The sequence below is a fragment of the Alosa sapidissima genome, chromosome 15, assembly GCF_018492685.1.
Source record: "Alosa sapidissima isolate fAloSap1 chromosome 15, fAloSap1.pri, whole genome shotgun sequence".
NCBI classification, from domain to species: Eukaryota; Metazoa; Chordata; class Actinopteri; order Clupeiformes; family Clupeidae; genus Alosa; species Alosa sapidissima.
The window spans coordinates 6513990-6586078 of record NC_055971.1 but is presented as its reverse complement, the minus strand read 5'-3'; the positions used below and the strand labels follow the sequence as shown (position 1 = coordinate 6586078).

General features: G+C 45.2%; 4 protein-coding genes and 1 long non-coding RNA gene across 11 annotated transcripts in view; 1 reads left to right on the top strand and 4 right to left on the bottom strand.

The window, feature by feature from the left end:
- The window catches only part of lekr1 (leucine, glutamate and lysine rich 1), an 80583-nt gene extending 72584 nt beyond the window's left edge, over positions 1–7999 (bottom strand). The window contains exons 1-3 of one of the 3 annotated variants that reach the window (XM_042064306.1): positions 7934–7999; positions 7028–7107; positions 819–1012 (exon numbers count right to left, since the gene is read on the bottom strand). In XM_042064306.1, the coding sequence (XP_041920240.1) occupies positions 819–1012; positions 7028–7107; positions 7934–7937 (278 nt within the window). In that variant the 5' untranslated portion in view covers positions 7938–7999. Of the gene's footprint in view, positions 1–818; positions 1054–7027; positions 7108–7933 lie in introns of those variants that run through there. The other 2 variants (XM_042064307.1, XM_042064308.1) reach the window with 2 other exon arrangements.
- Positions 8000–18844: 10845 nt separating this feature from the next.
- LOC121683852 (TCDD-inducible poly(ADP-ribose) polymerase) lies at positions 18845–38285 on the bottom strand. Its single transcript, XM_042063695.1, has 6 exons — positions 38084–38285; positions 36357–37298; positions 26941–27139; positions 26108–26295; positions 22752–23012; positions 18845–20926 (listed from the first exon to the last, which is right to left on the bottom strand). The coding sequence occupies exons 2-6, from the start codon at positions 37268–37270 to the stop codon at positions 20479–20481; spliced, it is 2010 nt and encodes a 669-aa protein (XP_041919629.1). The 5' UTR covers positions 37271–37298; positions 38084–38285; the 3' UTR covers positions 18845–20478.
- Positions 38286–43121: 4836 nt separating this feature from the next.
- Positions 43122–48753, bottom strand: LOC121684663. The gene is made up of 3 exons (XR_006023165.1): positions 47457–48753; positions 44875–46498; positions 43122–44715 (listed from the first exon to the last, which is right to left on the bottom strand). It is a non-coding gene; the product is annotated as an uncharacterized LOC121684663 (long non-coding RNA).
- A 6096-nt stretch (positions 48754–54849) lies between these two features.
- ssr3 (signal sequence receptor, gamma) lies at positions 54850–57079 on the top strand. Its single transcript, XM_042063942.1, has 5 exons — positions 54850–55081; positions 55629–55755; positions 55895–55993; positions 56273–56404; positions 56766–57079. Exons 1-5 carry the CDS (start codon positions 54949–54951, stop codon positions 56830–56832), a joined length of 558 nt encoding a protein of 185 aa, XP_041919876.1. The 5' UTR covers positions 54850–54948; the 3' UTR covers positions 56833–57079.
- Positions 57080–57139: 60 nt separating this feature from the next.
- Positions 57140–72089, bottom strand: part of kcnab1a (potassium voltage-gated channel subfamily A regulatory beta subunit 1a) — an 80662-nt gene continuing 65712 nt past the window's right edge. For all 5 annotated transcript variants that reach the window (XM_042063940.1, XM_042063941.1, XM_042063937.1 and 2 more), the window contains 11 exons: positions 70754–70833; positions 70623–70667; positions 68377–68421; positions 67206–67249; positions 66908–66994; positions 62601–62686; positions 60835–60955; positions 60499–60593; positions 59426–59546; positions 58897–58985; positions 57140–58795 (listed from right to left, as the gene is read on the bottom strand). In XM_042063940.1, coding sequence (XP_041919874.1) covers positions 58706–58795; positions 58897–58985; positions 59426–59546; positions 60499–60593; positions 60835–60955; positions 62601–62686; positions 66908–66994; positions 67206–67249; positions 68377–68421; positions 70623–70667; positions 70754–70833 — 903 coding nt within the window. In that variant the 3' untranslated portion in view covers positions 57140–58705. The remainder of the gene's footprint in view (positions 58796–58896; positions 58986–59425; positions 59547–60498; positions 60594–60834; positions 60956–62600; positions 62687–66907; positions 66995–67205; positions 67250–68376; positions 68422–70622; positions 70668–70753; positions 70834–72089) is intronic.

Here is a 72089-nt window from a genome sequence, read left to right as displayed (position 1 = left end):
TTCATTTTCTTTTTCTGTCAGTTAGCAGTTAATGTAGAAGCACCTAGCATAATTTGACTTCAGCAGTGACAAGTCCTGTTGCGAGAAAGAGAGAGCGCACCTGCAAAGTGGTGCTGTGCGCGTGTATGTGTCTGCATGGGGTTACGTTCGGTTCAAGTCAGAAGTTGGTCCGTCCGGTCCCGCATTCACGCCACTCCATTATTAGATTAACGTTATCAGACAGCGCTGTAAAATATGTGCAGGAATTTCTCGCATTATGATGGCTAGAGTTGCGGGTCTTGAATAAATCATGCGCTATACCCGCAATCCCGCGCTGATTTTTAGAGCCTGTAAACGTTGGCAACCATGCAAGAATTTGGTGACTGTTTTTATTTTTCCTGTTATTCTCGGGATCTACTGGGCAAGTCCTAAAGATCTACAGGTCGATCGCGATCGACGGGTTGGCGACCACTGGTCTATATGATGACCTGGAAGCTGGCCAACTCCAGGCTCCCTGTGTGTGGCCCCTACCTGTCCTGCAGCAGGCTGTGTGTGTGTGGCCCCTACCTGTCCTGCAGCAGGCTGTGTGTGTGTGTGAGGCCCCTACCTGTCCTGCAGCAGGCTGTGTGTGTGTGTGAGGCCCCTACCTGTCCTTCAGCAGGCTGTGTGTGTGTGTGTGTGAGGCCCCTACCTGTCCTGCAGCAGGCTGTGTGTGGCGGTGGCCCCTACCTGTCCTGCAGCAGGCTGTGTGTGTGTGAGGCCCCTACCTGTCCTGCAGCAGGCTGTGTGTGTGTGGCCCCTACCTGTCCTTCAGCAGGCTGTGTGTGTGTGGCCCCTACCTGTCCTGCAGCAGGCTGTGTGTGGCGGTGGCCTCCTCCAGCTCGGTCCTCAGCCTACTCTCGCGCTCCGCGGCGCCCCTCAGCTCGTCCAGGCTTCGCTCGGCCTCGGCCAGCCTCTGCTGCAGCCGCTGGAACTCGTGCAGGATCAGGTAGCTCACGCCGCAGTACTGGCACTCCGTCTCACTGCGCTCCATCTGCAGAGAACACCACACTCAAACACAGCTCACACACACACCTGACATATGGATTATATAGGTACTATACGTTTACTACATTATACTACAATACTACAACACAATCTGAATTTATGTTTTATTTGTTTGTGTCTTTTAATATAAGAAGCTGCGTATTCCCCTTTTCAGTTACTAGGGCTAAATTAAAATACATTAAGCTGCCTGAGTTAAATTCCTTTCTACTTTAACAGACTTTAGTTGCACATAAACTCCACTTTTAGGTATTGACTTCTTCAACCACACTCACAGTGGCAATCGATAACAGAGGCTTGTACTGTCCCCCCTGTTGTATGACAGGACACAAAGACTGTGCCTGTTGCTAAGGAAACAGTTGGGTTTATCAACCAAAGATCATTTTTTCAGCCTGCCTAACAACACATATCTAGGAGTATGCCATTTGGGACCAAATGGGCAGATTCTTTGTCTCTCTATAATCAAAAACTCAAAAACCTAGAACAACTAAATATGTACCTAGCTCTAGGTTTTAGAACCTCTGAAATATTCATGAAGACCATTAGTGATATTTCCCAGTATATAATAGCCTACTTTTACTCAGCATGAAATTATTTTTTGTTTTACCATTATTACTGGTATTACTATTGTTACTAGGAGTAATACTGATATAATTTGTCCTTTCCAGGTGCAGGTAATAACACAAAAGAATGTAAATGTATTAAATGGCATTGTTTTTGTCACCTGTTCCTTCTCATGGACAGCAATGATTTAACTATTCGATTCTGAAAGCAGTTTCCCTAACACTGTCTGTCAGAATGTCACTTTCCCACAGAGAGATGACAACAAAGATTTCCAGATGTGTGTCTGCACACCAGGCGACACACACAACACATTAATTAATGTCACTGTTTGCCTGTTTGTATGTTGTTGTTATTTCCACATTCACATTTTTTTTTTGTTCAATCATTCTATAATGTGTTCCACACTAGCAAAATAAGAAACACGGACAAATCTGAAGAGCCAAAACAAAACAAAATTCTCCAAAACACAATCCTGCTGTCTGTCTGTATGTACTGTAACTGTCCCACACCACCATAAGGTTCACGTTCAGTAGGTTCCAATATCCAATGAGGCCATGTTTTACTGGCAAGACTCTCTCTCTTCCCCACCAGGGCCTCAGGACAGGAACAAGATCATCCAGACCCAGCACAGGAAGAACTGGTTGACAAAAGACAAGTACAGCCACAGTCCAGGAAAAGCATGAGGCAAAGCACATATTTACATCTCTCTCTTCCACACTCTCTATCTCTCTGTCTCTCTATCTCTCTTTTCCTTTTTATGTCTTTGGATCTGTCGCTTGTGATGTATCTGCCAGTATCACTTTAAGTGCATCCACCTGAGCAGCTTAACATCTGCTATGTGCAGTTACTGAGAGCATGTGCATGCAGAAAAACATGATGTGTATGTCAGTGTCTCCCTGGGCGCCTCTCTCTCTCTCTCTCTCTCTCTCTCTCTTTCTCTCTCTCTCTCTCTCCCTCCCTCTCCCTCTCTCCCTCTCTCTCTCTCTCTCTCTCCGAATGCTCCTGTGTCTCCATACATGAGCATGTGTGTGAGAGAGTCGGAATATGTGTGTGAGAAGAGACACTGAAAGAGTAGTGCGAGCAAACGAGAGAGAGAAAGAGAGAGAGAAAGAGAGAGAGCAAGAGAGAGAGAGAGAGAGAGAGAGAGAGAGAGATACCTACGGGCCTGACCCTGTGTCTTGCGTGGCCTGTCTGCCTGCTCAGTCCTCCACCCCTGTCTGTGCCCCACCTGCTCCCCCATTTAAAATCCCTCAGCCTCCAGAAACTATGTGGACATTAGCACGAAATCTGAAATCCTAACCCCCCACCTCCCTCCCTCCCCTCCTATCCTTTCTCACACACCACCACTCCCTCACGCACACACACACACACACACAAACAGTCACAGACAAACACGCAGCCTCCCACACGCACATGCTGGGCCTGGGGGGAGTGTGTCTGCCACCAGTAAGGACGGTGTTCCCGTGACAGATACAGTCCCTGGGGGAGAGCCTTGCCCCCGGCACTGACACATCCTCTCAGCTCTCAAACACGACCCCCTCTCCCGTGGTAGACACACACACACACACACACACACACACACACACACACACACACACACAGTCTGTCTCTCGCAAACACACATAAACTTTAGCTTTCCCCATAGACAAAAGAGCCCAGCACATTGGGAGGGCTGCATAGTAAGCCCAAAACCCTAACAGAGACAGGATGCTTTACTTCAGTGTTTCAACTCTCAATTGCGCCTGAGTGCCACATGTTTCAGCTTTGCTCCATGTCAGCAGCGACCCAGTCCAGTCTCACGATGCCTCACACCCCGGGATCGCACCGGACCGCACCGTCCCGCACGGTCCCTCTGGCCAGGCGTTCAGGGGGTCTGCACCTATGGCACGTCTCTATAGAATAGGACTAATCATCTCATTGAGCAAAGCCCATTTAGCAGGGAACTGAAGCCCAATTTGCCTCCTCTCTGTTCCCTCAAAAATGTCTAAATTAAACATGTGACTACTACTAGGCTTATGTTACATCTGGAGAAGGGGGTATGTGGGGGGGGGGGGCATTTGGGGTTGACTGGTAGTGTGTTGTCGGGATAAGGCCCCATAATTAATTTAAAAGGAGCCGTTTTTTTGCTATGGCGGCTCTGCTGGGGCCATCGTCTCATGCACGTTGGGCATGGATGGAGCACTTTACAGACAAAGCTCCGAAAAAAGAGGCTCCTCACAGATGCTGTCTTCGTGCTGCCCCCCTACCACACACACACACACACACACACACACACACACACACACACCGCACACCCCACAACCCTACCCAATCAAATCCCCTGGCAGAAGTAGGTCACTGTCACGCAAACCCTCGACCCTACCCATTCCACCATACCTCCCCCTCCACACACACACCCTATCCAAATTTAGAGGGAGCCAGCCCACGCTCACCCCCTTTTACTCAATCCCATCCTCTTACCATCTCCCCAGAAGCATGCACGCTTAAATCTGGTTAACAATTCTATGAGCAGGGCTGGGCACTTACTGAGGGATTCTACAAGCTGCCGGAAGGATTACTCATCTGCACCTGAAACTGTCTCTGTGCCTTAATCAACTTATATTATGAGCTGCTGTTACACTTAAAAGCTCACCCTCTCTCCTGTACCGCTCGCCTTCCCTGCCCTGCCTTCCCTTATCCTCACATAACCAGGAAACAGCAGCACAGACCAAACAGATCACGCAATTTCATTTAAGAAGGGATTAAGCCGTTAAGGGTCTTACTCTTTTTTTTTTCTCCCTAATTTCCCTAAATGATGTTTTTGAGTGTGTGCGTGCGTGTATGTTTGTGTCCCAGTCTGTGTGTGTGTGTGTGTGTGTGGAAGCTGTGTGTGTGAGCAAGGATGGTTCGTGACTGCGGCTTTGTAGATTTTCACGGAGATAAAGACCCCCCGTGGTGCTCAGTGTAGCATGAGCCAACGCCGAGATTCCTCTCATCTGGAGCCCACGGCACGGCTCATGACACGAGAGCAGACTGGCCGGGGTGAGGAGAGGGGAGGGGTTGGGTTGGGGTTGGAAGGGTATTTGGGAGGGCACGATGGTGGGGGGCGGGGGGGGGGGGGGGGGGGTTGGGGGTGGGCTGCTGAAGCTGCAGCCGTTTGACGCCTGGATGCGTCCCCCCCCCTCCCCCCCCCCCCCATTTCCCTGACTTCCTCCCTCCGCGCGCCTCCTTGCTCCCCCTCGCGTGGGAGGCGGAAAAGGGCACTGGCTGGGAAGAATCACCTTTGGCTGTGTGTGTGTGTGTAAGTACGCGAGACCCAGAGTGCCCAGCCCTGCGAGGAGGCGTGAGAGCTGACACGAGATGAACCCTTGTCTGTCTGCATGCGCCCCCCCGACAGTCGTAAACCCGCTCTCAAGCAAAACACGCTCGAGCTACATTCACAGATGACAGCAGCCATCACACGCTAGAACACCTGTAGATCAAAACAGAGGCACCAACAACTCATTGCTAAAGTGCATTTCCAATAACCATTAGCCATCCAATCTGCATTCAAAGCCTCAGGAAGTTGGTCTGTCATAGGGACTGGAGAAAAGATTGAAGAGTTTTCAAGAGTTTAATTTTTCAAATTAAAGGCGTTGAGGATACAGTAATAAGAGCAAACACACAACACATGTGCTGCCATTATCCCTCAGGCCTCCAGAGGTGGAGGCGGAAAATGCGGCTGGTTTTAAACTATCCATTATTTACAGAGCGAGAGGCAGGAGAGAGGGGCACCATGGTGGGGCACAGTGGGATCTCCATGGCGCATCTCCTCTCTGGTGGAGGCGCGTGCCACGCTCTCATCAAAAATGGATTGGGGGAAAGGCTGGAAGTCCTACTCTGACTGGTCAACTGTAGCGTGGAGCAGGGCGGTGGGGAAGGCTGTCTGAGTTTTACGGGAGAAAGAGGGAGAGTGGCCAACGGTAGCTTGTGATGCTGCTGCACAGGGAGATAGTACAATACTGCTCAATTTTCTGAAAAAAACGCATCCACAACAAAGTGTACAAACTGCAGAGGGAAAAACAAATACCTGTACAGTTCAAAATGTTCACCACTCTGCACTGAAGCTTTGCCTCACAGTCAAATACAGATCTGTGTGGACCAGCGAAACGGACCTGGCATGTACTGAGGGCTTTATCTTGTGACCTCGGATGATTCACCCTTTGCCCTGAATATGATCCTACACAGCCGCCGTCTCAGCGCCAGACAACATAGCGTTACTATATGCTTCTCTGTGTCCTAAAGCCTCAGCGCCAGACAACATAGAGTTACTATATGCTTCTCTGTCTCCTAAAGCCTCAGTGGACCTACTTGTGGCAGGTGTGCAGAGAGGGAGGCTGAAGGCGGAACACGCAAAGTAAATGCATAAATGCAGCTTCAATTCCCCTAAGCTCAATTATTAATGAGGCAGGTAGACAGGGACATTGAACATGCAATGTTATCCATTTGTACAGCAAGTAGCAAATTTAGAACAATTTTTGCACTGGTCTGAAGTTTCATTCAGGGCTAAATTAAGTTTAATGTACTTCCACACCATGATTGATCACATTATGTTTCACATTATGTTTTCATTATGTGATCAAATCAACATCAAGGGGTTTTTGTGTATGAAAGTATACAGTGTTTCAAAAACACACATTTGTTGTAAAATTCTGCGTTCTGGCTTTTGTTATTAATAGATTAGCTTTATAATTATAATTCGCCTATAATTAGAGTTACAGTTAATATTTTATGTTGACAATTTACTGAAATCTAATTTTTTCCATTACACAAAAAAACATGCTACTCCACCCCTCTTCAAACTGGCATTCTTGTCCACGCATCTTGACACATCCCTGTCTGTCATGTCTGAATGTCAAGGACAGCAATTCTATCTCAGGGATGACCCACGGTATATTTCTGGCAGTCAAATTCCCCAAAACTCTTAAGCATAAGTGCTACAGGGTCCTCGAAAGTTTGGCTGCCCTTCACTTAAACTGAGCATGTGGCACTTCTCATCCTGGACTGGCACATGCTGTAGCTAACTTGTCTTCTCTCTCTCTAGATAAATAGTGCTGAAATGTTTGCTCCAGGGGTCTGCACTCAGAACATTCAGTATTTTTCAAGCTGATTGGTGCAGAGAGTGGGAGAAAGAGAGCCAGTGAAAAGGAGAGAGGGGGCTTGGCGCAGTTTAAGAGGAAGACTGAGATAATCATTATGATAGCTTTTTCCACAATGTCATGATGTGCGCACATGACAACATGACAAAACAAGTACAGTCAATGATGGCATAGCACTATGGATGCTTACAGTCTGCTCAATGACACATCATCATGAAGGAGATAGTTACCATGGAAATAACCATGTTGTAGGAGGATGTTAACCCAGGACAGCAATTATTTGTTTTACAATCAGGGGTATGAGGTACATGGGATCTGTTCACCTGCTGTATTTCCAAGGGAAGGGCATATGTGGGAACATGAATCTTCATTTCCTCTTTGTCTTCTGATTGGCTGGCAGGCTCTGAATGATGAAAGATATTTGACACAAGAAAGACAAACTTTTGTGGTTGTCTGGAGAACACATGTAAAATCATTCGTGAGTTGCAGCTAAAATTCAAGTCGTTTGTTTTGTGCAGAATGATTAATGAGCTTAGACTAATGTGTTGAGGCAGAGGCCAGTCTCCCGTTTTGTCTGAGTAAAAAGAGAAAATAATTAGCACGTGGGACCATCATCACGGCCCCTGCGTGTCTCACAACGCATACCCTTACAGATGCACTAGGTTAAATGGAGTGAGAGGGTATGCAAGGGAAATCTCACGAACAGAAAAGCCAATAGACTTATTCGTCTCTGGCCTGAGACGTGCGGACTTCAGGAGTTTAGAAATATTAATAACGGCCTCCAGCATATTCCATTATCTAAAAGACCGTTTCAATTGTGGTAAATCTTTTGTAGCGTCTGGGTGATTCTGCTTAACTTATCACAAAACTTAGTTTTGTGATAAGAAAAAATATCTAGTCTAATGTTACTGTAGCCTACAAAAAAGACAAACACGTCACCCGTTCACGCAAGATGCATCCAAAGACAATCTTGTCACTATGAAATGATATAGGTTACAGTATTATTTGATGTGAGTTGCAACGTTGAATTAATAAATTCAGCTACTTTATGGCTTACAACATAGCTAGCAAGTAGATGCTAACCTTCACTCTAGTTCTCTCTTTAGTTTTTACAGAGTAAATATAAGTCCATTAGTAAAGTTAAAATACAGTTAGATTTGTGCGACGGTGGAGGACTTTTTCTATAGAAAAACACATTTCACAGACATGATACTCTAGCCTAAGCTTACCCATTATAGTACTCCTGAAGATGCTGACACACAATGTATTACTGCAGTGGTTAGTCTTGAAGGCAGAGTACAAACACTGAAACGTGATTTATCTCTATGGATACTACGACGTTTTTTACGCAGACGCCGTAGCTAACGCTCAGGACGCAGTGAGTGCAGCACAATATCAAGCTCTTTGCGTTTACAATGCCCGGTCTGGTCAAATCATTCTGCGGCTAATTGTAACATCGGTTGGTCATAAATTAAATGTCTAAAATTGATGCAGCATTTCTCATTCGGTAGGCAACAGAGTCATGCCGTGATGACCCAATTTGAGCAACTACAAAATTCTTTAAATTAAGTTGAAATAATCTACACAAAAAACATACCTGTCAACACTCCCGTTTTTCCCGGGTTAATCCCGTATTTCAAGGTCATCTCTCAGCACCCTTCCGTTTTGTTATTTCTCCCGGAAAACTCCCGTAATTTGCATGATCATTGATCCATTCAGGTTGCCAGATTGTGTATGAAATACACCCTACACATACACGATCACTTAGTTTCAATTTCAACCGTTTTGTCATAGGCTAAAACCTGGCAACCCAAAACCCAAATAAGGAAGCGGGTGCCAGCTGCGCAGCCTGAGTCTCGTCGTAAGCAAGCGGGCTAGTTGAATGGCCTACTCCAGAACTAGCTGTTGTGAAATTGTTGGGAATTTAATTGATTAACATATCACATAAACTGTTATTGAGTGTTGTTGATACACTGAACTTGTTCCCTCGGAACCAAATCTGACAGCAAGCAGCTTTGGAAAAAAAATCTCCCGTTTTTGGAAAGCTAAATGTTTACAGGTATGACATAAAAGGTCATAGTAGGCTATTGCATTGTCAAATGTGGATAGAAGATAATTTGCAAAGTCTTCAAAGATGAAATTCTGAATAAGTTGTCACAGTTTTCAAAAGCATTCATCATGGTGGAAAATGCACATTTGGGAATTGATAGCCTGTCATGGCCTACTCAATCCAATGCACATGGTGGGAATAAAGCGGCTCATCTCAAAGAATGATTCAACCCAGCTTCAAATGTCTACTGGTCTCTAAGCATAACTTACAAACACGTGAAAGCTTTTGGCAACACTGATTTTTTTTTATCTCACTGTTCTTGCAAATACGCATAGGCTAAGCGAACACAATGAATGGCTGCATACAGTATGCCTATTCATGGGTTTCATCCGGTCCCTTTCAGGTGTATAAAATCAAGCACCAGATTACATGGTGCTTGATTAATACACCTGTGGAAAGGGACCTGATGAAACCCATCAATATGCTATCTTGGCTGCACCGATCACATTGCTTCCTGGTTCAGAAGTGTTTCAAACGTATAGGCCTAATTTTGTTGGATAAACTCATTGTTGTGGTTAAATATGTCAGTTCAACATAATAGCCATTGTGTTTTAAAGAGAGACATGAGTTTCTGTAATTCCATGTTTTGTGGTTTAGTAACTGCCCCTTATTTATTGTCTTCTTTTGTACAGGCTTACCTTAGGCTACCTTCAAACAGATAAACAGATTTTCAACTGACTAGGCTAGGCTATAATAATGGTTATGTTTCATACAAAACTAGACTGGTTTATGTATAATCATAATGTGATTTGATAAATTGGACAGACTTTCTCTTTTTTACAGTGTAGCATCTAAAATGCCTCTGGACATTGTTTACTCTGCTGTTTGTACAGCTCTGATGCATTGGCTGCATTGCATTGGCTAAAATTAAATTAATCTATATTCCTCTCTACATTTTTCTAAAGAGTAGGTCCTTTGTGATCATTTAAGTGAGTATTTCCTCACAAGAAACCCTGATAAAAAATTAAATGATCATTTTAGAAATATGCAAAATCTAGGTAGGCCTGTAGGCATTGCCCCCTCACACTAGTGAGACACAGAGAGAGAGAGACAGAGCGATTTCTAGGTTATGCCTTATCAGACCATTCTCTGTATGTTGCAGATTAGTGAAGCCTAATATAATTTAAACACGTGTGATATACTATAACCTACGCCAGCCTATTTAACCTAATTCAGAGTTCAGACACTGTTTAAGGCAATGTGCCCAGAGGGACAGCGAGGTTTCAGACACGCTATGCCGTGCGGGGAAGTGTGTAATGTAAATAGACAAACAGAATCCTGCTTGTGGTCTCCCTCTCTCTCTCAGTTTCTCTCACTCTCCAACTTTATGCGTGCCTTTGTTAGCTTGCGTGTGCACGCGATGCGTGTCTGTGTGTGGGGGGTCGTCTTTATGGAGTTTTCCCTCTTACGTGTTGGCTAATATAGACCCTGGACAGATGTTTATATGTCCTATAGCCTACTGTACAACGGTTCAATGACATTTGTCATTTGCAAATTTGTTATACAGCTTATAGGGTATTTTCGTTATCACCTAGCAGATCTCGCCTTATGCCCTAAGCATATTGTTTATTTCCTACTACTGTAGCTTCACACATGAATGCCCCCGGAGCATGTTTGTCGCCCTGAGAATTCCAGCAAATGGTCTGCCTGTCTACACGCTATCACTGCAGTGCGTTGCGTGAGTAAGCCTCTTCACACAAATCAATCAAGCTTTATGGGCGGGATATCGGCTCACACGTACCCTTTCCCTTGTGGTAAATAACAATTGCGTGACTGTCCTGCTTTCACCTTATCTGAGTCGTGAGAGAAGGCTGTAATATCGGACTGCGCATTGTAATCATGTTAAGGTTAGGGTAAACGCGGCAGCTATGACGCACAGGCTGTGAAACAATTGGTCAAGGAAAGAAATTAGTAATCTTGCTCTGGCGAAAGTAGGCTAATATATGACCATCATCTAGGCTATTAGCCCAAATAATGGATTAATTGGCAATAATGTGATAAACTGGAAATTATTGTATTAATCATCTGTTCAGTATTTAGCCTACTCGTTGCTAAGGTGTGCTTCCTCGTGTGTGTCAGGAATCTGATGAATCAGTCTGTAGTTTGAGGAACAAAGCCCAAAGCCCTGTGAGTTGAATTTAGTTGTGAATGTCGTGCCAATCCTCTGTCAGATGAGCACGCAGAGTGTGCGACTGACGCACAGCAGTCACGCAGCAAGCAAACGTAGCCTACACTGAGAGGGAAATACCACAGTGATATTAAACAGATTATAGCATAATCAGTTAATTCCCCCCAAGCTTGGCTGTCTGTAATTTTGCAAGAAACTTCACATTGGTCGACCCAATTATGTCAAACCAATTAGCCTACGCGTAATTGAAAAAAGGGTTAGGCTATGTGTAAGGGTAAGCAAGAGACAATATCAATTTGTGAAACAATCCCTTGGATTAATGCAGGGGTTAATATCCATCATGAAACACAGCCTGCCATTTAGCCATTCCTGGTAGGATTTGTACTTGTTTTATTAGAATTTCTTTAACACAGTTACCCTAAATTGATTGATTGGGTAAAGAGGCCATTATTCGGAGCGTGTCTGTGCGTGAAAGTCACAGATGAGCGTCACACATGAAAGACATGGAATTCGTCCGTGCACCCATGAGAAGCCCCTCTGTATGTCCTCCGCATCACGAAGGCATTTTCTCAGAAAGCTATTAACTGAATCCCTTGCGGTTGCCGCCCCCCCCGAAACGCAGTAGAAATTACAGCCTTCTGCGTGTCACACGCATGGCCGTTACCAGGGTCAAAAAATTATAGAGAAGTCCATGCACGCATCCTTGAGGCGCACGATATGTTTCCAAAGGAAACTCGTGCTGATGGACATAATTGAAGAACATAAGTCCTCCCCGACTGAACTGATTGGGTTGGACTCCTGTTATGACCTCTGATAAGAATGTTGTTGTTTTTTCTTGGCTTCAAGCTGACATATCCATACCCTGAAGAGATAACCTCCTGCCATCCACTTTTACCTCAATACATGATAGATATATAGGCCTACTTATATAACTATATTGGTGTCTGTCCAAGTACATCACAATATTGAATGACTTTGTAAGATGGTAATTCTATAAAACAGCTGTGTTTGAATTGAAAACAGGACTGTCTAGGAAATATAAAACCAATTACTTTTAGGATGGCTATTTGGCAAGTTAACATATTGTAGTGGGGAAGCAAAATCATTGTTAACAATTTGACCCTTTCTTTTTGTCAACTGAAATGATTCCTGTGCTCTTATTTCTCTCAGTGGAACCTAAGAGTGGAGAGTACTACCACGGCTGTCCCTGTCTCTTTTTCTTCTCATTACGCAGTCTGTTTAAGTGGGCCATACTCCAGCAAGTCTCCCCAATCTGATCACTATCAAGAGTACTCCGTAGGGTTATCAGAGACCACCCCTGATGTGTGCGTGTTTGTGTGTGTGTGTGTATGTGCTTGCCTGTGTGTATATGTATACGTGCACGTGTATATGTGTGTGTGTGTGTGTGTGTGTGTGTTTGCCTACTTGTCCCGTGTGTGACATGCTTCACTGCTGAAAAAGATTGTAGTGCAGACTCCGGCATGCCCAGTGTCTGGCAGCCTGTGCCGCTTGCGCGCCGGACGTGCGCTTATGCACCCATTTCCTGCTCCGCTCTCAGAGCAACAATTGATTTGGGGTGCTGACGGGGTGGGCAGGGCCTGGCCACCTAATCAAGCGCTTGATTGGAGGGAACAGCGACATTGAAAAGAAACGGACAGATGGAAGTTGGCAGGCGCAGGGGAGCACGGTGATAAGGATCAGTGCAGGCCAGTAAGGGCTGAATGTGATAGGACTGCTGTATACAAACACGTGAACACACACACACATGCTCACACACGTACGCACTCACAGCTGATGCTTTTTTTCTGCCGAGCCAGACAAAGTGTGCTGAGGCCGATGGGCCAGTGCTACTGCGTGTCATGAAGATAGGGTATTTAGCCAGATTTGCATGCTCTACTCTGGTTGAAACGCTCTACCCATAATTTGCATGCTATTGGTCTCAAACCAACCCTGTACTCCATGTTTATTTTAAACACTCGCGCACGCACGCACATACACGCGTGCGCCCACACGCCCACACACACACACACACACACACACACACACACATACTTTCTCCACCACCACTCCAAGTTTTTGTCATTCTCAAACAAAAATAAGAGATGTTTGTTCTACATTGATTCGACACTTTAATTATTTCATTGTGTGAGGTTCATTTACAGATAAATTTCCACCACACCCAAACACAACTAAATTAGGTCCATTTGACAGATGGACAGGAAGACAATAGACAAAAAAGTTGCATGTTTCTGCCATTTGACTGAGTAATAATTGTATTACATCCATCATATGATGAATTTACAGGAAAATAAATGATCTGAGATTAGAATAAATAAATATTGCTCAATGTATAATTGTTGCGCCAATAAACAGAATGAAATCATATACAGATTGCCAGACAATGGCAGACAACGCAGAATGGACCGGAACCCATTCGTGTGTGTGTGTGTGTGTATTTATGGAATGTGTGCATAGTCTCAGGTCTTGCTGTGCACACTCCACTTTTGCTACTGGATCGTGACAGCACCCCCCCCCCCCCCCCACACACACACACACACACAAATACACACTCAAACACGCACACACTTAAACACACAACACACCCTCATCTCAGGGAACCTCACGCCACACATGCATCCGTGGAATTCCTGTGACGCAGCCGGTGTGTGTGGACTGGATATGTCCCTCACGCTCGTTGCCGTGACAACGGGCCAGGGCTTGTCAAACGCAAGTGGAGTGAGTGCGAGGCGCACTGACGCAGGAGCCAACGAGCTCTGAGGGGGAGGAGATGGAGAGAACAGAGGAAAGGAGAGGAAAGGAGAGGAGGGAAGAGGAGCCGGCCGTCCCTGTGCTCCTCACCTCTACGCTGGCCACCCACCGCACACCCACCTGCCTTCTGCCGCAAAAAATAGCCGGCGTGATCTTCCAGCCCATTCACACACTGAGTCGTGTGGGGCTATTAATAAAGCGCAGCATGATTGTGTGTGTTAAATGTGGACAATGTAGTGGGAGGAAAATGTGAGATGGGGTTGCATTCAGCTGATAGAGTGACGTCAGACTGTGACTACTCATGTTTGGAACAACAGTAGAAAACCTTCTAGGAGCACCTGACAAAGGGGTGAACACAGACTGCAATTAGTCAACTGGGTCCCCTGACTGTACTTTGTGGAATCCAGTTGGTAGTGGAATGAATGTGTGATGCAGTGCCCCAGTAATGACTCAGGCCTGCTCAAGGGCAAAGGAACCAGAAGCAGCTGTGTCAGACAACAGAGTTAATGTATAGGCTTGCCTCAGACTGACTGTGTGCTAATGTGGGAAGTACAAAATAAGTTTCATACACTCAGGAAATGCCTGTTCACTCTGCTGTGAGCTTGTTTTGGTTTCCAGTTGGTTGTCATGGCTGTAGTCATGTACCTGTGTGTGTGTGTGTGTGTGTGTGTGTGTGTCCACAGTGGCTCAGTGTTAAAGTGTGCTTCCATGAGTGTGTACGAGGCTGCTTACTGAACAGGGCGCAGTGGAATGGTGATGTAATCTGACACCCTGTTTCTCTAATTCAGCCCAGACAAGGATCTCTTTTCCGAGGCTCCGCACCAAATGAGAAGTAGCTCAAGTCGTTCATGTTCCCCTTCCCCTTCCCTCTTTCTTGCCGTCCGCCCTCCCTCCCTTTTTCTCTTTCTCTTTTCTTTCTCTGTGGTTCTCTCTCTCTCTCTCTCTCTCCCTAATTCTTCCTCCCTGCTTGTGTAATCACTGGGTTGGGACTGGGCGGGATGAGTACACACACGTACACACACACACTCGCTCACTCATTCACATATCACTGGAGTGTACGCATTCCTCAAGGGCTGAGCATCCTGTTCCCTATTCTCCACCTTTTTCTCCGCTGAAATGCTTCACTCTGTGCGGCACGTACGCTTGCCCCCCCCCCCCCCTCTCGTCCCCAACCTCGCCCCCCTCTCCCCCCCCTCCCTCCTTACACACTCCTCCTCCTCCCCACCTTCCTCCGGGCACCCAGCGTATCCCAGCTCCCCCTACTTTCTCTTCTTTGCAGAGGAAATGCTGTAGGTGGGAGGGAGAAAGGAGGGAGAAAGGGGGACAAACTCCCCTCTCCTTTTCAACCACCGATTGCTAAACCCTGAGCAGAGAGACTTGTTGATTATTCACTTCAGTTGCTGTTTCTTTTTTCTGTTTTCTTTCTTTAACCTCTCTCTCTCTCGCGCGCTCTCTCAGCGGTGAAGTCACTAAGCAAATTGGAGTCCGGGGGGAGTTTGGTAGCAGCGTGGGGCCTCCTATGGGGAGAGACCGAGGTCTTTTTTCCCCCTTATTGTAGAAGCCAGATCTGATAGGTCTTTCACTTTTTCCGTTCATAAACCAGGGCCCAGATGGGACCTGACGTTTACCTCTGTAACTGATAACACATTGAAGTCGTACAGGTATCCGCAGTCGACGGACTTTTAGTTCATTTGAAGCGGAAATGCCTAGCAAGTCTGAAACGTTGACCAGGGTATATCAGAAACACACTATGTGAACTCGATCAACGACGCATATTGCATTCTGTTCTATCTGTTTGAAGTCAGGGATGATGTTTGATCTGAGATTGTGTATTTAGTTCACATGTGCACATGAGAGTGCCAGAGTGTGTGTGCGTGTGGTTTGTGTGTGGGTGTGTGTTTGTGAGAGTGTGTGTGTAGGCATACCACATATGTGTGAGAGGACTCTAATCCTTTAGGCTCTGAGGAGGTGGACGAACTGAACCCCTTCCTGCCTCTTTGCTTTAATTCCACCTGTATACACTGAGACTGAACTCTTCCAGCAAAGCTCCTTCCTGTGTGGGACATATGGAACACCCAGAAAAAGGCCTCCAGAGTCTCAGAGCTAGTGGCTCCGCTGGGAAAAGCAGATCACTTCCGTAGAAAGTGCTAGAATCCCTCTTTTATTCTGGAATATCTCTCTGAAACTCATAAATAGACAGATGATAGGTAGGTAGATGGGAAAGATGGGAAGCGATAGAAGTTCCCCATTCTGGCAGAACAATGAGACCTGGAGCTGGCTGCAGGTTGCGGGCAGGGCATGCCGGATCAGCAAAGGTCAGTACTTCCCCTGGTCAGTCCGATCCTTTTCTAAATGTTCACGCCCGCTTTGATCTTTATCAGGTTTTCAGCCCCTCTAATGAGGCCATTCCTGGAAAACTGACCCCCAGTACCACCAGCACATGTACCACCCCACCGCTAACCCCACTGCACCAGCCCTGAAATCCTCTGAAACCCAATTAGAAGAACAGAAGATGACAGGCGGCCGGAGAGGCAGTGAGCGGACGGGGGAGGCCAGGGCCAGTTCGGCTCCTCGCGTCCTGCATCCTTCAGAGGGTCAGAGCGAACAAGAGAAGAGAAGAGAAGGGACGACAATTAAAGAAACAAAACAGACAAGTGAAAAAAAAAGACATGAAAGCGACCAGCTTAAGCGTGCTCCAAGAAAAGAAAGGAAGGCCATTCTTCAAGCCCCTTCCTCAGGGCAGTGTGGCTGGAGAAGGTCATGCGGCATGGGCCACTTGAAAGGTCACGGCGAGTTCATCTCCACAATCCTGCCCATATTTGGACCCGCCCCCGTAGCTCTTAAGGGCTTATGGCAGAAATTTGAAATGATGGAAAAAGTGGCCTGGAATGTTCATTGGTTGCAGCTGGGGTGTCGTTGCGAGGCAATATGGAGCTGAGGCTGAGGCAGGAAGTACGGGGATTGAAGCCTTTGAGCTAAGCTACAGAGCGGGCACTCCCTAGTCCTGGCCTTCCCCTCAAGTCTGCCTTCTGAAAAACGGCTAAAGAGCTCTTAAGCAAACACCATTTAAATGAGAGCAAGAGCAAGAAAAGGCATACTTAAACAGACACAGCCACGCAAAGCAGCGCTCACCTCGAAATAATAACTACCATTTAAATATTCAAAATGGTAAACAGTAAATAATTCAAAACAAGGAGAACAACCACTGGCATATCAGACGGTAACCAACAGCACTTTCTGGGACAAAGTTCCTTAGACAGAACCTCCATTTTCAGGTCTGTCCTCGCCAACTACTAGGTAAAGACAGGTGCTGCCTTTGGGGATTTTGTGGAAAGGAACAGAGAGAGGACTGGGGGAATATGAGGAGGGATTTAAAGGCCCTGTCAACATTTCTGAACTCATGAGTTCCCGCAGAAAAAGAGGGAGATCAATTATTCATTAGGTTTCCCATATTAGGTTTACACCCCAGCGGCTCCGAGTCAATCGTCTTTCCTCAAAAGATTCCCTCCTCTCCTCCCCTCCACCTCTCTCTCTCTCTCTGTGTCGCAGTGCTTCCATTCTCCTACCCCTCCTTCAGCCCCAGTCACAGCCCCTCTCTGCTCTCTCCGGCTCACAAACGGCTGCGGCTGTATGCCAATGATAATTCCACGAGGGCAGTCAGGCAGACAAACAGCACTCCTGCCTGCCTGCTGCATGGCTGTGGGAGAGGCCTTCCAGGAGAGAGGGAGAGAGAGAGAGAGAGATAGAGGGAATGGAGTGAGGGAGGGGGAGGGAGAGAGTGGTGGAGTGTGTTCCAGAGAGAGATAGAGAGTGTGAGGAAAGATGAGAGTTAAGAGAGGGGGCAACCTGCATTATCTTGCCAGCACACAAGGCGCACAGACACGCACGCAGCTTCAAAAAGTCACGAAGGGAGCTCAGTCTCCACACATCAAAAAGCTCCCCGACCACGAATCCTCAACAAACGGCCACATTACGCTCTCTCATCTACCCTCTCTCCACACACACGTGCGCCGACACACGCACACACACACACACACATACAGTATATAGCAACACAAAGTATTCTTTGACTCAAGTGAAATGTCAGAGCAATGAAAGCTGTACATACAATCATCACGGTCCACAAAAAAACACAACAGCTCTGGAAAAGAGGAGAGAGAGAGAGCGAGGGAGGGAGAGAGAGAGAGAGAGGGAGGAGAAAGAGAAGGAGCCCAATGAAGAGAGGATCAGGAGGGGAGGCAGATGGGGGGTGGAGGGAGAAGGAGGAGGGCTGCTGTGTTTGCCCTGCCTGCTGGCTGCGGCCTGGAAAGGGTGTTTCTCTGCTGCCAGCTCCACACAGCTCTGGGATTCATTAAGCACGGAGCTCAGGAGTCCTGCACCCAGAGGGTGTGTGTGTGTGTGTGTGTGTGTGTTTGTGTGTGCGTGTAAGTATGCATATGGGGGGTGGCTGGGGTGTGACAGAGTGGAAAGGGGGATTTATTTTCTTTCGAAAGGAAAGACACACAGAGAAAGAAAGAGCAGCGTGAGCGAGAAGGAGAAAGACCTAAAGAAATGCAAATGAAAACTAGTCTTGAGCTCAGCAGATAACAGTGACCCTACCTATTTGGAAAGCCTATGACTCACCTTGCCAGGGCAGCGAGAAAGAGAATGTGGGTTAAAGTTCAGCCACCACATCTCAACCTGAAGCCTGACTAACTGCTGTCTCTCAGGCTAGGAGGAGCCAGGGCCCATGGGGAGTCAGATCTGACACCAACCACTGGAAACTAGTTCAGCTCAACAGCACCCTCAGACTCTGGCCATGGCTGATAACCCAGCACACTCACTCACCGAACACTCTGTTACCATGGCGATGAGACCAAGGTAGTAATCATCAAGGGAGGCATATTTCTGAAGGATCAAGTGGCCTGGGGGAGGAGCCCTGTCATCAAAGCACTCGGTTGTCACGACGATAAGCTGGGTGTGAGAGGGCATTAATCTTGGCGAGTGATGTAACCCAGGAACCACACGCACATGTAAACGCAGCCCCCACCACCAGAACGCACACAAACACACACACACACACACACACACAGAAACACAGACACACACACACACATACACATACACTTCCCTACTCAAAGATCAGCAACAGTATATGTTCGAAAATTCTCTTTACATCTTTATTTATTCAATGTAACATTAACTAACATAAATAAACATTTTATTTATGAACAAAAGGCACACAGTTGAAATATAAACAAGGAGAACATATGTACAATTTCTCTCACAAAATGTGGAAAGTGTATGTGGACAATGGGATGAAAAAGAGGTAAATCTTTTTTTCTTTTTCTTTTTAGGAAAAACAAAAACTTCACGGTCACAAACAGGATCCAGTCCAAACTAGGACAAGCCACCGAAGGGTCCAAATATCTGCTGCACTGACGTGAGCCCACACACATTCTCACACACACATACACACACACACAGTCCTGGCCACTTACAAGACACATATTTGCACACAGCCTAAAGCCACTGGATGAACAGCAGCCTATCCAACACACTGAGGCCTTCAAATTGGTGGGGTGGGCTTTACATTCACACTCATACATACTCATTCACTCTGAATGTGTTCAACCAATATGTCAAGCCAAGACAGCCAGCCTCTACCAGAAAGCTACTAGCTTCACAGACAACTGCTGAGGAGAAATGAACTGGGATACTACGCTGGATGTGCAGCGCATTCGTCTTCATTCTCTACCCAGCAGAGAAGAGCAAAATAACTTACAGTGACAACGTCTACAACTGTAGCAAGCTCAGAGTCTGAGCATGAGACAGCTGCTAGCACCGTTAGCTAAACTATCCTTGAGGCTAGCATGAATTAGCTTGATTGCTGAGAGAGCTTAATATTTACAAGCTGTTCCGGACTGTACATCCACTAGCCTTCCTACTATGGTGCTTCCTGATATGGTCACCTTAGTGGTTAGAAAAGTGGCGAAAGCCAGACATGCCATTTTGAACTTAATGTACCTTGGTGTGGTACCAATCAATTGATCATCAATTGCTGTTAATTTGTATAATTTAGGTTGTGCAGTCAAATATTAGAAGAAGCTGATAAATCGCAAAAAAGGCAATTCCTGTTTTTGGTTGGCATATGTACTTTTGTTCATTCATTTTCATGTAGCTTCAATGTAATCCAATATCTATAATAAAAGCACAATTGGAACATGTTCTCACAGATGTATAGAAAGCCTGTGCAGTGTCAAATCAATAGTTTACTTTGAGAAGTACTGAACTTCCTGTCACTACTACTTGTTAGTACTGTGTTTTGTTGACTATTATTCTATTGTTGTACCTCACAAAGAGTGGCATGTTAGGCATGGCGTGGCGTGGACAGGCACTAGGTTTAGCTGAAATGAGCACAGCAAGCTTTAGGAAACCGAATGGCTGATATCGCGGCTATGACCAATCATAGTTGTGCTTCTATCTGAGCAGTCACTGGCTTATTGGTCAAACACACTCCTCTATCCAGCTAGAGCAGGAAAGCTGTGATAAGACGGTCTCACACACACACACACACACACACACACACACACACACACACCCCTCTGTAAGGTGAAATTAAAAGGGCGCGTATGGCATGGAGCTGGGATTTCCAAGTCTTTTGTCCCTCTTACAGTCCCCACCGTCCACTGCCTCTTTCCAGACAGTCCTCTCGGCCCCTATACTGTAGTCCACAGTCCTGTGCACCTCAGGCAGGCAGGCAGGCAGGCAGGCTCAGGGAGGGCTGCTCAGATGGCCACAGTGTTGGACACCTCCTCATACTGAATGATGAAGTAGGGGTAGCTCTGGTCGTCATTGAAAATGACAAAGATCTGCGGGTCCATCCAGTTGTCCACGCACGAGTCAAACAGGTCGCTGGAGGGGTCGCGCGGGTTGAGCGGCGGCGGGCGGCGCATGGACGGGTTGCCCACCGTGAACTTGCCCGTCAGCACCTTGGCCAGGAACATGTAGTGCTTGCCCTTGGGCGAGCGCTTGGCAAAGTTGTGCGAGTAGACGGCCTTGCGGGCGAAGTAGCTGCCCTGGCCGAACATGGTGGCGTGCTTGCCGCAGACGCGCGGGTCAAAGTTGTGCTTGCAGATGCCCTCCACCACGTCCGCCGAGGTGCCGTGGAAGAGGTGGCGCTCGTTGAGCATGCGGTCCATCTCCGACATGCGCCGGGACATATACTCCTTCTTCCTGTAGGGGGGAGAGAGAAACAAAACAGGAAGTGTTACTGCTATTGTATGGTGCCTATGAGATAAGAACTAAGAGATAAGAACAGTGGCCAGTTCCCTAAAAGCACCTGGCAGCAGATTTCTCCCTGGATTCAAACTTCATCAACACCACAAAGAACTGAGAGACTCTCCACTGAGAGGTTTTCAAAACAGAGAAGAGAAACAGAGTCCGGAACAAGGTCCAGAACATTCTGTCATCCTCCTGGCTGTGCTGCTCCAGAACGTGCCATGACAGTCAGTGATGTGCTTTTCCCCCTGTTCTCTAAATTCTGTCCAAGTTGGAAAGAGAAACTACAAAAGGAGGAAGAAGACTACATACTGGCACACTAGAGAGAGAGGGCCTGTGTGTGTGTGAGAGTGTGTGTGAGAGAGAGGGCCTGTGTGTGTGTGTGAGTGTGTGTGAGAGAGAGGGCCTGTGTGTGTGTGTGAGTGTGTGTGTTTGTACTGAAGAGATGGATCACGGGGAGATGTGATTCAGCATTAGTTATGGTCTAATGGCTCGAGGGCTTCACACTGGACTCTGTGGTCAACCCTAGCAGACTGACCTCCTCTGACCCACTGGCCACACAGACACACACACACACACACACACACAAAGGCAGGGACTTTCTCACTCTATCACACACACACACACACACACACACACACCACAAAGCCTGTCAGGACACAGTGACCCACTGCTACTGGGCCACAGTCAGCTCCTGTTGCCTCTCTGTCTCCATCTCTTTGTAACTCTATGCTTGTCTCTATTATCTCCTATACACACACACACACACACACACACACACACACACACACACACACTCTCTCTCTCACACACACACACACACACACACACACACACACACACACACACACACACACACACACACACACACTCTCTCTCACACACGCACACGCACACACACACACGGCTCTCCTTAGCCCCTGAGCTCTCTTGTGGCCCTGCAGCTATCTGGGAGTCAGGAGTGCTCGTATATCACTCTTGTCTCTCTGTCTCTCTCTTCTCTCTCTCTCTCTCTCTCTCTCTTTCTCTCTCTCTCTCTGTGCTCAGCTCAGCTGTGACTGGCAGGTCTAGCAGCACTGCAAGCAAGCAGGCTCTGGCAGGTACACGGATATTAGACACTGCAATCTCCAAAGCCCAATCTCAAATCCCAGCCTGGCAGCCTCGCACAGTAGACATAGAAGCAGCCGCATTTGCACCTACGCGCTCACACACACACACACACACACACACGCACACACACACACACACAGTGTGACTGAATCCCCGGGTGACTCATCTTTAAAGCCCACTGCTCAACCTGACTCATCACCCCTCGCCGTCTCTCCCTCCTCCTCAGCTGTGAGGAAGACAGGTGTTGCCATGGCAATGGCTTATTTAAAACAAAAACAACAACAACTATGCTGTCACAAAACCTTGACCTCTGCTGTTTCCTTTGTGTGTGGTCCCTTATTTGCCATGCTCACTTGCTATCGCTGCTAACGGCACCTCTTACCACCACAAGATAACACACACACACGCACACGCACACACACACACACACACACACACACACAGAACACCTGTTATTGTCACACTGAAACAGCAGTGAGGACCGTTGTTGCGGTGGCGTACTAGCACAAAGTGTACCGAGTAGCAAAACAAACCTCAACCCAATTACAGCAACTAAAGACTACTCATACAGAGACTACTTTCAGCAGCAGCACAAACACCAGTATCAAAGCCACTATTGTCTCTGCTGCTGCAATGGCGGCCATGTTTGCCCTGTCTCTGGGCTGCTCACCTCTTGTATTTCTCCCAGAGGAAAGGGTTCTGCACGCGCATGATCTTGAGGATGCGGAACCTGGTCTCGGACACGGTCTTGTGGAAGAGGCTGTAGACGGTGCGGTAGCTGCGGTCCTCACGGGAGACGGGCACCTGCAGGTAGTCCAGGCTGGGGCTCATGGGTAACCACGTCTCAGGGAAAACTTTGGGCGGGGCGACAGAGGTGGGCGACAGCGGGAGGGATGTGGACGTCTCCAATGACGACAGGCCACCAAGTGTCCTAAAGAGGGAGCAAAAGGGATTTAGGAACCGTCTACACAAACAGCTGTGTGTGAAGTGAGTTTTGTGTGGGTGTAAAGTCACTAAGGGAGACAGCAGTTAAACATAAGGGGAGGACAGACTGTGTGTCAAAAGTGTCAAAAAGCTACCAATTTCCAGGATAGTTTCCATCCTGGTGTGCTGCGTTTCACTAATTCACGGATTGGGTTAAATGCAGAGACCAAATTTCCCTCACGGGATCAAAAGAGTATATATACTTATATATAAAAAAGCTTTTTGGACAGTCAACTGTGCACTGTAGACCACTCATCATCACAATATAATAACTCTAAAGGTAAACAAAATAAATCACTTGTAACACCAAGGTCATGGGGCTGGCTCCCAGGTAAAAAACAAAAATCGGATGAATAAAAATATCACCACTGCATGTTAACCCTAAGCTAAGCCTCCTGGTCTCTCTCTCTCTCTCTCTCTCTCTCTCTCTCTCTCTCTGTCTCTTTCTCTCTCCTGTGTGTGTGTCCTTTAAATGTGATCGGCCAGTTGGCAGGTGCACTGGACTCCAGGAGTCGGCGCGTCTCACCCTGACGCCATCTGGCTCAGGGCTCGGCCCACGGCCTGGCCTCATTTCACTTGGCCTCCTCTGCTCAAGGTGACGAGGTGACAACAAGCCTCCTGCGCTGCTGCGAGGGCTTTTATTCCCCTGCACGACTCCACGAAAGACGGGCGTAAAAAAAGGAAAGAGAGCGCACGTGTCAAAACGAGACAAATGCTCCGTCAAATTGAAAGTGGCCAGAGACCGAGAACAATAAAATTGAAAGTGATGTGGGCTGGGCTTTCAGGTATGCACTGGAGGTGAAGCTTGGGTATTGATATTCTCGGAGCTCACATGGTTGCTGACTGCAACGCAGCTGGGGTGGCTGCTGCTGTCTCTGTTTTGCGAGAGACACGAATGATTTATTTGACCGAACGAGCGCTACGCTGTCAATGCCAGTCTAACGACTTCCACCGGCGTCTGCTTAGGACAGCGTGTCCCTGTCAAGCCAGACATCCAGCAGGAGTGTGGGTGAGGTGAGGTGAGGTGAGGTGGGGGCCCCGTGGCTCAGCACAGGAGCAACGTGATGGGGGAGAACACAGGACTCAGCTCCCCTAACGCTAGCTCAATTTACCCTACACTCACCACAAAACAGATTAGCGTGGCAAGCGCAGTCCAAGAGCCCAGTGTAAACTCAACAGTACGGCCAGCTGCAGTGGACTTTCAAGGAAATATCTCATTTCCAAATATAATCCCTACTTCAGAAATACGGGTGAGACTCCAGGAGAGACGCTGGCGAGAGACTGAAAGTCGCCAGACCCCGGCGACTGGCGGAGTCAAACTAGGTGGAAAAAAAGCTTGACTCGCGTGGTGAAAGCGCACAGCTTTCCACCACAAATAGTCACGTTTCTCTTGCAGTCGCCTAGCACAATGCGTCTGGAACTCATTTTCAACTTTCCCTCCAATGTTTTTTTTCTCTCTCTCTCTCTCTCTCTTCCTCACCACATCTGCTGCCTCCTTTGTCTTGGGCCCTTTCTTCCCTGTCTCAGTGTGAGGGTCATAAGTGTTTGCTCTGGGACGCAGATGGGTGGTTTGCTCACAGGACAAAGGTGTTGGTTGGACTTCATGATGAGAGCTTCTGAGTAACTAAAGCATATGCTGTACCCAGTTATTTGTGGATTCACACACCCTGACTAATGGCTCTGTGGAGGAAAGTATTTTTGTGTCGTGAAAATGGGGGACTTGTATACAAGTGTTTATGTCCAATCTATATATCTACACATGTATAAGTCCAGTTTATTCATGTGTGTTTGTGTTATAGATGAATGCGGTGTGTGTGTGCGTGTGTGTGTGTGTGTGTGTGTGTGTGTGTGTGTGTGTGTGTGTGTGTCAGGGTTTCCGTTGTCTGGTAATTACCGGACATTGGCCGAAAAAAAAATTAAATGTCCGACAAAATAAAATCTCTCCGGTCAAATTGTCCAAATTGTTGAAATTGGCTAATAATCCCATCCTCCTAACGCAATCTGAATTTCAGAATAAGCCTAAAATGTAGGCCTATTTTAAAGCAAGAATACGTCCTCTGCTATGATTTTAAATGAACAGGCTCTACTGTTTGAAAGTTATTAAACATCACGCATAGCCTATGCTGCATTTCAAATTGGAAGCGCACGCTTAAAACGTCCATGTTAAACAACAAACAAATGAGTGAGACAGTTCAAACATGGCCAGGCCCAGGCAGACTTGCCTTAAAAGTTTTTTCAGAGGCCAGACGCGATGGATGATGATAAATTGATAACGTCTGAAGCCTCAGATATTCGGTCAGCTCCACCACCGCCAGATAAAAAGCAAAAGTGTTGGGCATAGCCTATCTGTTGGAATCAGTGACGTTGGAAGTGGAGTTGCGGGGAATGCGGCCGCACCAAGACACTGTCATTCTCCGTGTAGACAAACCCATGGTACACTGGACATGCAACTGTGTTCTGTACCCAAAGCATACAGTATGCTTTCTCTGTCTGTGACCTGCAGGGTTAGGGCATCCTCGACGAGGAGATTGCTGGTCCGCGGATAATTTCCGGCACAATCAAATGGTACCAAACGGACCAAAAGAAAAAGAAAAGAAACATTTCCCAGAATAGGAAATATTTCTTAATTTATTGTTATCAAATAAAGAGGCATAGCCTTAGGGGTGTAAGCGCTCATTCTTGTGTGTGCGCATCTGTGCAAGTCCAAGTTGAACCACTGGAGATAACGTGGGTAGCAATAACAAATGTAGCCAATAAAACAACGAACAAAACGGATCCTTGTCCATGAAAACATAGATACTGGCTAGATCTTGTTAGGCATGTTTAGGCTAATGAACATGCTGCATTCTATACGGCCTGATTATGTCATTCTTTAAGCTACATAGCCTGTCTCCAGTTTTCCTAAACTTGACTAATTAAGAAGCGATAATAGGATATTTGACCGGTATATCATCAAAATGTCCGGAAAACGAAACCTCTGCCGGTCACTTTGACCGGCACCACTTTTTTCTAGCGGAAACTCTGGTGTGTGTGTGTACTCACTGTAGGTAAGGCGTGAGCATGACAGCGGAGAGGAAGAGTGGGCGCTTCTTGATCTGCCGGCGGAAGCCGAAGACGGCATTCTGCTGGAAGCCCTCGCGGATGTTGAGGATGTACTGATTCTGCAGCGTGATGAAGCGCACCTCCTTCAGCCCCCGGCCACTCGCCTCCTCGATCAGACGCACCACCGGCTAGAGAGAGAGAGAAAGGGGGGGTAGAGAGAGAGAGAGAGAGAGAGAGAGAGAGAGAGAGAGAGAGAGAGAGAGGGAAAATATAAGGGATCATGACAAATCCCAGGACTTTCTCATTCACTTGGTCTTTCTGAATTACTTCCTGAAAAGGGAACAAAAAAACCCGAGCGGGTCAGAATGCATCCATCAGGGCAGATTTGAGGGCATAAATAGCTTTGTTTCATAGAGAACACTTATGCAACACTCACATTGTGGATGTCTGTGTGAGGAACACAACACGTCCCTGTCTGAATGGGGAGATTCAAGAGCATTTCAGACACACACACACACACACACACTCACACTCACACTCACACTCACACTCACACTCACACTCACTCACACACACACTCACACTCACTCACACACACACACACACACACACTCACACACACACACACTCACACCCACACCCACACACAAACACCTTGCGTGACAAGGAAACCAGCCTGATCTTTTGAACTGTGTAAATGTGTGCTAATACGCCATTTATGACCCGGCAAGTGACTCTGGGCTCAATGGAGAGCCAGTAATCTTGGTGTTCTTATTCTTTGTGGGCAGAGTGTTTTGGAAGGCAGGAACACCCTATACAGACACGTCTCTTACCTCGGAATACTCCCTCCAGCCAAAGTTGTCTCGGCAGTAGTACTTCCAGACGGTGAGGCAGCTGGGGGTGGGGTTGTTGGAGGCGGGTGTGGCCGGCGTGCTGGTGGAGGAGGACGAGGGCGTGGAGAGGCGCCTGACCTGATCGAATTCGGGGTCGGACACTCTCATCACGCTGAAGTCTAGCGTGAACACCCGGCCCCTGGGGGAAGAAGAGGCGCGACAGTGAGGGAGAAGTACACACACACATATAAGCACACACATACACACACACACACACACACACACACACACACACACACACACACATATAAGCACACACATACACAAACACACACACACACACACACACACATATAAGCACATACATACACAAACACACACACACACACACATATAAGCACACACATACACAAACACACACACACACACACACACATATAAGCACACACACACACAGAAACACACACACACACACACACACACATATAAGCACACACATACACAAACACACACACATATAAGCACACACACACACACACACACACATACACAAACACACACACACACATACACACACACACACACACACACACACATATAAGCACACACATACACAAACACACACACAAACACATTCATGGGCATATACAAAAGTAAATATACAGAGATGATGACGGCAGTGATGACGATGGTTCATTCCACTCACTCACACACACACACACACACCCAGACAGTCCCTCAGGTTTACTGTAAGTACTGTGCTGGGGGAAAAAAGTCTGCCCTGCCCTGCCCTGCCCACCCCCACCCATCTACCCACACATCAACCCCCACTTAAACCCCACACTGCACACACACACACACATACACTCACTCAGTCACAAATCCAGCCCGTGCGTGCCCAGCCTGACCACCCATGCTGTTAGTAGGTCATCCTGGGCGGCATGGCGTGGACTGGCCTCTGCCTCTCTATTAGCGAGGGATCGATCACACTTGTGCTCCGACGTAAGAGGATTTGGGGTCAGGGGTCAAAAGTCTGGCCGGGCTGGGGGCTGCCCACGAGCATTAACCCATCACTCTGTGTCAGTGTGTGCGTGTGTGTAAAAGATCTTTTACACAAGAGCATTGCAGATGACCTTGGAGCACTGTGACCTCCCCTATGTCATATATCTCTTAGGCCAGTGTGCCAAAAGAATGCACTGAGGGCTTCATCTAAGGCAGAGAGCACCGCATGATAAAAAAGGATGATGGGGGGGAAAAACAGACAAAGAAAAAAAGACAGAATGAAATAAGAAATAAAAGAAAATAGACATAAAGAATATGCCTAGTGGTGTAAAACAAAAGGGTCTTTTTTGAAAAGCTAGTGTGGTGACGGGACTGGGGGGGGTGTCTTTGAGGAGTGGGGTGCGGTAGTGCACAGCTCCCGAGTGTTCCTGCCAGTGGCATGTTTCATTAGTCAACAAGCACAAGCAGTGCCGGTGCCAGCGCCCAGGCCCTGTAGAGACAGACGCTGGGAACAAAGTCTGCTGTGCTCGAGCAGTGTGAATGAAACGGCCCTCAGCTGTCCAAGATACTGAACAACCCGACCCCTTACACACACACACACACACACACACACACACACACACACACACACTCAGACACTCCTACTAGCCCTGGAGGTAGCTGGGTCACTAGCACCCACAGACACAAAGTGTGCAGGCTGTGGCATTGAGCTGACTGAACGTCCTGGCTGCATGCTGAAGCACAGTCCGGGCACTCCAGCAGAACAGAGCAGATTGAGCTTAATGGTGGGATCAAACATGTATGAGGCCCAATCAGGAGTGACAGTTACACACTCACACAGACTGCATGCTCTTCTCCAAGGAGACATGGAATGAAACAAGTAATATCTACAGCTGCCACGTGAGTGTGTGTGTGTGTGTGTGTGTGTATGTGTGTGTGTGTGTGTGTGCCAGGAAGAGTGTGTGTATGTGTGTGTGTCAGGAAGTGTGTGTATGTGTGTGTGTGTGTGTGTGTATGTGTGTATTAAATAAACCAACTAGCTGGCTGAATAGAGACATGCTATGACGAATAAAGATCTGAAAAGAGAGAGGAGGAACGTAGCGAACAGAAGTGAAGACCAGACATAGAAGCCCACGGGCGAACTGAAGATAGATGCACAGGAGTAGTCAAATGCTGCCAGATTCAGCACGCACGCACGCACGCACACACACACACACACACGCACGCACGTACACATGCACACACACACACACACACACACCCACGCACGCATGCACACACACACACGCACACATGCCTGCATATACACAAATACGCACAAACACAAACACCAAGCCACGAATGTCCACCTCTGTAAATGTGAACTGTGTGGGCGAAGATACACAAACACACAGCAAAGAATGTCGACATTGCATTCTCACATTCTCAGTCTCTCAAGTGAGAGGTGCAGCAGATACAAAAGCACACAGGCACACACACATTCACCTCAGACACACACACATTCACCAGACACACACACGCACCAAACAAGCTGGACACATAAAACTTCCCATTAGTGAGGCTCAACATGCTCAACAACTTCAACTTGCTAGCTGCCCCCACCTAACCAAAATGCCCCCATATCCAATTCCTCCCTGCACTCCCCTCATTGCAGGCTGGAAAACACACAAACGTACACACACACACACAAGCTGTTCTGCAACAGTACACATTGGGCTAACGTTTAGGCTCAATGTGTCCTGAACATGCTGTTTTTCTCATGGGCAGTCCACAACACAAACACACACACACACACACACACACACACACACAGACAAAAACAAACCATGTTCCAAACACAACACATGCATACAATTGTCAGTGACCTACAGGGTGGGCGGCTAGCGGGAACCAACACAAATCTACAATATTAACTGAACTCTCACTGTAGCCTACTGATGATACTGAACGTGTGTGTGTGGTTTTGATAGTGGAATTTCTAGCATGTCTGTGGACGAAAAAATCAATCTATGGTCAGAAAAATGGGAAGGGGAAGTGAAACTACAGACCATGACTATGCACACGTCCCCCCCCCATCTCTCTCTCTCTTCCCATCAATTGGAAAAGTGTCCACTCATTGGTTTCACACAAAATAAATACTACTGTCAGTAAACACCGCTCGGTGCCAAATGGGGTGGAATCTTACTTCATCATCTTTTGGTAACAGATACTCTTTGGTCAGCAGTACCATTTCTGCCTTTGCACTGTTAAGCAACAGCTCCCTGGGCAGAACACTGTGCTTACCACGAGCTCTGAGCAAGAAGAGGAAATGTGTCTTTAATTTATCCCCTCTTCAGTCATGGATCTGTGAGAGAACAGGGAGAGTACGGAGAGAGGACCGAACGGCCACAGACAGAACACCAGAGCGAGGACAAAGTGTATGAACCGAATAAATGACAACTGAAATGGATTAGGAAGTGTCTGTTTGGGAGCAGACGGAGGCAGAGAGACTGTCTCACTGGGGAAGAGCGTGTTCCTCTTGTGTTCCTCTTGTGTTCCTCCTGTGTTACTCCTGTGTTCCTTCTGTGTTCCTGCTGCCCGACCACTTCTTGGCATGCCAAAGACAAACAGATAGAACCGGGCCTCTGGGCCTCGGAAGGACACACAGCCTGAGCGGATTGTCCAGCTGCCCGAAGGCCAAACAAAAGAACACTGACTGGCCTAAGAACTGAACTGTGTGTAGGAGCGAAGAGGAGACTGTTAAAGCCATCATACACACACACATATGTGCCTACCGAAGTGAGCATATCACGTTTGCATATCGTGTGCCCAGCTCTGGACTTTGTGGCATAATGACTTGGTGGCATTCCTATCACCCGCGCGTCACTCAACCTGCCCTGTGTGAGAGATTGCACTTTGCTACAGACACAGACACACAGCACTTGGCTGAGATGACCGTGATCCACTACTGCATGAACACCAGGTCATGCAGTCACCCAACCCACTTCCTCACAGCCACCACAACAACCAGACGCACCATTTCCCAGCTGTTTTCTCACGGACCCTCACACACATGCTGAAATACAAACACAGACACACACACACAAATATTTACCCCCACCAGAGATGAGTATGGTGTACAAGCACTGGCCAGAGCTCCATGGTTACCTGTGCCGGACAATAAGCCGCGCCGGCAGCTGTGTGATTAGAGCCGTGCCATTATAAACCCAAGTCATAAAGTGATAAAATGATTGTTCCGGGCACACCTCGCTCCCTGCCCTGAGGCACGCTATAGTCTCATCAGGGCCCGACACCCTCTGCCCTTCTGGCTCTCCCTCCCTCCCTCCCTCCCTCCCCATCCCTCCCTCCCTCCCTCCCTCCCTCCCCATCCCTCTCTCTCTCTCTCTCTCTTTCTGCTGGGCCTGTTCAGCTCATTTCTAAAAATAAAATTCCGCTGGTTAAATTAAGTGCAAAGAGTGATTCTCTGTGTTCACCAGGACTCCAGTCAGAGCCTGTGAACACTCTGGCTTTGGCCTCTGCTCAGCACACCCCGCCGCAGTGTCTTTACATACACTATATCTCTCTCACACAGTCACACACTCTGACTCTCTCTCACACAGACACACACACACACTGTCCCTCTCTCTCACACACACACACAGTCTCTTTCTCATGAACACAGACAGACAGACAGACAGACACACACACACAAACAAACACAATTTATCTCTTTCTCTCATGCACATGCTCTCTCATACATAAACACACACACACACACACACACACACACACACACACACACACACACACACATTCCTTCACTCAATTCCTTCACTCAATTCCTTTTGCAATCTATGAGTAAGCTGACTAAAATGAGGTCTAGTTGGTAGGTGTTATGACATACGATAGGGCCAGATAGTTTGTCATGAAGCAGTGAACGAGGCAGAGCTGAGAAGAGATGGAAGCAGCGAGAGAGAGAGAGAGAGAGAGAGAGAGAGAGAGAGAGAGATGGAGATGAAAGCCAGCGGCCTAAATCTGCTCTATGAAGTGCCATCACGTGGAGGTAGGCCGCCATGGCCCTTCCTCCTGCTGGCCCTCCAGCAGGCTTTGATGTCACCCTGCTCCAATTATGGAGTGGTCCCAGGGTCGCTACGGTGATTATGACCTGTTCCTGTCTGCTGACACGCCACTGGTGGATGCCACAATCACTCCTCTTTCTCCCTATTTTTTTCCTCTCTCTCTCTCTCACACACACACACACACGCACACAAACACACACACACACACACCCACAAACACACACACCCTTGTGAGAGACAGACATTAAAACCTGTGGAATCAGGAAGTCTCAAATTACCCCCAAACCTTTCACATGCTCTCCCGGGTGCACACACACACTCACACACTCACACACTCACACACTCACACACACACACACACTCACACACACACACGCTCGGGCAGCAGTGAGAAGTGTAATGATTTACAGACAGTCACGGCGCTGATGACATACACATGAGTGCGCGCTCACACGGAGCCGGAGATCCTGAGGTGCTCCCGCGTCCAGGAAAGCGGGGAGGTGACCCAGAGGAGGAGTGGGCAGAGTGGAGCGGAGCGGAGCGCGCAAACAATCCACCCTGACAATGCCTCAGCCTCGTCAGAATGACCAATAAGGGCCCTAAACAATGAGACCAGAACATCTGTCTGCCACATCCTTCTATGACAACAGCACACACTCACACACCCCTGGGCTCTAGTGGGGTTGGTGTTCGGCTAGCGTGCCCGACATAAATGGGGCAGAGGTGAAAAGGCTTTGGCAATTAGCCTCTGACCCCTCCCCCCTTTCCCATCTAACAGCCCCCGGCTGTGGCTCTCTCTCTCTCACACACACACACACACACACACACACACACACGCACGCACAGACACAAACACACACACACACACACACACACACACACACACACAGAGCATTGATAGGCACCTCTGGGCCAGCTGTGGTTTGTGGTCTCAGACAGAAGCAGTCAATTGAAGCGAAAGAAGGGGGGAAAGAGTTGACAGATGTGGAAAACAAAGGGAGAAAGATGGAGAAAGACAGATAGATGGGAAGAGGGGCACGCAAATGGAGAGAGAGAGGTGTGATGAGTGGTAGGGCGTACGGACGGCAGCCACACTGCTATTGTGCTATTTCTCCTGTATCATACATGTTCAGTGATTCTTCATTCTTTCTTCAAGTCTGCCAGATTTGCTATTCTTTATTCTCTCTCTCTTTGTCTCACCCTCTCTCTCTCTTTCTCACTCACACACACACACATACACACACACACACACACACACACACCAGCATTTTCTCATGGGCCAAGACTAGGTGGCCCGCATGCCTGCATTTTTCCCACTCTTCAATAGCGTCACAGGCTGAAGGGAATTAGGCAGACACACACACTCCCCAAACCACACACTCCTGTTTACAGATAAGGCAGTCAGTCACCTGAGTCGTCTGCGGGTAGAAAATATTACGATAACTCACTCACTCATGGCCAACACACATATCATAACAACCAAGCAACTACCACTTACATTCACAAGCCCTCAAAGACCAGCAAAATGTTCTGATCTGTCTCACTGAGAGACAAAGAGAGAGAGAGAGAGTGACAGAGTAAGAGATAGAGAGGCAACCGTTGGTTTTTAGGTGTGAGGCAGAGCGAAAAGCCCAAGAGGAACTGGACATGCCAGCCCCAGACTGGTTTTGCTGGCAGCTAGGGAGGGGTTGCTTCCCCAGCACTGTCCAAAGACTAAACAGGATCGGTGCACCCAGCGAAGCTGACAGATGACCTCATCAGCCTCATCAGAGAAAAAACATCTAATGGTCACCACCACCTCTTCCCTCACTAATGGTTACTAATGGTCACCACCATCACCTCTTCCCTCTGCCCTGTGGGCCATCACAGCAACGGCCAAGCCAGTTAGCTAACCAATACTAATGCTAGCTGTTCCGGTCCTGTGCAGGTGCACACTAGACCTCTTCCTCAGGAGGTCATGAGAGGGGGGTTGGATGGTGCTTCCTTCTTCCCTTTCAAGCTTCTGTCTTGCTCATTGAGTCGGTTCAGCTGCGGGGACAGGGCAATCTCTCATTCCCTCCCTGCCAGGAGAGGAAGTCTCTCAGAGATGTTCTCCGGGGCTCCCTGGGGCAGGGGAACAGGACGGCCTGGACACTGGCCACAGCACAGGAGAGGGACAGGGTGTTCAGAGCACCCTGATCTCACACACATCCGCACACAACACCCCACTGTGTCACACAGATCAGCACGGTGTCCGGTTCCTGGTGGACACAGTAATCTGTGCACCCAAAGGGCTACCCGGTAAATAGGAGAAGAGGAGAGGTGTAATTAAATAGAGAGAGACAGAGAGAGAGAGTGAGAGAGAGAAAGACAGAGGGGGGGATAAGGGTGCTATTTCTGATGCTAAAATGTTATTTAGGTATAAAGAGGAAAATGTTATTTAGGGTCATAAACAACTCTTTGTTGAGTTCCCACCGGTGCTAAAAAGAAATATTTGACAAAGTCAAAGAAAGAAGGATGTGGTAAAGGAATATGGACAGCAAGATGGAGAGAGGGGCTAAAAGGGAGGACATGACTCTGGAGCAGGGGTGCATGCCAGCTGGGAGGCCCAGAGCGTTTACAGGAAGCTCCTGGAGGAATGGAGAGGGACAGAGGGATAGGCCGAGAGACACAAGGGTGGGGAATAGAAGACACGCTGAGTAATGAAAAGGCACTGCGACCTCGCCCCAGTGATTCATTTCATGGGCCACCTGACACTTTATCTGCTCCTGTTTCACACACACACACACACACTCTCTCATACTCACACACACACACAAAATACACACTATCCCCCGCTAAGCATACACCTCAGTTTCAGGTCACAGTGTCTTCACTTTTGGTCGGTCTTTCCACTTTCCAGTGGTGTCACAGAAATCATTGGTCACAACACACTCACTACAGGAAACACACGTTTCAGTTTGAACAGTTTCAATTGTCCAAACAGACTGAGCATGAATGATTGACACACACACATCCAGTGTGTAGGCTAAGAGATGAGAGCAAAAGAAAGCTATGGGCCGTTGCTATGTGAACTCAAAGCTTACTTAGGTAAACATCTGGCAGATCATTGCCATGACAACACAATTAAACAACTATTCCTAATCTGTGCTTTTGTTTGTTTGTGTATGTTTGTATTCAAAGACAGACTTGCAACAGCAATGTAATTAAGCAACTTCCTGGCAAGGAACTAATGCCTATCATAGACCTTCACCGTGGGCCTTCACAATGTTTAGCCACAGAGATGCAGGCTGTTCCTAAACATGAGTGCGTGTCAGAGTGCTCTGAGCTCCGTGACACACTGTCCACCAGCTGACTGGGAAGCCTTTGTCACAGTGAATATTAAAATCAGAGCAGGGAGCTTCTTGCTTTGTCATGATCAAACCACTTCCTTTTGGAAACCTGCCTTTGCATACAGGTCTAGTCAAAAAGACTTTAACAAACAAAAAAAACCCCTTTGCTTAAACAAATAGCAGGTTGCATCACCTGACATTGTCCACTCTGACAAATGGTGTGACTCAAGATGTGAGCTGTCTGGCTGACCTGTGTTGATGAATAGGAGGCACCAGTGACAAAGTGAGATGCAATTTTCTATCCATTTAACCCTTAAAGGTGTAGGTTTTTGAACGTTCTAAGTTCCGCAACAATTGAAGGTTCTAAAATTCTATGTTGAATTCAATGAACCCAGATATTCTTTAGAACGTTCATTTCTCAACATTCCCGTCAGTACTCCTTTATGGGTTAATAGTGACAGACATTGGGAGCATGTTCAGCATATGTTTGACACTGTGCATGTATATGTACTGTAACTGTAAAAAAAGCGTGCATGCCTGTGAGCTTTACTTTGTGGTGGAGTGCGTGCGATAGTACACCCCCTCATAGGCCTACATGTGTTTGTGTGTGTGACTGAGAGAGAGAGAGAGAAAGACAAACACACACACACACAGAGAGAGAGAGAGAGAGCGAGCAAATGTGTGCGTGTGACCGTGCATGTGAGCGTGTGTGTCAGTGACCACACCGGGCAGCTCCGGGTCATGCAAGTTTATAGCTTCCAGCCGACAATACACTTCCTCATGTAATGCCAGCCATCAACGGGCTTAAAATGACACATATTGAAGAGGAACTAACAGCTGGGCTTTAACAGCTAAGGTCAGAGTAGCCTACATGTAGTGGCATGGGAAGCATAACCACTACAAAGCAATTACGCACTTCTCGAAATGCTGGTTCATTGACAGACTGATCAATTGCGATTAACTCATTAACTAATAAAACTGAAAACGCAAATACTCAAACAACCTTGAATACAGTGTGGATGAGAGAAAAATAAGAGGAACTCACAGAAACTTCATTCTGACTTGTTCATTGTCCGGATTGCAATACAGCCTTTCCAGCTGTTCTTGCGAATCATCCGATATACTTTGCCAAATTTTCGTATCGGCTCTGCAAATTTGCCAGTGGTAGGGTAGCACGGTGTGGTGGTGTGCACAGTCGCTGCCATAGACACAGACTCCCTGGAGGAAATCCACGCAAATCGATACCCCGTCGCCTTGATGTGTGTGGTACTGCAGCTGGGTCAGAAGTTCAAAGACTAAATCCAAAGAGGCTTCTTCGCTTTTATCCAGAAAGATCTCACTCTGCAGCGAGCTGTCTTTGATGGCGAGGCAATTTGCACCCTGCAAGGACTCCGAGGTATAGATGTCATTCATCTTTTGCCCCTCACATGGGGTAACGGTGGTGGGCGCCGTCACGTCGCGCGCCTGGGGCGGGAAGCCGTGCTCATTAGTGTCCATTGTCACCCGCTGAATATCAGTCACCTTCTGCCCCCCTTCCCGAACATCGGCTGATGTGTCCGCCATTTCCGTGTCTGCTGTGTTGCCCATCAGTCCAGAAACGGTACTCTCGTCCTTCAAGCACACCTGATCGACCCTTGTTTGCTTTACCACCACAGCGGTACATAGATTCCTCTGCGTCCTCGTTGGATTCCTGGGAACAAACACTCCATCTCCGGCTACAAGTGCGTCCGCGCTCAGTAATGTAGTCAAAATGGGATCCCCTAGAGTCCGAAGGCAATTCGCGTCCAATTTAATCGGCTTCTTCTTAAAACAAGGTTTCACTAAAGGTATCTTGTCAGCTAGTACCATTTGTTGTTCTGTAAACTCAGCGTTACCCATGGTCAGATTCAGTGTGGGCTCCTCCATAACTTTATCAGTAGTGTCTGCTGGCTTCGCTAGAATGTGCAGTGTTTTCTCCATGTCAAAGACTCAAGCGTTGTCCAGAAACCTAATAAAGAACACAGAGAGATAAAATTGTTTAATGCTAGGCTACATAAGTTGTATGTTGTTGAGAGGGTTATGACTCCACACCAGAGTCTATTCCTTCGTGGCCATATTCCCACATTAGCAAATAATCAACACTCGCGAGTTGGCATTTACTTGCTAATCGAAATATAGATACCATCCAGAGAACGTGAGCTGGTGCCACTACTCGATTGAAAGCATATCTTTCTATTTCAGATTACCCAAATAAGAGTAGGCTATGGATTATGGTAAGGGTTGCCCTTCAGTTATAGGGCAACTGAAACTTGAAGCAAACAAAGGCGTCTGCTGTAAACTTTCGTTATCTCTTTCTCATCTTTTTACCAGTGATATCAGAACCCTACCCAAAACGATGCGATACAATCACTGTGGAAATGTAACACAACGTTCCCAAAGGAGTAATTTTGATGAGTTTGATCAGATACATTGAGTCGCTAGCGTACGTGCCAGTTACTGCTCGAGCAAGTTCGCACGTACTGTTTCTGTTAAAGCGATCCCTACTCTACGCCCGCCCGGCACTGCGGCTCTACACAAAGAGCCTTGTGATAGTAACAATCATTGGTATTTTTGCAGGCCAGCAAAATTTCAGTTTAATAATGAACATAACCTCATTCTTCGGTATAACAAATTGTCCTGGTTATTGTTCACATATTCCCTTATCGCCGAGGATTTGGGTTTCCGCAAGGCGGCCGGGAGCAAAAATCGGCAGATAAAATGGAAACATTGTAAATAACGAACCCCAGATCATACCTGTTCAATGGTAAACGTCTCCTTTCCCCCTTGATGTAATCGTCGAAGCGGCAGTCCCGTCTCACCATGGGTATTTCGAGTGCCGGGAAATCCGCGTCAACTTGCACAGGACAGGGCAGTGCGTGACAAAGCGCTCATCCACAGACCAAGGCTGCACCGACACGCAGCTGTTGCAGTACTCTCTGTGCTAGTGCACTAGAGCCGTCGGCTCTCGTCGCGACGGCTCCGGTCTAGGGGCGGGCCTTGGCATGAGACACGAGAAAAAGAACCAGGAAGTGGTCCGGCGTCCTCTCTGCTCTGACTCACCCCACTAGTTTGCCGTTACCAGAAATCAGACACTGTAATAAAATGACTATGATAGTTTCGTGCCGGTTTGCATGTCAAGATAATATAGGCAGCAGTTTCCAGTGGGACAGTTTAACATACTGAAAGGAAATGAGGTGGGTAGGCCAAATGCGTCACAAGTTGGCTGTAGAGTAGGCTGCGCTATAGCATAGCTTATTATTGTCCAGTGTGTGTTAGAAATTATTGCCTACATATGGATGTAGGCAAGTAGGGTTTATATTGAATAGGCATATATGGAGAGGGAGCACCCTATGTGTGGTGCTATAGTGCTACCAGTGCATGACACCTGCTGGCAAGATGAATTGAGGCTAAAGGTTATTTGCTGCGCACTGATAATGCGATGCGAGGGTGTAACATGCAAGTGTTGTTTACGCCAAACGACACGCCACACAGCTTATACGGCACTCACATAAATTGTATATTAACCGTGCAGCCGCAATCCAATTAAGTTAGGTGAAGGTTTCCATCACCGCTGTCCACAATACCAGGCTACCGGGATATAATAGAGCACCTGCCTAAGATAGTGCCTAAGATAGAAACATTGTCTGTTTGCACATCCATGCGTCTCAAACATTCTTTCTAAACCAGAGTGCGTAGCTACATTTTTCGTGTTTCGGCATGTTTCGAAGCTGTCTATAAAATTAAACCTATCTATTCCCTCTCTAGACACTGCCCGAGACATGAAAAGTCTACTAATAAAAATATATCGAACACATGCAGGCCCTATAATTATTGTGAACAGCCGCGTCAACATTTGTGCTTAGAACACACAAACCCTAATAGCCTATTGATGTAAGAATAAGGCTATATCACTGTGGGTGTATTTAGAAAAATATGTAGTTTGAACCCACAATCCCTATTATTATGTTATAATGTTATAAGCATCACTGACATTGATGACATTTTGTAGATCTTTCAAATTATTGTACACTTATCTATGTAAGCATGTCTAGATATCAATTGCACTATGTATTGATTTGTGTTTGAATTAACATCAAGGCCATTTTCTTAAATATAATTGTTCATGTGCCTTATGCAAATGGCCAGCCAAATGCTGTAACAGATTGATGTCTGTTTTAAAGAAATCATTCAAATATTTTATACATTTTAATATTCTATTGTGACCTAGTCTTCACAGAACTCCATTAATACCAGGGTAACGATCAGAGTTATAACCCAAGAGAGTTGGAGGAGGGGTTGGATTTGTGTTGTAATGAATGTGCGTGTCTGTAGGGGTTTAGAAGGGTAAAGAAGAAGGGATGAAGGTGAAGGCTAGCTGGTAGGGGGTGACCAAAACAAAGAGGCGCCCGTTATGGCTCAGCCCTCTCTCTGGGCTCAGAGAACAGGATGTTGGGAACAATGCCCCACTCTTACCCTCCTCTCATCTAACCAGGGTGCCCCATGTGCATTCACAACCTGCTGATCTAAGTCAGAACCCCGTCATTCTCTCAAGAGAAGCCTACCAAGGGCCTTATGTAGGGGATGCTTGCCGACTAGCTACAACCCCTAAATAATTCTAGTTTTCATTCCCAGATTTGTCCAATGCTGTCCTCGAAATTATTTTCTTATTTAAATCCAAGTGATTTGGTCTTCCCTTTGAAATACCAATCCACTATTCCATGCTTTAACGCTGGACTTGGATGTCAGAACAGAAGAAAGGGCCAAAGGAGTGCTGTGAGAGAATGTGAGAGAAAGAGTGGACAAGAGCCAACATGTAGCCTTCAGTGGCATGAGAGAGATGGAATTTTAATTACCTTCCAGAAACCCGCCCAGCAGGTTGCTTCTTCAGAAATGCCACAGATGCCTCCCCACTAGACGGACTGAGATTACTCGTTTTTTACAGCAAAACATAAGGGCTTCCTAGATGAAGATGTTGACACCCACCTCGTCACCCCCAATGTACCTATAGCGTCATAGTCAAACTCCACAGTCATGTTATACCAGTGTTGTGAGTCTGTCTTATCTATTCTATCTATTTTCATTCACTGTTTCTTTTTTCAAGGTTAAAGGTCTGTGACGTTAAACGTCAGTCGAGGGAAAACAGAGCTCATAGCAATGCTGGGAAGATGCCATGCTTTTTCTGACTTCCTTGTGAGCTAATGACCTTTTTGCACTTTCCATGACACCACAAAACCTGTAGATCAATGATGAAAATTGGGGGAGGGTTTGGGGGGAGTACAAACGCTGAATGGAGCCTTAGATAAGGCTCATGTGTTGCCACTAACGCAGAGTGGTTAGTGAGAAGTTAACTGTCCTTTCTGGGCAATAGAGTAGCCAACTGCCTCACTTTCCATTTCCCTTGCTTGTTTGTTTGTGTGTGGTGATTGGTCACCTATCTTTGACTTTCATTTCTAGCTGTGCTCCTCCCATTTAAACAACATTAGCACATGTCAGGTTTCCCTTTCCGCCATGGTGTCTGTGTATGTTACCATCTCTCTTCTCGACATTAGCATATCTTTAGCACTGCATCAGCTTTCTGTTCTACGGAAGTTGTGAGAAACCTTGTCCCGTCATCTCTCAGAAAGGCCTGTCTTATGCTATGCTGCTCATCGGGGAACACAACATGAACATGCTTGCTACAGGGGAAGTTGAGCATGCAGAAACACACACTGCTGCTTTTACACAGAGTCAACAACACCGAGCAGGGGAAAAAAACAGCAGGGTGATCTTATTAGAACTAGGAATCAACACTGGCCTTGGTCTCACCAACTGTCCTGCTCAATAAGAAATAAAAAATGTTTTGTGGGGAAAAGCCATCATAAACAGAAACAAATCTTGACATTTCTGACTGTGACAGAACTGAAAAAATAAGAAACTTCATTAATTAACTATTTTAGGAAACTGAAATACAGTACTAATATTACTGACAGGCAACACCATTGTTTGTTTATGGGTTCATCTAATCACATTGGACCTGTTTGGACGGAACTAAGCCTTTAGATTTGAGCTCCTCAGACTCTTGGTGGACATCACAATTCCTTTTATAGTCTTTGCCCACATTTAACATTCACTTTGTACCAACACCTCAGAACAAAGGGCAGCAGGCTAAATCAGACAAAATGTCCTTGATTCACTAAAAATCAAGGTGTGTGTGTGTCTGTGTAAGAAGGAGAGAGAGACAATATTCCCTGGTCTTTTTATCAAAAAGTCTCCAACATCCCCAAATGGACTGAGCCCCATTGTCTATTTAGTTGTGGTGTAACAATCGGAAGCAGGCGAAAACGAAATGAAACTCAGAAGCTCTGCAAGCTCCTGAACCACAGATCTGGATAAAGCCTAGTGTGTGTAGCTTGTGCTGTATAATATGACAACCTATCAGGGTGACACCAGGCCTCTTGGGCTGTGCACACTGTGGCTGATTTGAAAGAGCCGATACAATGATCTCATGAGAGAACGAAGGCCTGCTCTTTCACACACCTCTCAGCCTGCTCAAGTGACACACAGGCTCCTCATTAGTGACACACCAAAGGGAGGCTCTTTCAGCCCAAACCCCTCCAACAGAGCCCTGCTTCTGTCCTCTGGGCCTCAGGAGGAGGCCATCATTTTAAGCAGAGGTTAAAGGAGGTCCGGCATGAATTAAACATAGCTTAAAAGTACTAATCACACACTGATGAGGTTGCCATCACAACCACTTTCATTTCCGTTTGTGAGATCTGGTTAACATCAGAAGAAAAAGGAACAATCACTCCACCTACTGGCACTGTAGAGAACTTCAACAGATCGCAAACAGATGAACACTATGATCACCTTGTTGACAACAGTCATCGCAACATTGGAGACACAAGGAATCACGGGTAAGATTATTTCCTGGCTTCTAGCAGCTCCAGAAAAGACAAAAGGAAGGCAGGCATCTTCAGTGTTGCACGGAGCAATTTCCTGCTAAAAGGATAAGCAAGGGAGATTGGACTGCTCAAAGCCAATGAGGTGGTAATGTGAAAAATGTGCTGCGCCTGTGCTACAACCAGCTTGTGAGAAAGTGTACAATACATCGCTCTGGCCCAAAAGTCTGCATGCCTCTTCCAATTAAGATACTGACCCATCTGGTGTGCAGCTGTGTGTGTCTAAGAGAAGGGATAGACCAGGGCTAGGCCATGTAGTATTTTTTTTAGTTTAAGTGCAAAAAAAGTGATGTAAAGTGATGTCTGTAATCATTTGGTGATTGCATCAATGTTTATTGTACCTGTGGGTTTGAGAAATAATAGATAATAATGTGAAATATTTGGTAACAATATTGTTCCAGTTTTATTCAAAAGCATGAGTTGCAAATAAAAAAAAAAGCATCATCTGGGCTATTCAAATATTATTTTAAGTTGGAGGATTGCCAACTGTTTTATATTTTTCTGGATTTACATATAGGCCCTAAGTGAAGTGATAGCATGGAATTATTACTGTAATCTAATGAAATCAGACAGATTGTCTGCAAATTAATGTGATATTAATGTTTGCAATTGAAAACAATAATATTTAATGAAAATAGATACAACTTATGAAATCTTAGCATGTATCAAAACACACTCTAGCCTATGTGATGATGACCAGTAACTAGTAGCCTAACATGGAAATGTATAGCTATTGGAAGTTACATAATATAGTGGGTTTTAGTCTTTTCAGTTAGGTCCGTCTATATTTATATTTTTGATCAAATAGATTTTGGTCAACATGATTCTGGTCAACAATAACCAATCCATGATAACCTATATTTGTATAGTTGTCCAGGTTGTGTAATAGATAGATAGATAGATAGATAGATAGATAGATACTTTATTGATCCCCAGGGGAAATTCAAGAAATGTAGTTGACATAGTTGAAATTCTAGGCTAATCTGTACTGGCCGCGAGATGTTATGGTGAGGTGTGAGGACTCTCGCTCTCTGATAAGCTTCCGGCGGTCCATCCGACACACTATCCCGCTTTTTATGATCTTCGTGCCACTAGCTAGACTACTCACGGTTTGCAGCTGTGGAGCCACTGGTAAACATTGCAGTGAAGACAGTCTCACGCGCTCAAACAGTTCTTCGGAAGCCTTTCCCATCTCCTTACCACCAAACCATGTCATGACAGAGGGCCCTCGTTTGCACACAGCAAGCAACCCCCCCCCACACACACATCATTTTTTGTATTCAACACGTTATCTCATCCCCTTCTCCCTGCACGCATCCATGCTAGCACGCTCACAGGGGAAACCTATGCACATGGAAACATGCGCGCTCACTTATCAAGTTGACACACTCACGCACTCAAAACAACCCATATTCCCCTATGGCCACTGGTCGCAGTCCCACACTATACAGTGACAGCAACTGTGACAGCATCTTAGCTTACAGTCAGAGCATCATGGGACACTAGCTAGAAGTACTAACACAGGGCAAATATATTATAGAGGTATTACAAAATATCATGTAGCCTAATATTCTATTATAATACTAGCCTACAGTAATCTTAAAGTATTATAGTTTTGTAAAGGGTTATACGTAAATCCTTGGTGTCAGATAGTGTCATTATGTATTCATTTTCATTTAGCCTACAGCAAGAAGAAAGTTAGACCCACCATCACATATTCTGTCTGTGTTGTGATGATGGAGTTGAGATTTGTCATCACTTTTAGTGAATAAGTCCACCATCACCCGGAGAACACTAAATGGGCTGCTGTTCAAAATATCAGATCGTTTAGGCGGCTTTGGTAATGCTGTTGTTGATGATTCGGTTGTTGATATTATTGTTTCAAGTCATTCCAGTCAATCACTCTTAGAATTTGTTGATAATGAAATATTTTTGTTAAATTGTGTTTTGAACAGGCCACATAAATAATTTGCATAAGTTGCTAAAATCTGAACTTTCTATCTTTCTAAGGTATGAAACTACTCCTATATGAGAAAAAATGGTTACATTTTGGTTTCCTCAAAATAATATGTCAAAATTGTTTCAGTCTGTGACCACAGAATCCAAACAATGGTGCCAAGCCTTCTTATTCCTAGCTCTGTTCCTCCTTTAGACTATATGCGTGTCTGACACATGCCTATATTGAAGTGGAATTCCCATCAAGCCCCATATGCTTTCCAAATGCTCCATTTGATATTCCAGACATCCCAGATGGCCCTTCCCCAGATATGTATCACAGCTGTGGGAAGCACGGAATTGGGGCCACCAAAGCCACACTCATAACATCTAGGAAAAAAGACCTGATATCACTTTGATAATTAAACAATATGTTAATGCCACATCAGTCATGATGCATTGATGTATGAGGATATTGGTGTCTTGATCCCCATGATCCAGATATAGTGGGATCTATTTGGAAACATCAAAGAACGAGTGTAGGTAAGTAGGAAGGAAAGCTAAAATATTTTTGTCCCACAATACTGATTTTTTAAAAACACATGCAATTTAAGCATCATCACAACAGACAGGAAGAAGAAGATGAAGAAGATGAAAAAGAACAGAAGGAACCTTTTGTTTTGTCTCTTTTCCATTTAGCTTGCTCTTGGTCTTGTTGCAGTCTGAAGGCTGAAACAGAGTGAGCTATTTCCAAGAGGGCTTTTCTGATGGCCTCCCACCTCTCTCACTCTTGCACATACTGTTCCGGCAATGGCCTCCCTTGACACCCACTCTTGCTGTGTCACTCATCACTTACTCAGGGTGTTTCCATGGCTCATCTACAGAATCAAAGAGGCTCACGTAAAGACCTATACAACAAAGTTCACAATGTCAAACTTGGATTCAGTCTTAGTCATGCATGTGCTATCAACTTGTCAAGTCCGCTTCATGCTCTTCCTCAGTACCATAGAGCAGGGCTTCTAGTAATAATCTTAAGTAAGAGTAGGGTTCAGCTCTATTACTGCATATTTACACTGTCTTATCCTGCCAGCTGTTTTTCCACGCAGACGTGTCATGTGATTTTCCTGAGGATATTGTGTGTGCGTGACTATTTGTGTGTGTGTGTGTGTGCATGAGTGTGTGTGTGGTAGGTCCCACATCTTGTGTGGTACTCTGTGGGAGGTGAATGAGGGCCCACTCACACTCACAAATTGCACACTTATTCCTCATGTGAGAGTGTTCTCAGCAGAAAACTCTGGCGTTTCGTGCGTAGCTTTATTTTTGGAAGGGCTACATGTTAGGCCATCATCAAAACCTTCTCGTCTGGTCTCTCTCTAGTGCTCTCTTTACCCACTCCCACCCCCACACACACACACACACACACACACACACAGAGTTATCCTGCCCCCTCGGCAGCATGAAAGATGAGTTCAAGCAAATCTGGCTTGAAAAGGTCTGCTATGTCTCCCCCTTGCTTCGGCCTTTTTCTGTGGGATTTCCTGCTGTGCTGTTTTTGCTTTCTGAGTGATCACACCAAGTTTGTTTTTCCATCTCCCGTGTTCTTCACACACTCCAAAAAACACAGTGACCTTTTACAGAGCAGACAGAGAAATAACCCTTTCTCCTTTGCCTAAATGTCACAATCTTATGTGTGTTTTTATAACTTTGTGTTTTGTTTTTCATGTTGACTTGACAGGTCATGTGTCTCCCCATAGGCCAAGAATGTGCGGTCAAGCAAGGCTCTGGTTTCTGACAGGACATAGTGTATCTCCTCAGAGGAAAAAAGAGCATCTGCGATGCATTTTGGGGAATATTGGTGTACTAGCCTCAACATAGCAATGTAGGGATGGGGGAACAGAAAACATGCAATCAAAGGACTCATGTGTGTATAGCCTTGTAAAAAAACATAATGATGCCGAGCAAAGGCATAGTGTGAGAATCCAGTGTGTTCACTGTCTGGACAGTTTGTTCCGTCTCTTCCTTGTACCGTGCTGGATCTCTAAGTCACTGAGTGCCAGTTTATTCCACATTTTTTATATTTTGTATGAACGTGTTGTGTGAATGATTGATTCTCATGGTCTCTCACAAGGCTATGGAGCACAATGGGGTGCATAAAGTCTGTATCATATCAAAATGCACAAAGAGTGCTGGATGCTTTCCCTGTCATGGGGAAGCTTGATAGTTCACCCTGAGCTGCCTCCCCACAAAGTGCATGATTCCTACACAGCTGCTGATCAAAGAAGGTTGCACCCATGAACTGAAAGAGAACAGAAATGTCAATCAATTAGAATATTCAAGTGTCTCTTTTGCGCTTGCACGCACACACACTCATACACACCCACACACCCCACACCTATTCACATGCATGCTCAACAACAAATAAACATTATGTTGTCATTCATTCATTTCACTATGTATACAAATGCTCACATGCTCACACAGAGAGAGAAGGATAGAGAGAAAGACACATTTCCACATGCATGCAAACAAGGAGGAAAAGGACTATTTATCATCAAACTGCAGCCAAATTAGACCTGCCCTGATGGATCTGAAAAGAGCAATAAAACATCTCCCATGCACAGGCACGCAAGCACACCCATGCAATCAGATGACGATAAGGCTGCATGCTTTGCTCTTTGTGGCTTTCACACTCTAAAAGTGAGAGATGACAAGACCAATGTCACCAGTGTGGGTGGGTGATCACTCAGGTTCTCTGAACTCAGTGCGTCCACAACCCTGGAAAGGACGATGATGGAGAAGGCAGGTTACAGGGCGACAGGAAAGTGGGACCCAGGAGGCTGTGGTGACCGCAGACGTCAAGCAGAGACAGCATCTGTTTGTGCTGCGCCTCCCTGTTCCATGTCCTCTCCTACGTCAGCCTACAGCCTCCCTCCCCCTCCCAAAAAAACCCAAGGGAGCTGCTTGATCTAGTCAGGTTATTCTCTCACTCTCCTCCTCTACAATGTGATATCTGGTTTTTTTGTTTTTCCTTTCCTTTCCTTAACCTGGTCATTATACTATACAGTTTTATTTTACAATATCTAATCAAAGCAACATGCATTATGCAGTTGGTGTACTGTGAGGCATTGCAAATACATTTACTGTAATTAATCATGAACATCCATACAACATACAGCCTTGGCTGATTTTGGTAAAAAGCCATCAGTTTTAATACATGAACATCCCATCACCAGGGGACAGGTGGCTTGACTTACTGGTCATTGCCCTTTACCCTCCTCGAAGTCTCGCTGTGAAGGGACTTTTTTTCTGTCATCAGGATGGTGCTGCAGACAGTGAGCGATTCGAGGAAGTCAGTCAGTCGTTACCCCTCCTTAGCCTTTTCTCCATGCATGCAAAGGTTGTGTGTCTGCTCCCTTCTGTTTAATAATTTATCAGGCATCATGTTCCCCCTCATGCAGAGGATCATCAGAAAAATAAGACAAAAAAGCTGAGTGCAGAGGAATAAAGGCTGCTTTTAAGGACATCCACCAAAGAAACCAGACAGACTGAGAGAAGAAGGAGAGGAGAGGCTTGACTGTTCATCTCAAACTAAATATGCAGTTCAGTAGGCCATGCACTATAGTGTGTGGTTAAATCTGAACTCTGATAAAAATGTGTATCCACAGATCACTTGGAGGATAACTCATTCCAAATTATGTTTTCTGTGGCTTGTGTGTCTGCCTCAAACCACTATTGTTCTGATGTAACAGAACTGAATAAAACAGAACAGAGAGAGAGAAAGAGAGAGAGAGAGAGAGAAAGAGAGAGAGAGAGAGATACAACTTTATATTGTTTTCACAGGCCTTGGCAGTATGACCACATTTCCTTTGCCGGAGTGCATATTTAATGCTTAAGCCCTAACCATTTGGAGGCTTCATCACGCTATCTCATCTCAGCAGTATTTCTATTTATCATATGGCATACAGTGGCAAACAGCTGCCTGGAAGGCTTGAAGTCCTCTGGCCTTTTTCCCTGCAGGGAACACATGCAATGTCAAGGGATGACTTCTCATGGCACAGATTTGCCGTGCAAGGTAGCAGAGAGACCATGTGCTTCTCTCACCAACAGTGCATCATATACAGCAGGATGGCATGTGGACCTCATAGGGAAACTCACATTTAAACTGACATTACCTTTTAAAAAAAAAAAGCTGAGCCATCATGTATTTAATAGAAATTATATCTGCTATAATTTTGCTCATCACTTTCATTGTTCATTGTTGCACATTTTAAATAGTTAAATACATTCCACTGCAAAATAGGCTATTGCAGATCTTATTGTTGATATGATTTTGATATTCCAGTGTGGAACTTCAACCACCTCAGATTTTTTTTGGAATGGACCACCCTGCTGTGTCCTTGTGTGACTGGCACCCTAGTCATGCGTGCGATGGTGGTCACTGACCATACCTGCGCTGGTGCTGACTACCCTTCACCATGCCTATGGTGCTATTAGTGCTGTCATGGACTTTTCATGTGTCACGCCGTACAACCCCTCTTCTCTCCACCTTCTTCTCTCTCTCTCAACTCTCCCTCCTACCTCTTCTCTCTGTCTTGCTGTTCAACTCCCTGTTCTCCCCCTCTCTCTCTCTCTCAACTCTCCCCCTCTTGCCTTTTCTCTCTATAGTATAACACAGTACCATTGATATACTTATTAATACTAACCATCATGACTTATACTAATCCACTCTATATCTCTCTTTCTTCCCCCTTACCTCATTTGTGAGGTAAACCATTACCAGTCATCAGCCATCCTGTGTTTGGCCCTCATCGCACCTGAAGTCCCATCCCTTTGACTGCCCTACCATCGCCTGTTGATGTCCCCTTGCCGGTGTTGCACCAAATCCTGTGACCTGTCGAAATTTGTGACTCTAGAGGGCGCTCTATGAATTTAATGAGTTGGACTGACACATTGACAAAGCACTTACGCAAATAACGTAAGATCATGGTCCAAACATGAACGGTCTATTAAAGAAACGAACTAGGCTACTTTACTGACATTCAAATGCACAGTAGGTATAAACATAATATAGGCTAGTCTAATAGTTCATCAACAAACAACCTACCGGTTAAAACGGAAGGTCACAATTTTCCAACAGTAGTCTACAGTAGCCCATAGGCGAAATGATTGCGAGAAAATCACTCCAAATATCTCTCACCACCCCAGTAAACAGACGGACTCACTCAACATGCAGTAGGCTATGCTACTTCATTCAAATCGGTCACATAGCCTATTTAAATGGTTAAGACAGTGCTCGACCTTGTCACACCTCGTTGTAAAAGTCATTGGGATGGCATCTTTCATTTCACTGGGGTTTGGTATTACAATACATATGTAGCCTAGTAAATAACAAAAACAAACACAATTTGTTGACATGTGTGGTTGAGCGCTTGAAACTGTCATTTATTTTATGAATGTATTTCAAGGTTGTTTTGTGGGTAGAACTACAACATATGCTGTGTGGTCGTGCAATGTCATTCTTCCAAAAAATAATGTTTTGGTTGTTTTGAATGAAAATGCATAGGCCTACTTCCATAGAAATGGTATGTTTACGATAAATATTCTGTTGTTATTGTGAAAATTGCAGCTATTCATGAACCTTATTTTAGCCAACAGCTTTCAGATATCAAGTTTGTTGTCATCTGTATTGTGATTTTTGTATGTAATAATAAAGTAATAAAACAAAACATCGGTCACTATTTTTTATAGACTGTCAAATTATGTTTCCCCACTGGAACTCTGCAGAAATAGGCTCATATACACACAAAACCATCTCAGGTGACTTCTCTGAATGTCCCATGTTTAGCAGCTTCCATCACTCCTGTGAACAGGTGGCCTATTGCATGGCGTGCATGACAAAATATGACAGTAGGCAATACGCCTATCAAAATATGTGACCTGTCCTGCTGAAGTTCACTGGAGTGATGGAAGCTGTTTGGTTAAACATGGGACATTCAGAGAATTCACCTGAGATGGTTTTGTGTGCGTATGAGTCCATTTCTGCAGAAGTTCCAGTGGGGAAACATAATTTGACAGTACGCTATCAAAATAGTGGCATAGAAATTCTTAGGCTAGCCTACATAAAAAATCACCACACAGATGATAACAAACTTCATTTAAGCTGCAAAACAAGGCCCTCCCCCGATTTATGTTTATAAGTAGCCTATGACATTTTCCCAATAACAACAGCAGATTTATCGTAAACACAATTTATATTATTTTTATTACAACAAAAACAATGACATTGCACGAGCACACAGGACTCCATATTTTGTAGTTGTACCCAGAAACACCTTGAGTTGACACATTCTGAAAATAAATGACCGTTTCAAGCGCTTAACCACAAAAGCACTATGTGTCTTCACCATTTATAAAATAGGCTGACCGATCTTGCTGACGTAGCCTAGCCTACTGCGTGTTGAGTGAGTCTATCTGTTTAGGCTATGCGAGCTACTTTCTCGCTATCATTTTCCGTTTTAACCGGTAGGTTGTTTGTTGATGAACTACAGACTATATAGCGTTTACTGTGCGTTTGCATTTCAGTAAATGCATCTGCATTGAAGTTTCAGTATAGTAGAGGATTTATTTGCCCGGTCCATATTTTAGACCTCTATGATCTTACGTTATTTGCGTAAGTGCTTTGTCAATGTGTCAGTCCAACTCATTAAATTCATAGAGCGCCCTCTAGAGTCACAAATTTCGACAGGTCACAGGATTTGGTGCAACACCGGATTCCTGGCCCGCGCATCCTGGCGACCCACTACTTGCCCTATGACAACTCCTAATCCCTATGGACAATTAATTCCCTACACTGGACTATTTGAACTTTCTGACATTAAAGGTACTCTAAGTGACGCCACGCGTTTTTTAGGCTAAAACATTTTATGTCACTTACTGCAAACATCACCAACTGCTAGCTGTCTGTGCCCTGAATACACTGTAAAAAACGTGATCTCTGTGGACAGCCTAGGCTCCAAAAACGGCAACAAAAACAACCTAGGCAAACCCAGCCCATTAAAACATAACAAACTGTTCCAGCAAATCACAGATGAGAGGGAAGTAGCGAGCTAGCTCTCTGTTTTGTTTGAAAGTCAACAGAAGTGACGTTACCCAGCATTGCTTAGAGCACCTTTAAATAGGATTCATGCATTATCATACTGGATATGTAACCATCCTTTGTAACCTCAGGTGGCTTTAAACATTCTCTACAACTATAACTAACCTATTCATTTATCATGTAGTAGGCTATACAGACCTTACTGCCCTGTAATTGACCCTAGGCAGATGGGTCAGGCCCTGAGTTGTGGATCTGCTCGAGGTTTCTTCCTATATGTATCTCCAATTCTAGGGAGTTTTTCCTCGCCCCTGTTACTCATAGGTTCTCTCTGAATGTGCCGAAATTTGCCGATGCATTTGATTATTGTTAGGGATGTGACGCTCGAAGCTGACGTTTCGAAACAGTGTCGAGCTTCCGAAACGCAAGTGTTTCGATGTGTGGTTCAAAACGCCCATGTCATGTGACCATGGCTTAGTGAGGCTTCGTGGTGTTTCAATTTGGTTTGGACAGGTGGCACACTTGCTGCGCGAGCCAATTACCCGAGTAGCCTAAACACCTGTTTGATCTAAATTACAAAGTCCCAGAATGCTTAAAAGTCATTCAAACACATCCTATCTTTGTGGGTTTTTTGTGAGGAGAGAGATTTTGAGAGATATAGCGACATAGAGACATATAGCGATTTATAGTGCACTTGTGATTGATAGGTTAGTGATATAGATTAATTGACAGGCTAGACAGACAGTGAGCGATAGTTTAGATAGATATAGTCTAGTGACGTTAATATTTAGATAGTAGCAGAAGTAAAAAAAATATATGACTGATGCCTTTATTTCAAGAACAGCTGACCCTTTGAAATACTGGCAGGAGAGGAGAGTGGTTTATCCAAACCACTGCCAACCAATGCCAAGACGGCAGAACAACTGTTATAATAAAAATGTATGTTGACATACAAAAAATGTGTTGTTTATTTTTCCCATGTTGTACCTGATTAGTCTAACCTGCTTCACATGTATCCTTTATTTCCCTACAACATGTTCCAAAAAAAAACCCTGGGCCATAAGCATAGCCTACATTTTAAAACCATTGTAGCATTTTCCTCTCCAGCATATTCCAAAGGATAATGTACTATGAAACTGAAATAACAAAACATCTAACTGGCAGATATAAAAATGTTCTAGTTACTGAACGCATATACTAGTCTGAAATTTCTAAGCACCAGCAGGGAGTCGAACACCGGCCACAACGGCTGAATGCAAGTGTGTTAACCACTGAACCACGAAATCTTGCGTTCCATGTTGGCTATTTATATTCTTCGTCTGAAGCAGTTGTGCTTCACGGTCAAAATGTAATGTTATCAAAACTGGCCACTAGATGTCACCATGGAGTTACGTGTGTCGGATTGTTTCGAAACCTCGACACATTCCGGCGCAATTGCTTCGAACGTTTCGTTGTTTCACAAAGCCTCGTTCTGCCCATCCCTAATTATTGTTAACGCAGAGCTAATTTAGGACTTAAATGTTATCCCTTTTCCTAGTGTGTTCTAGCCTGGAAAGCCAGCCAGAACTTCCAGAACAACGTCTGGCTAAATGTGTTCTTTAGTAAGCTTCAAAAGAATGAAATCGGTTTCGACCCGACTGGGTCTTCCTCAGGCAAATGTCATTTAGCAGTGGCTCAGGTGTATAAGTAGAGCATATACCTGCTCAGCTGATCATTCATCAGCTGAGCCCATTCACACAAATTGTCACGGCCTAAGTATCACCTTATCCATCACACATGTGTCACCACATAAGACAATTAGTAATGCAGTTACATATACAGTTTACCCACAAAAAATAAAGAAAATAAAGAAAATAGAAAAAGACCAACACCATGGCTCATAAAGTAATAAAATTACATTATTACATTATCCCACAATGACATAATTTGTAAAGTAGTATGTCACCTCAGAGCAATCCCACACACAATGTTACATGGAGATGAAAAGTACATTAGAGGAAAGGCTTTATGTCAAATTCCTCATTTAATCCCCCTGGCGACATTGTATTGAGGTAATAAATCCAAAAAGTTTCTCTTTGGAGAAGCCTTTTACCACGATCGCCCCCTCTTGGAGGGTTTACATATTCCACCCCAACATATCTCAGTGCGCTAACATTGTGGCCAGCTCGTTTGAAGTGGGCAGCAACGGGACTTCGCTCGTCCCCCGTTCTAATTCTAATACTGCTCCTGTGTTCGCTGATTCTAGGCCTACGCAACGCGCGCGTAGTTTTGCCCACATATGCTAGGCCGCATGGACACAACATCATGTACACGACATTTGTGGTGCTGCAAGTAATGGCACCATTAATGCGTATAGCTTTGCCAGTGCCCTTACCGTACTGACCAAGTCTTGTTTGTGACCTCTGCTGAGGAATCTATTTGATAAATACTCGGCCTGTGTTGAATATGACTCATCATCTCTACATATCCTGCGAATCCGATGGAACTGGCTAAGGGGGAGGCTTAATGATCGCGGATGGAAACTGTCTCCTCTCAACAAAGTGTTGCGATCGTTTACGATAAAGATCTGTTTTTCTTTAGTGAGCTTGCCACTGTTTTCATGCTGCATGCATATTGTAGGATGGTCATTTGTCATAAATGTTTGCAGCTGAAATATGGCATTCTCCATTTACTGTTTTTTTTTTATTATTATTATTATTTATTGTGAAGATGGTTATTAGGTGGTCATTTAGTGTTGTATTGAACAAGTATTTACTTCAGTCTGTTTTCATATTAGCCTATATTACCTTGATATAGCCTAAATGTCAGCATGCAAATTCAACAGTGCAATCAAAAACATAATAATATAAAATACAGTGAATTCTTAAAACAATCTACAGTTCCTTGATTTATTTGCAATTGATATTTGTTTTATTTTTAGTCTTTCATACTATTAATTTATTTTCAAAGGCAACTCATTTTGATTCAATTTTATAGCAAGTCATAAGCAAGTAGCGAAGATCTGGGTTTAAATCTACTAGCGGTGGATTTCAAAATGGGGGCCGCAAGGGGGTGCCAGGGGGGGCTCAGCAAGTTGGAAAGAAAAATAAAAGCAACAAATACATTTGAAAAAAAATAAATATACCTATTACTATGAGGGTTGTTATACAATGCCATTATAATAATTTGTTGCATATCTGAACATTACATTTTGACTGGGAATACTGACTGGGATGACTGGGAATAATAGTAGAGTGATAGCTCTCATATAGCAGAAAGCCCCAAATGCAGTTTTTACACACTGTATGCTCCTTCGCGAAGTCCTTGCGGCTAAAATAATTATTAGGATTAGCTTAATGTATTTTTACATTTGCCGTAGTATTGTCGATGGGTTTAATAACACATCAAGGCGGTCCTTGGGCAGTACCTAGTGGTATTTGGGGGGCCTTGTCGTGAAAAAGTTTGGGAACCCCTGTACTAGCCTACACTAGATGGCAGTATACTTTTAGGAACGTTGCAGTCATGTCAGCGGAGTGATTTCCGGTAAATGCCGACGACTTCCGTGTTTGTGCTGACGCGGCGTTAGCGATTCATACAATCTGGGCACGTACGTGTCAGTCTTTTTGCTGTTCAACACCGAAAACTAAGTTGGCTACTAGGTGAAGTCCCGAGCCATGGCACCCAAAGGCACCAACAAACAGCAGTCCGAGGAGGATCTTCTGCTTCAAGATTTTAGCAGAAATCTCTCCGCTAAATCGACAGCTCTTTTCTACGGCAATGCCCTGATCGTCTCCGCAATTCCTATTTGTAAGTAACGTACTGCCAACGCTATCCTGAGACGTTAGCATGGACAATTTACATGCCAGTGGTGCTGCTGTTGCAGCTTAATTTCCAGGCTAACTTAAAATTGTGTTTATGAGTGGAATGTGTGCAGTTAAATGAACGTAACGTTATATTAACTCACATAATGTGATGGTCTCTTCCGGTTTTTTGTAACAATGTCTGCAACCATCATCCTAACTTTCTACATTTAGCTAGCTAGCTAGCTGGTGTCAGAGAGTACATTAGCTTCTGACTGTGGGGATATATAACTTAATGAAATATTACTAAGTTCTCTTGTAATTTTCTAACAATAAATGACGCTTTCTTCAGATGTAACCATTTACCAATTAATACATTGACATAGATTAGGGGTGACATCGCTACTCAGGATAATACCGTTACTGCTACTCAGACAGTAGCAGCAGTCATTGATTAATAGCATCCAGGTAGCGTACGTTTCTTCTGTCTTCCATCATCCAATGTCTCTTCATCAAGTTAACCATTCTAATTACTGCGTTTTTGTTTGCATTAGGGTTGTTTTGGAGGATTTGGCACATGGACCTAGTGCAGTCTGCTGTTCTTTACGGCGTTATGACCCTTGTCAGCACATACTTGGTGGCCTTCGCTTACAAGAACGTGAAATTTGTTCTCAAGCACAAGTTAGTACTCGCCTCTCTACAAGCATGCGTCCTTGTAATTGCAGCATGTTTTGTGGTGTGATCTCTATTAATGTTCCTATGACCCTGTTTGAGTACTTCCACAGGCATGTCAGACTCATTGGTTTTATCATATTTGCAGGGTTGCCCAGAAGCGGGAGGACGCTGTGTCCAAGGAGGTGACTCGCAAGCTGTCTGAGGCTGACAACAGGAAGATGTCCCGCAAAGAGAAGGATGAGAGGTCAGTCAGACTCTGATTGCAAGATAATGTCAACTGATAACATATATGGTCTATCTACTGTGTTGATATTCCAAAGGTCTTTTACTCTTTAGTGATAAAAATGTCTTGTTTTCCCCATTTAATGTATGAGAAAGATGAATGTGTAGAATCGGACTGTAGTTTTAATTTGTTTCTGGAAGGCAAGTTAAAATACTTTCATAGTGACACTGTTACAGTGTCCAGCTAGTTGGATAGGGTAGAGGATGGCCAGTGGGGCTAATAATTAATTCCCTCTTTCAGGATCTTGTGGAAGAAGAATGAGGTTGCAGATTATGAGGCCACCACCTTCTCCATCTTCTACAACAACACCCTCTTCCTGGTCCTGGTCATCGTAGCCTCCTTCTTTCTGCTCAAGAACTTCAATCCCACTGTGTATCCTTTACCCAGCTTTTAATATCTGACATGTCATTACAATGGGCTGCACAGGAAAAACCTCTCCCAAGATTAGAATGAAATGCCATGGTTCATTATGAGTATGAAGCTGAGGTAGCACACAGTATAACAGGTGATAATGGTGCAATTAAAAAAAAAAATAATAATAATATAAAAAAAAAAATAAATAAATAAAAAAAAAAATATATATATATATATATATATATGAGTAGAAGTTGTTGTCTTGTATATGCATATGCATCCTATTTTTATTTTTAAAATGTTTGAGAATTTAACAAGAGTAGTTATTGTGAGCTATTAGATATTTCTTCCCTCTGTTGTTGTCCTTAATGGTGTGCAGTAATTACATTCTGTCCATCAGTGCCTCCTCTGGTCTCATTGCCCTGCTGTCTACTGGATCCAAGTGAGCGAATGAACAAGAAAGCAGGAGAGTTGGAACCACAAGAAAAGGAAGAGAAAAGGAGTTGGGGAGGGGGGGGGCAGGGATTGGGAAGGGGTTGGGGTGGGAAGCAAAGACGTGATGCCGGGCTGGACATTTATCATTTCTGTTGCGCATGAAATTTTTCATGAAATTCATGATGTCATCTGTGGAGGTTCTTTCTGACCTCCGCCATTCTCTTTTTATACAAATTAAAGATGATGGACCTGGAACAATCTGCTTATTGTTTGCCTTTTGGTGATGGCCACAAAAATAAGACCCAAGATGCCAGCGTATGTGTTGGCATAATCCATTTTATTTCAAGCGTGATACAGGATTCATCTTTAAATATCTGTAAATATTTACATAAGTCACTGCTTCATGACCACAAGGAAAAACATAATGATGGCTAAAATACCCTGATGCAAGTAGATAATGGCTTGATAACACTTGTACATTAATGAACTATAGAAACAGAGAGTTTACATCCCTATCTTCTAAAAACCAATGGCTATGAGGAAGTGGAGACTCAGGCTCTCAGGTTCCTTATGTACATGAAGGGTAAAGTTAAAGGCACTCATTGGGAGAGGACTGAAAAAGCAAAGAACTGAAGTCTAAGATTGTTGTTGTGGTGGGGTTCTGTACAAACCATTAAATGCTTAATTACAGTATGTAATGGAATGCAGATTCATTCATTCATTCATTCAGCTGTTCTAAAGAGATTTGACCAAAGAAAACTGCTTGACTGAAATGCTTATATTAGTTTATATTAATCTTACAGACATATTTGACTCTTGTTCCTAAGGATTGTTACAGAGAGAAACGGGTTGATTAGACTGATGTTTATGTACAATTTAAAATTATTTCAGCTTAGCTTTAGTGCTAAACAAAGCTCTTGATTGTTGAAGCCTTTCAGACAAAGGCAAAAATTACCAGTCAAGTTTTCCCATCTGATCTTTCTGAATCTGAATTCGGTTTCAGAACATTTCAGCCAAACCTCATGGGAATGTGATGACTAGGATCCCCATGGAAAGCAACTATAAAGATGCTTTGTGCCGCTCTGGAGTTGTGCAATGTACCTACTTATAAGCTGATTATAATAGTGTGGCTGTCGTCAGAAAAAAAAGTTCTGAGGTCAGTTTTGCTTATATTACAATGTAAAAACTTTTACATCCTTCCAAGTAAAACATAGAAAAGTCATAGAGAAATGACTCCAATGTGCCCTCCCTCCCTGCAATGTGCACTCTTTTCAAATGGGCACAAGATATGTCTCAACACTGGGTCTTTGAGGGATTTCCGGTAATAGCTGGCATAACGCCAGCATCTTGTCAGCAGTCAATGATGTGGCTTTACTAAACAAGCAAATGCTGATTGCTGAGGTGTAGCTCTCTTCACAGATGCACACAAGACAGTACACTCAGGTGCCCATTCAGACTTAACAGAAGTGGGATTGCAGTTCCCTGGTCCAACAGAAGAGGGCGACATGCTTGACAATTCCACCTTTCCCAATCCGACCCCATTAAAAAGCTCTAGTGCGTAGCAACCGTACAGGGGACTGCATATAGTAATATGGTACAGCCGTCTCTAATAAGCTCAGTTGTGCTGTTCTTGCACTGGATATGAAGGACATTGCTTCTTCAGTTGTTACTCAGGTGTGATGTGCTTTCTCGGGGTACGCTTGTTTGAGATGAAGGCTAGGTTACTCCGATTCTATCCGGCTTAGGCATGCAGGTTTGGGGGCATAAGAATCCCAGCCCTGGGGAGGCTGGGTGCACAGGGAGGGGCACAGCGGAAACCGTATGGCCCACACTAGCTGCGTTATCACGGTCATCTGTCTAAGTAGGAGACTCTCACAGGGGCTTCTAGGAGCGGTAGTCCTTCTTACTGTAAGGTCGGTTGCCCAGGATATGATCGATGTCGGACACCACATGAGAAGTCATTTTTGGGAGCACCTGTAAATTGGAGATCATGCAATAATAATGCAAGGATTAATATAAGAAACAATGCTGTACAGGACATGCTCCACATGTGTATGTGTGTGCACCACACTGACCTGTATGGCTCCCAGATTCTCTGTAAGCTGTTCAGGGTTTGAAGTTCCAAGAAGCACAGAGCTCACTCCCTCGTTCCTTAGACACCAGGCTGTATTGAAAAGTTTCAGTTCTTACATGCACAAAGTTCTTTGAAGCACAGAGACATGAAACAACACTCCGAAAACAGCTGGTCCCACTGGATCGATCTAGCATGTACAGTCCACTAGGTGGCAGCAATACATTGCTACTGGACCCTGCGTGCTCTGCTTCTGCCCCGTTACCTTGACAGCATGTGGAACTCCGTAAAGGCTTTGGCCCTGATCGGCACCAGGCTCAGTCCAGATTCAGCTGTGTATGTTGGGCAGCCGGGGCTGCAGCTGTTGTAAAGGTTTCTACTTTACTTTCAAGTTTCAACTATTTCTGCCTGCTGATTCTGCAACTCTGGCTGGGTAGATAAATCATCCAGCACCAGGTAGGGAAGGAGCTGTGGTGGAGCTAACCTCCAGAGCAGCGCTGCCACAGGTGAAAAGTGCTGTGTGCTCATCTTACCCACAGCCAGCTGTGGTAGAGTGCAGCCCAGTTTCTCAGCGATGTGACCCAGCTCCTTCAGTTTTGCTTGTTGCTTCCTGCCGTCTTCGCTCACGATCTTATCCCTCAGCCACTGGTATGACTGCAGAGCAGAGGAAAGGAATGGATGTTTAGGCAGGTGGGGGAGAGTAGGAGAGAGAAAAGGACAGAAAAACGTTCATACTGTCTGGTAACAAAATACCATTTTATCACTCAATACAGATTTGCTGTTGAGCCAAGAAATCCCACTTAAAACAAAGCTACTTCCTCCAGAATTTTGGGATCCTGCAATTTTGCTGATTCAAGCAGTTCAAGGATTTCCTGTAATTGCAATTATGGATTGCAATTTTCTCTTGTTGGTGTTATATTTATGTTAAACTGCACTCTTATAAACCTATACATTGACTCAGATTAGCAAGCACTTTAGAAGTTAAAGTACACATACTATTCCAGAGCACACATTCCCTTATCCCTAATAGTTACAGATGTATAAACTGTATGTAGGCCTATATGTTGTGTATGTTAATGTATGTGTGTATGCTAATGTATGTTGCCTAGTCAGTACAATCAGTTGTTTTCCTGGCACTGGAGAATGTCCTTACCAAAAGCATCTCCTTCCCAACAGCTTGTCATTAACCACCTAATCTACATAGAAAATGGCCAGGGTCCTTGTAAAGAGAAGCTATTAAAATGACAGTTCCTTTAGTTGGGCACCATCCAAGAACCGAGACATTCTGAATGCTGCCAAAAGCAATTCATTTAAGTACTTCTAGTATTTTGTCCATCCATCCATTGAATATTTAATCAATTATTTACTGACAAGGCCCTTAGCGTTAGAAGGTCAACTATTATAGCATACAGAGGCAATCAGAATGTAAGAATTCAGAACCTCTTGATTTAATGAGAGAATACTCCAGGCATAACCACCCTCTTTTTTTGTTTGTCTAAAAATGTCAGTTTATTATTCTCTTATGTGTGATAAAATGTGACCTTGGACATCTGGATTTTTGGAGAGGCACATTCACAGGCTATTTTCACCTCAAACTTCTGCATACCTTCATGGAGGCCCTGGAAGTTTCAGGAATGCCATTCTCATACTTCCCAGTAATGATGCCACAGGCCAGGGGAGACCATGTCATAGCGCCCACCCCTGAAGCCACAGAGGAAACACAGAGAAAAGCTAGACTGTTGTGAATAAAAAAAACTCAAATTAAGAACATAGAACTGCTGTTGCTCCAAAAGCCTTGAGAAGCAGATTAGAACAGCAGTATCAACTCAAAGCTACTGTACTGTGGATGGGCAGCATTAAGGGAGCAAGCAGATGGTGTGGGGTGTGTGCAGTCAGGAGAGACGGAGAGGCCGTGAGGGAAAGGAGATTGATTGACACCTGCCTATTTTATGGTAGAGCTCCGGCAGCTGCACCTCCACTTTCTCCCTCTGGAAGAGATGATACTCAGCCTGCTCACACACTGGGGGGATGAGGTTAAATTGCCTCGCCACAGAGTACGCTTCCTGGAGCGGAAAGAGTGAGAGATGGAGAAGGAACACAGAGAGAGAGAGAAATGAGAGGTGGAGAGGTAGAGAAAAAATAATATAGATATAAGACAAAAACTCATTAGTTATTCCTCTCGGCAAACACAATCTGAATACCCCCCTCCCCCCGAGTGCATTCTAAACTGGTTATGTTTCTTTTTATGTGCCCATGATTTTGCCTGTTGCCTTGTTATTTCGACTTGCATGTGTGGGTATGCATGTCAGTGCAGCGCCCAAGGGCTCAACGTGTGCCAAGCTATCACTTCCTTACACGCAAGGAAATTACCACACACAGTCATGCCACTGACACCCTCCCCGCTGCGGAGCCATGTTTGCGGAGTTGGGGGTGGGCATGTAGGAGGAACCATATCTGGCGTGACACCAGGAAGTGGAGCGAGCACTCGCCATGGAACAAATTACAGGTCGCTGTAGAGCATCTCCTCTCCAAACTCCTCTCCTGCCCTGTGCCTATACCCAAACCGCTCATTTATAACCATGAATTAATAATGTGGTTTCAATTGCACCACTTTGGTCTTGCTGTGGCATACAAAGCCCCTGGCATGTTCTAATTACCAGCTATTGAGTGCAGCGTACTCTGAGATTTCGGCACAGAAAAAAAAAACTGTGCAAGTGAAGAACTTCACACGCAAAAAATGGAGCACGGAGATAGATGTGTGTATATTCCACCCTCCCAGAGCAGCTTTTCTCTGTCTCTTTCTTTCTTTAGAAAATCATTTATCATGACCGCCTCCTCACTCCCCTTTCCTCAAAGTCAACTCCACGCTACAACGCGCGTGCCACAAAGCAGCCGCAAGACTCCCTTTGTGAGTGCCTAGCAGGATGCCAGCGGATCCTATCAGACAAGGCAGCTCCGGAGACATTTCGGACGGTCTGTCTGTCCAGTGGCAGGTTTCAGACACAGTCCAGGGCTATCTCTGTCCAGCAACTGCCCAGCACTCATCTATTGGATCAATTTGATGCTGGTGCACCGTGGAGTTAATCTGTTGTGTAATCAAAGCTCACTTTTCCTAGTCATCTTATGAGGATGTATGTTAGCCTGGAAGTGTGCCAGGAGTAGCCTCCATGTCTTTGAGAGGACGGCAAGAGCTCCATGCTGAGGAGTGGAAGGTGCTCAGTCTGACCTTTCGCTCCTCTCTCACTTTGACTTTTAAAGCCTTAACAAGCAAGCTCAAGCTGCACTGGTCAACACTGCCAGCAGCTTTGATAGCGACTTCCAGCCAGCTCGTTCTTCAGTGTTATTCACTCAGCCCAGTTGTCTTATTTGCAGATGTGTAATACACCATCTCAACTTCACCATTTCACCATTTCAAACCAATTCACCATTTCAACTTCACCATTTCACCATTTCAAACCATTTCAACTTCACCATTTCACCATTTCAAACCAATTCACCATTTCAACTTCACCATTTCACCATTTCAAACCAATTCACCATTTCAACTTCACCATTTCAACTTCACCATTTCAAACCAATTCACCATTTCAATTTCACCATTTTACCATTTCTAACCAATTCACCATCTCAACGTACAGCTGCATAGATAACAGCTGCATAGCTGAACATATCACTCTCTTTAGACTCTCGCTCAGACGGGCCACTCACCATAATTTCCATGGCTGTCCACCGTGATGTTCCCCAGTACATGGACATACCCTGATTGATGACATGGGTCATGGCTCTCACAATTTCTGAGAAAACAAAACCACCAATGATGTTGTTAGTAGTTGAAATCTGTGTTAAATGTATACTGTAAAATATATACTATGACAAAAGTGAAGCCACTGTAATTGAAGAACATAATAGATTTCCAAATTGGAGAAGGGGTTAATAGTGATTAATAATAACACACACTCAAATGTTGGGAGAAAAGAAATATTTATTGAAGAGTGAAGAGATGAATTGAGGGGATCAGAGTGAGAGAGAAGGACAAACTGGGATTCAGTGAAGAGAAGGGGAAGCGTATGTCTGTTTCTATGAAGCATCCAAGTAACAAAGTCACATGTAGTTCTGTGTACTTTTGTACTCTAAATGGAGCGAGCAGCCTGTTGGAATGGAGCGAGCAGACTGTTCAGTTCACTCCCAGAGAATGTCGAGCTCCTACTCCAGGTAAAGAGTTGATCATTGGAGAGGAGGTTACACTGAAGGTCAGCTGGGAAATGAGAGTCAACACGGAACCTAAGAAGACAGATGGGGTCTAAACTACAGTGTAATGGACTGTGCTCTGGGAGAACTGTAGCGGCCAAAATACACAATCACAGTCCAAATCCATAGTTAATCAGACAATAATGTTGGGACAAATGTGCCTGACTGTTGATACATAGCCAAAGTTTAAAGAGATTGTAATATAACTAACACACATTTAAAAGTGCCTTCACCTCTGGTCATTAATCCAGCAGCGCCTAAGCCCCTGGCCTCTGCTGCAGATGGGGCGTCTGTGTGGAGAGTGACTGCAGAGCCAGTGTGTTCTGTGTGGAGGTGGCGCGCCCAGCGAGGCTGTGGAGGAGTGTTTAATATGCAACACACGAGCGTCAGGGGAGATGACACGGCACTTCTGCTCGCTGCACACAGCCTCGCCACAGCCACCCGCCCGCCTGCCCGCTCGCCGGATTAACACACAGGGAGTTATTCATGCCTGAACGCCAAGCGGAGGGACACTCTGACTGAAGGGTTCATAGGGAAGGTTTCCCAAGTTGGTTTGATATGCCTTACAGATTTGCCAGAGAGGATGTGGGTTATTGTAATTATTCACAATTAAAATGATAAACCCTCATGGTCCCTTGGTCCCCACTGCCCACACATGTGACCTGAGGAAGGCCGACAGGCCGAAAAGGTGTCACATTAAAGACTTATATGTGTAACTCGGGAGTGTGCGGCACTTCTCTCCTTTTGCATGTGTTTTACTGGTTGCCAGCACCTCCTTTTCTGGTGTGCGTTTTGCACCTCCACTCATCACCCTTGGTCCCCACTAACACAATGCAGTGTACTACAGTTTAATTATTTCTTAATGCAGTGGGTTGGAAACTGTTTCACAAAATTGCATTCTAAATGGCATTAAAAAAAACATTCTAAGAGGAATTTATAATGAAAATCCAGTTGTTGTGACAGCTGTTCACCATTCTACGCCAGTATTCTATTTGTTTTTCATGCTGGGTTTGACCTGCTCTGCAGTCCCTACTCACCTCAAACATCAGTCACTCTGCCCTGTATTAGTGTTCCGAGTCAGCAGCCAACTGAGAAACACCCGACCCTGATAAGAGTCCAACGGGATCCATTTGGGCTATCATCATTTGGAGGCAGAATGTGCAATCAATAACATGCAGTAAAATGTAATGAGACAAACCAAAATGAAAATGTTTCCAGGGAGCTAAACAGAATTGCTTGGATTTGGGACTACTTTCACAGTTGTTGGATGGTTGTAATTTTTCTTCCTTTCCAAAACACACAAAGCAGAGAGCTGTAATATGGCCAAATTGAGTCTCTGCACCAGCTACCCCAAAACATCCTAATTTGATCCTTTGCTGTGATACGCTAAAAAAATCAAAGCTTTAAACTGTCTGTTGAAATTTCATTCTGCTAGTGGGTTTACGTTAAAATCTGGGTCCAAGTTCCAATATATGTTTATGGTTATTGTTATTATGAAGACTATATTATTATTATCATTATTATTTTAATGTAGGCTGTTTGACTTTACTTTAAACTATTTCATAATAGTAGCAATAACATTACCATTTAATGATTGTTTAATGAATGTAATGTTTATTGATATTGTTGCAAGTCACAAGGACAAAAGCGTCTGCCAAGTAATATAAATATAACTGTCTGTTAAATTGTTTGAAATTATTTGGCAGCTCATGACCGATACCTTTATATGCTCCCACTAGTACTAGTGAAAAAAGCATTAGGATGAGGATGGGGGTAAAGGTTTTGTGTTGGTGTATGACCAAACATCAAATAGAGAATGACGATCATTGGGAGTAGAGGGTGTTTATCCTCAGGGAGGATGCAGTAGTGACCTTGAACAGTCCCACTCTGAGAGAGTTGTCCGTGTGGCTGAGAGAGACAGAGAGAGTGGTAGTCTTGAACAAAACAGCAGCCTTTGGCACGGAGAACAGGCCCTACTGAATAGGAGAGTGGGGGCACAATGTACCCATGCATTGTCCCAAAGCTGATTGAGGAGTACCACACAAGGCCAGAGTTTGTGTCTGTGTGTGTGTCTGTGTGTGTGTTTGTGTGTGTGTGTGTCTGGATGCATATGTGCATATTATTGTGTGCAAACAAAAGGTACGCATAGGACACTCTCGAACTGAAAAGAAGAGAGAGAGAGAGAAGGCAAGTAATGAGAGAGAGAGAGAGAGAGATGCTGAGTCGAGCCATTGGGGCTAATTCTATTGTGTAAGCTGACGCTTTGGGTGAGTTGGCGAAGATAAATTGTGAGAGTAACATTAAGAAAATCTCCCAGTGCCTCTGGCTCTGCAGTGGTTCTAGAGCCAGCTCTTTATTATTCTCCTCTCTTCTCTCCTCTCCTTCTCTCTATCCATCCATCCCCAACTATCCCTCTCTCTCTCTCACTCTCTCCTTCTCTCACTTGCTATGCCTCATCTGGGGCTACTTGACATTTAAAACCCACCAAGTTGTATTTGATTTTTACGTCTTTGTGGCCTTGGCTTCAGGTGAGTGAGTGGATTTGGTCTAGAGGGCCTTGTTCAGTAGAGCGTGGCGGCCCCACATGGCCACTCTGGTGCTTTTTAATCACAGTCGGACAGCATTTCTGAGGCTCTGCGCGTTGTAATGGCTTTGGCTAAGTGCAGTTGCTTTTGTGCGGCGGTGTGATGCGGTGCGGTGGCTTGCGGTCTGCCGTCTGCGGTCCCTCCTCAGCCTCGGGCCGGCTCGCTGAGTGGCAGGCCGGGTCAGGTCACTCAGGGTCACCGCTGTGACTGGACAGGAGTGATGGGGCCCCTGAGGACCACTCTAAAGAACGGTTGTGTAATTGAGCCAATCACACTTTCTGCATTTCACACCAAGCAGTATATTACATAATATTCCATTGAAAAGCCTTTAAATTCAAGTCCTTAATTGCCCTCGACCATCTTTTGTATTAATTCATTCAGAAGTAGCAGTCTTGAGGTGATCGATGTGGTATTGCCACCACTTCTTTTTAATGATATGTAAAGAGAGATGTAGTATAAAAGGTACTGCATGCTAAAATATCTCTTAAATTATGTGTTATGTCCTCCTTATTATGCTACAGGAAACATCCTTGTGAAGGCAATGAGCAACAAATCATCAGTGACAGAGGGAATTTGTGTGTGTGTGTGTGTGTGTGTGTGTGTGTGTGTGTGTGTGTTTGTTTGTGTGTGTGTGTACGTGAAAGCAAAACTGTGAGTAAGGCAAACATAAATGCCCTCAAATGTGTGAGAAAAAGCAAACATTGGCAGCATTTCCTCACTCTCTCTCCTACTCAGGCCAAAAATATGCCACGCTCTTCTCTCCCCCTGCTGCCGCGCAGCACAGCACGCAGACTCTGACCTGATTACTCATCGGCCCGACGCTCGGACATCATGGGAGAGCCGGAGAGTGGGAGAGCAGGCGGCCACACTGACACCATGACAGGGTCACTGACCAGACCAGCGGGGGGCAGATTTGGCCGACATTTGGGGTGTCAAGTCTCATCCCATTCCTGGACCTTAACCTCCTCCAGCGAGTCTCAGAGAGGCAGATGATAGAGTCATGTTAGGCTGTAAGTGAAACAGCTCCCCTACGCCTACTGATCAGAGGCTGCTGTGCCTCCAGGGTGAGGCACAGAAGTCAGCAGGACGCTCCAGGAAGGGACTGGAGGAGAGTGCTGCACTAGAGGCCAGAGCTGATGCACAAGCCCATGTAAATGGCAGCTCTGTTTGGGCTTGGCTTACCTTCCATGGGCGTGTTGCTGTCGGGCCTGTTGGCGAACACCACGTCCACGTACTCCAGCTGCATCCTCTGCAGAGAGCCCTTTAGACCTGTCAGGACACATCCACATGATTGATTAGTGTGTGGACCGTACTAGACATTGGCAAGTGTCCAAAAGGATTTAAAATGACAATTCTATCAAGGCCAAGTGTGTGGGTGTATGGACCTAATATTATTATAGAAGTATTTAGGTCATTGCAATGATGTACACTTAACAGAGAAACAGGGAAAGAAAGAGCAAATGTGAAACTGAAGCTTAACCTTCAATAATGTGCTTCCTGGACAGACCCCTCTCTGTCTCTGCCCTGTACAATAGAAAAGTAAACAACACAAATACATGTTAGTAGAGCCGGTGAAAGAGGGCATCCCCCCACTCTTACTGTGTGGTGCGTCAAAAGGCCAAGACCAGGCGCATGCCCCTTTAAGCTCCTGTCTGTCAGCCTGTTTCTATGGTATGGATATGGCTTTATACTATAGCTGTTTCTATGGTATGGATATGGCTTTATAGCTGTTTCTATGGTATGGATATGGCTTTATAGCTGGTATGGATATGGCTTTATAGCTGTTTCTATGGCATGGATATGGCTTTATAGCTGGTATGGATACGGCTTTATAGCTGGTATGGATACGGCTTTATAGCTGGTATGGATATGGCTTTATAGCTGGTATGGATACGGCTTTATAGCTGGTATGGATATGGCTTTATAGCTGGTATGGATACGGCTTTATAGCTGGTATGGATATGGCTTTATAGCTGGTATGGATACGGCTTCTGTCCCCCCAAAGCCCCCATGTGTCCTCTTCCTCTTCACGCATCCTCCTACCCCCTCTCATTAGTATTCATGAGGAGGAGACGCATACGTAAGAAAGTGAATCAGGTGCTTTGAAAACGTATCATACCTTCCAGCACCCCAGGATGGCTGTAAAAGCACTCACTAAAAGCTTTTTTTCTCCTTTCCCAGAGGGAGAGACAATGCCTAAGCCTGGGGGAGTCAGGGTCTGAGATAAGACAGCCAGGGCTTTCCAAAGGGCAAAAACACGTCAAAAGTAAAAAAAAAAAACATGACTTATAAATTCTAATTGTTCAGTTCTTTTCACCATGCAGCTTGTATAGTAGCAGCATCTATTCCAAAAAGATTTGTGGACTTTTTGCAATGAGCATTTGGCAAAACGGTAATCAAAAAGGTGACACGAAGAATAGTGTTGAATTTCCATGAAAGCATTCAGTAATGTGCCTCTAGTGAGTACTGTACAATCCATCTAGATGGTCATAAATCAAATGATACACTCAGAAATGAGGAATGGACATTCTACCACTCAATACAACAGTCTCAGTGACTGCAGCAGCAGCAGTAGCAGACCGCCGCAGCTGTGTGAAGTGTGTGTGTGTGTGTGATTACTGGGATGTCCAGTGGGAATAATTCTCACTTACTTTCCACCCCAGTAGAGCTTTGTGGTGATGACCAGACTGGAACGCCTGAGAGAGAGAGAGAGAGAAATAGACAGAGAGAGAGATAGGGAGAGAGAGAGAGAGAGAGCAAGATAGATTTCTAGTGACTCATTCCAAAAAATCAGTAAAACTCTAATGAACAAACTCTATTGTACCCTGTAGGCCCTCCAATCAAAGTGAAAAGACACATTTTAAATGGCTCTCTAATCCTGCCTATTACACACACTCTTCCCAAGCATTATGGAGTGTGTGGAGTCGTTTGGCACCATGAAGTTCCCATCAGCTGCCGTGGAGTCATTACATCTTCATTAAAAGTTAACGATGCTATCGCTGGATAATTGCACTTTTCACTTATGCTCAATCCTTTACCGGCGCCTCATGGAAGAGATTGCCAAAATAACTTCACATGTTTCCCACACACACAACACACACTGTTGCAGCTCTACCAGCACGCCTCAAGTTGGTTGTGCATTTGCATTGTAGATTAGCGTAAATGAGTCTGTGGTGTGACCCCTCCCCCCATGGCCCACATTCAAGCACATTAAACCTGGAGTGCACCATTTGCAGTCACCGCTTACATAACCACTGGAATGGCAAAAATCACACAGCACACACACACACACACACACACACACACACAAGGACTACTGCAGCAGAGGCAAGCATCTGACTGACACAGAGACAACTACAATTATATCACAGTAACAGAAACAGAGACCCTCGTTCACACTAACACACACACACACACATGCACACACACACACATGTATGCACACGAGCACTTTCTCAGTGACGCTGGGTGCCACTTTGAGGGATGCTTCACACCAAGGCCTGAGCTGTGAAGCAAAGGAACATCCAGCCAATGAATGTGTGAGCATTTCTGTTGCTCTGCTACTGGCATCCCTCCAGAGACAGACAGGGAGGAGGAGACACATAGATAAATAGATAGATGGATGGATGAGAGAGAGAGAGAAGAAGGAGAAGAAGAAGAATGGTAATAGGGAGAGGCTGTAAATGTAAAAACAGGCCGTTTGGACATGGACAAACATGTGTTTGAGATTGGGAGGTCAGTATTGCGAATGAAAGACATATAAGGGAAGTTGGGAGTAAAATGAGATGGGATGGATAAATGTACTGAGATGATGGAGAGAGTTTGCTGACTGATTCTCAGAGGAAGGAAAAGAGAAGCTTGTCTGTCCATCATTTGTTTTCTTTCATGAGCACGTCAGCTCAGCAGCAGCAGCGTATATCCTGCGTAGGCCAGCATGGCTCCCTGAAGATCCTATGAGGATCAGCTCATGCACTTCCCTTTGGCCTGCAGATGACTGAGATCGCACAGAGGACCTGCAGTCCTACATGTATCTGAACTCCACATCAACTGGACCATTTTAAACCTCCAGTGTAATCAGTGTGAGGATTTGATATAGCAAGGCTAGAATCTTTCTATCTAGATGATCTCATCATATTCTCACCATCGCGATCAGGACTTATGATGATCATGTTACTGTACTTCAGACATGATTTCATGTGAATGTAATACATACTCATGTGTAGGCCTATAAAATAGAGCTGAACATGAAAAAATGATAACTGCAGTAACTACTCTGTTGTTGGCCCCTCTCTCTGAATCTCTAAGCGACCCATGAAAGCATGTAGCTGTCACCACGGTTACCAGCATATGTGAGTGCAACAGTGTCGTTGTGGAGATGAGGGGGAAACAAAACACCTGGCAAGTGTCTGATCAGAGCACCTGTCAGCTGTACACAATTTATCAACTTTTCATGGCTATCAGACTAACAGGCACATCACAGAACCCACAGAGGTGCAGCCAAACAGATGCTTACCGTAAAAAATCAACATAACAGAGAATTATTCCTGATAATCAACGAGGCGAATATCATTAAAACTAGGCGTATCCTGGCAAACATATGCATGTGCAGGTCCCTAAGCCCTCGAGCACTTTGTGATAAATATGAGGACTCGTGGGCCGTCTGCCACTTCCACAGTTTCATGTGGAACTGATAAAATATGTGTATTCCTTCACAACAACGTTGGATGAAGTTGGGTCCATTAAGGCTGTAGATAACATATTGATTGGAGAAGATGGACGCGTATGAATGTATGCATGTTCAACACACTTTCAGCACACGCGCAGACATTTCTTTAACACACACACTAGCACACCTACACCATCACACAGGTAGGGAGAGAAGGAAAGGCAAACATACCTCCAACCTTTCTTTTTAATAATGTTCCCCAGTATGACCTCAGCTCTGTAATGAAACCGGAGAAGAGATTAAATTCCGTGTTGTCGTGTAGTGATCGCATTCACACATCAGCGTGTCGGACTCTTACCCACCTTCCTGCTGCATACACCTCTGCGGTGTCAAAGAGGTTGACGCCACTCTCATAGGCTATGGTCATTAACTGCTCAGCCACCTGGAATGTAGACGAGGACAGAATTGTTACAGTTGAACCAACCTCTATCATGAACACATACATACACATAGACATAGACACACACACACACACACACACACACACACACACACACACACACACACACATACTGTGACGGATCCCTGTTTGGCGTGCCTGTGCTTTCTCTCTATCTCTTGCACTATTCTTATTGAGCATTGATGGTGGTCAGGTGTGCCTGATTGGACTGAAGTATAAAACTTTACGACGGTCGCGGCTGCTTCACCCTCCCGGCGTTTGGCATTCTTTGTCTATTGTTTGTTAAACCCCTAGACTGATTTTGCATGACATTTTCGGTTCCTTCCATTATACTGACTTGCACTACACCACTTTATCTTTATCATTTAATCTTTGTTAACATTACTTTTATTTAATAAATTCACCTGATTATTTTGGAATCCCATTCCTGTTTTATGCGTAGAGCCAGCACATCACAATACACATACATGTGCATATCTACACCAATGCCCCTTTGGATTTGGAAACAACCACACTCAAATGGTCAGTAAAAACTGTTCTCTAATCAGTAATCCTTCCACTTTTTCCTTGAGAGAGAAGACCACAATTGGACCCTTCCTGACCCACTCATAGACTAGCACCACCCACCACATACCTTGTCAGGGCATCTATTGTCATGTCCAGTGACCTGTCATGTCCAGTGACCTGCCTGCAGACCGACGGGGTCCTGTGATTCAGCTCCCTCGACTCAGGGCTCCCTGTCAGCCTCTCTGCACTGCCCCCCCTCTGATTGTGATTCAGCCGGACGGAGCTTCATAAATCATGCTGAATTGCTGAGAAGCTAATTTTGTCTCTGTCTGCACTTTAGCGGCGTGCGCGAGGACGGCAAAAGTGAATTTGCTGTAATATTTCTCTGCTGCATTGCTGGGGTATTACTGCACTTGTGTGGATGAGGATGTGCGCAAAGGCGATTAGCTTTCAAAAGCTCCTCTGAAAAACACTGCCAACATAATATCTTTCTAATGCTGACGTGTGAGAGAGAAAAAACAAACTAAAACTACTCCTCCGCAGCAGGGAGCAGTGAAAGTATAGATTGATGAGAATCATGAGTGAGAGAGAGAGAGAGAGAGAGAGAGAGATAGACAGAAAGAAAGTAATTTAAAAGCTGAAATGTGGCATGTGAAATGTGTGCCTATATGCTATCACATCATGACTCCAGCTGTAGGTGACCCTCAAAATGATTATTAAATTGTGAATTG

Coding starts and splice junctions, on each gene's coding strand:
- LOC121683852 (XM_042063695.1), bottom strand. CDS start 37,270: ATGGAGAAAACACTGCACATTCTAGCGAAGCCAGCAGACACTACTGAT. Junction 27,140..36,356: donor CAAGTCAGAATGAAGTTTCT/GTGAGTTCCTCT, acceptor TTCTTCCCCCAG/GGGCCGGGTGTTCACGCTAG. Junction 20,927..22,751: donor CTCTGGGAGAAATACAAGAG/GTGAGCAGCCCA, acceptor TCCCCCCTACAG/GAAGAAGGAGTATATGTCCC.
- ssr3 (XM_042063942.1), top strand. CDS start 54,949: ATGGCACCCAAAGGCACCAACAAACAGCAGTCCGAGGAGGATCTTCTG. Junction 55,082..55,628: donor CGTCTCCGCAATTCCTATTT/GTAAGTAACGTA, acceptor TGTTTGCATTAG/GGTTGTTTTGGAGGATTTGG. Junction 55,994..56,272: donor CGCAAAGAGAAGGATGAGAG/GTCAGTCAGACT, acceptor TCCCTCTTTCAG/GATCTTGTGGAAGAAGAATG.